The sequence below is a fragment of the Pyrus communis genome, chromosome 9 (genome assembly GCF_963583255.1).
Source record: "Pyrus communis chromosome 9, drPyrComm1.1, whole genome shotgun sequence".
NCBI classification, from domain to species: domain Eukaryota; kingdom Viridiplantae; phylum Streptophyta; class Magnoliopsida; order Rosales; family Rosaceae; genus Pyrus; species Pyrus communis.
In genome coordinates this window covers 7,683,321-7,753,333 of record NC_084811.1, presented here as the reverse complement: position 1 = coordinate 7,753,333, position 70,013 = coordinate 7,683,321, and the positions used below count along the sequence as shown (strand labels likewise).

Here is a 70,013-nt window from a genome sequence, read left to right as displayed (position 1 = left end):
ATTAGTGTTAGGTCAGTCATTAGGCCTGGCAAACAGGTCGTATTTGTCGTGTTCGTGTCGTTTTCGTGTAACACCTGTTATCTTAACGGGTCGTGTCGTGTCACACCTATTATCTTAACGGGTCCTTAACAGGTCGGGTCACTTTACCCAACGACCCATTATGACCCGCTATGACCTGTTAAGAAAAATGTATTTTTTTTCTTAAACTTGCACATACCACACATTGCCACATAAATATTACTTCAAAACATTAAAGCACATTTTTCATTTAAGTACTACATCTACACTTGAAAATAAGAGCCTAATAAACAAACATTCATACACTGCTAATCTATTACAAAATATTAAATGTGCAAGGATATACAAAATATTAAATGTGCAAGGATATGCAAAAGGATATTCAAGGTTGTGAAGCTTTTCTCAAAAGTTTAAACCTTGCCAATGGAACTCAAAGCTTGAATGTAATTCCTTTTACAAAATCCTCAATTTTCATCGATCATCATGACATAAGATTTTGTGGTATCTACTTGTGTAAATATTTTAAATTGAAGATCGAATTCATTCATTGTATTCATATGGGGTCAAGGAGTGTAACTGTAAAAAATCAACAAAATCAGAGTTAAAATAACCATTAAATCGTGATTTTTCGTTGATAACCGTTGAAAAGTTTTGTCCCATTACTTGATCTCTGAATGTTTGTTTTTTGCGATTTTTGGCGTATGCGATCTTGAAGCATATACAAACAACTTTGACGGTTGGATCATTGAAATTATTTTCATAGAATGCGTATACGGTATCCCATCAAAACGATAAATTCACTAACACCTAGAGTTTATTTATAATTTCATCAAGTATAACATACGATTTTGTGGTATCCACTAGGGTAAATATTTTAAAATGAAGATCGAATTCATTCATTGTATTCAAATAAGGTTAAAGAGTGTAGCTGTAAAAAATCATCCAAATCGAAGTTAAAATAACCGTTAAATCGTGATTTTTCGTTGATAACCGTCGAAACGTTTTGTCCCATTACTTGATCTTTAAATGTTTATTTTTTGCAATTTTTGGCATATACGATCTCAAAGTATATACAAACATGTTTGACGGTTGGATCGTTGAAACTAGTTTCGTAGAATGTGTATCCCATCAAAACATAGATTCACTAACACTTAAAAGTTTATTCATACTTTCATTAAGTATAGCATAAGATTTTGTGATATCCACTAGTGTAAATATTTTAAATTGAAGATCAAGTTCATTCATTGTATTCATATAGGGTCAATGAGTGTAGCTATAAAAAATCATCAAAATCGGAGGTAAAGTAACCGTTAAATCGTGATTTTTTGTTGATAACCGTCGAAACGTTTTGTCCTGTTACTTGATATTTGAATGTTTATTTTTTGCAATTTTTGGCGTATACGATCTCGAAGTATATTCAAACAAGTTTGACGGTTGGATCGTTGAAACTAGTTTCGTAGAATGTGTATCCCATCAAAATAATAGATTCACTAACACTTAAGAGTTTATTCATACTTTCATTAAGTATAACATAAGATTTTGTGGTATCCACTAGTGTAAATCTTTTAAATTGAAGATCAAGTTCATTCATTGTATTCATATAGGGTTAAGGAGTGTAGCTATAAAAAAATTATCAAAATCGGAGTTAAAATAACCATTAAATCGTGATTTTTCGTTAATAACCGTTGAAAAGTTTTTCCTGTTACTTGATATCTGAATGTTTATTTTTTTGCAATTTTTGGCGTATACGATCTCGAAGTATATTCAAACAAGTTTGACGGTTGGATCGTTGAAACTAGTTTCGTAGAATGCGTATCCCATCAAAATAATAGATTCACTAACACTTAAGAGTTTATTCATACTTTCATTAAGGTACCGTTTGGTACGTGGGACGGGAAGGAACAGAGTGGGACAAGGCGTTCCATCCCACGTTTGGTGGGCCTTAAACGAGTGGAACGAGCTGTTCCACAGGACGAGATTTGGATGAATTTTCGTTCCACCTCACCCCCTTGGAACGACTCGTTCCACATTCGTGGAACACAAAATTATAACATCTCCGTCTCCTTCTTCTTCCTCCTTGTTTCCATCCTAGGGCATCTTTGCTCCCGCTCCGTTCCGTTTCGTCCTGTCCCGTCCCGTCCCATTTCGTTTCGTTCCGTCCCGTTTCGTCTGCATACCAAACGATACCTAAGTATAACATAAGATTTTATAGTATCCACCAGTATGAATATTTTAAATTGAAGATCAAGTTCATTCATTGTATTCATATAGGGTCAAGGAGTGTAGCTATAAAAAATCATCAAGATTGGAGTTAAAATAACCGTTAAATTGTGATTTTTTGTTGATAACCGTTGAAATGTGTTGTCCAGTTACTTGATCTCTGAATGTTTGTTTTCTGCAATTTTTGGCATATGCAATCTCGAAGCATATACAAACATGTTTGACGGTTGGATCATTGAAACTAGTTTCGTAGAATGCATATCCCATCAAAACAATAGATTCACTAACACTAAAGAGTTTATTCATACTTTCATTAAGTATAGCATAAGATTTTGTGGTTTCCACTAGTGTAAATATTTTAAATTGAAGATCAAGTTCATTCATTGTATTCATATAGGGTCAAGAAGTGTAGCTATAAAAAATCATCAAAATCGGAATTAAAATAACCGTTAAATCGTGATTTTTCGTTGATAACCGTCGAAAAGTTTTGTCCCGTTACTTGATATCTAAATGTTTATTTTTTGTAATTTTTGGCGTATACGATCTCGAAATATATTCAAACAAGTTTGACGGTTGGATCGTTGAAACTAGTTTCATAGAATGCGTATCTCATCAAAATAATAGATTCACTAACACTTAAGAGTTTATTCATACTTTCATTAAGTATAACATAATATTTTGTGGTATCCACTAGTGTAAATATTTTAAATTGAAGATCAAGTTCATTCATTATATTCATATAGGGTTAAGGAGTGTAGCTGTAAAAAATCATCAAGATCGGAGTTAAAAAAACCGTTAAATCGTGATTTTTCGTTGATAGTCGTCGAAATGTTTTGTCCAGTTACTTGATCTTTGAATGTTTTTTTTTTGCGATTTTTTGCTGATGCGATCTCGATGTATATACAAACAAGTTTGACGGTTGGATCGTTCAAATTAGTTTCGTAGAATTTGTATCCCATCAAGTTCAATGGTGTCTATATATATATATATATATATATATATATATTAAGTAGATTTAAATTTATTTATTTTGTATGTATAACACTTAAGAAATTGAGTGGTATGTATATTTAAGCCGATCTAGTGGTCACCAATTTTTAATATTTAATTTAATATATATATATATATATATATATATATATATATATATATATAATTATTGTGATTTTTAGGGGTATAAAATTGTTAAATTAATATATATATATATATATATATATATATATTTAATTATTATAATATTTTTTTAGGGTTATAAAAATATAAAAGTAATATTTTGCTTATCGTGTATCGTGTTACCCACGTGTATACCCGAACCAACTCGTTATCTTAACAGGTGCTTATCGGGTTACCTGATAGCGACCCGATTCGTTATCTTGTCAACCCGAACACCTGTTAATTTCGTATCGTGTCGTGTCGGGTTATCGGGTCATGTCAAGAATTGCCAGACCTATCTGTCATATCTACCGTATTTGCGACAGAATTTCTCTTGGATTATTTGTTATACTGGTCAGTTATGGTAATTTAATAAGAGTTTAAAATCGTTTTTGATTTGACACCTCTTGTAATTGGTTGTAGAGTTGAGTTATCCGAAATGTGAATCCATTGGTATGTGGCATATGCAGCTTTAACTTCAAATACAGGAATTTTTTTTCTGAAATGTCATATGAATTTATACACCTTTTTCAAATTTTCATATGAACTAAAATTTTAAGTGAATTGTCATGCCAACTAATGTCCTTAGTTATGCAAGAAAATGGGGGTAAGTATCAAGCAACAATTATTGTCATTGGTAAATTGATAAACCGACAACAAATTATGAGTAGCTTGGGGTGTGTGAAGAATATTGTTAAATAAGAATTTGGAAGGAGTGTAGAAATAGGAATTACCAGAGTGCTCAATGTCAAGACACTGACTTTGTCTGGTCTTATGTAGTCCGACCGAAACGAGAGATTGGAAAGGTCATTGGTAATGTGATGTGTGGCCTCAGAGTCAGCATACCAGGTAGATGTGGAGGGAGAAGCTTGATTCATGGAGGAGTAGGATGCAGACGAAGAAGACGATTGAGGCTAATAGTAGTTTGGGGAAGGTGTAGTAAGTTTTGATGGTGGAGGGAAATCTTGGAAACCCTGGTTCAGACAATTACAACATCTAGCAGTAGAATGGCCATGGGTATTGCAGAATGTACAGAAATGTCTGGTGTTGTTAGTGGTGTTATGATGGAAGAAGTTGCGGGAATTGTTGGGAAAGTTGGACGATGGAAGCGATTTTGGTTAAAGGTGGAGTTTTTGTTGGGCCTGGAGTTGGAAAAAACAGGATTGAGAGTTATTGTTGAAAGGCTTGGAAGGTGCAAAGGTGTGAAAAGCTTGAAAAAAGGGTTCTTGGAGATGAGCGGTACGACTCTCCGCAGCTAGCTCTTCACTGAGCAAGAGGCCTTGGAGTTCTTCAGGGTTTACAGGATCTGAACGCACTCTAATCGAAGTAGCAAAAGCATTGTAGTCACTAGGAAGGCCATTGAAGGTATAGGCTACAAAATCAAGGCCATCAAGCAGTGCACCAGCTGCAACAAGGGAATCAGCAGTCTGCTTGACAAGCTAAAGATAGTCAAACACAGAGAGGGTTCCTTTCTTCAAATTTTGAAGCTTAGCATTGAGCTGCAGCAAGTGGGATCTAGAAATACCACCAAAACGATTCTCTAGGTTGAGCCATAGAGTACGAGCAGTGGTTAAGCCAACCGTGTAAGGGAGAACAGCTTCAGAGAGGCTAGCATTTATCCAAATCTTACAGGTGCGATCTTTCTTTACCCATTAGGCTTAATCAAGGTTTGGAATTGTGGGTTTAGTACCGGAGGCATCAGAAAGAAATTGTGGGGGGGGGGGGGGGGGGGGGCAAGGCTCAGTTCCATTCAATTAGGCCTAACATATCATAGTTCTCAAAAATGGGGATGAAAAGCTCTTTCCACACAAGGTAGTTGTCACGTGTAAGTTTGGCAGGTAAGAGGAAGGCAATGTGTTGAGCAGCAATAGGAGGCATGTAGGACTGGGTTTGAAGAGACAGATCAGATGAGGAAGCATCAGAAAAAGTGATTAGTCATATCTTGAATCGTTGAAGAGGCCACAGGTTAGAAAAAGAAAGAACAATGTAACAACTGTTGGGTATTAATGGCTCTGGATACCATGATGAAAACCAAAGTTGACAAAGTTGAGGAAAAGAATCATCTCTATATATGGTAAAGAAGAAAGAAACGGCAGACCAAAAGCTCAAAACATAAAGAGTAAAACAATAGTATTTATATACATGACTACATTTGAAACCCTAAAGGAATATTCTTCTTGCTCATCCTAAACTATGCACAACTGTCCTGTTTTGATCAATTGAACAGGTGTCTTGGCAAGGTGTGGCACCATGGGCTTTGTTCACTGAACTATGGTTAATACCAACTTTCCAAAATCTTTCATTTGTCATATCATTCGAATTCTGTTAAGTTTTCCATTTAAAATAAATCATCTGCAAGGCACACGATTTGTGTTCAACACTACTTTGGACATTTCAACATCTCACTTCATTTTTAATAAGCTGCCTTCCACGAAAATAATTATAAGATTGCTTAAAAAATAATCCAAATGGTTCCACCAATACCGTGTATATATGATCTTCAACGCGCGTACGCTATCAAGACCAGGTCCATTAGTGGGCTCTAAACTGGGGTCAACAACTCAATGGTCAATTATACCATATGCAGCGCGTTCACTTCCCTTTTTCTTCTGTTTTTTGATACTGTTCACTTATCTAATTATTTGTTTGTATGAAAGGATATGTTATATACGAGCCGTCTAATCAATAACATAATATGACCCTTTTTGCATGCACCAAGAACACTTATTATACATATTTACGCTATCAAAGTCAAGTATATACTACCGTGTGCGTGTGTGTATATATATATATAAAATTGTTATTAGCACTCTAAAAATCTCATTCTACACTTCAAACTTTCTATATTAGGAAAGAAAAATACACTTGTGAGGAGTGTAAAATGAAATTTTTGGAGTGTCAATAACATTGCCCTATATATAATGGAAATTGTTATTGGTACTCCAAAATTCTCATTTTACACTCCAAATTTTCTATATTTAAAAAAAAAAAAAAATACACTTGTGATAAGTGTAGAATGAAATTTTTGGAGTGCCAATAATACTTTCCTATATAATATGACCCTTTTTGTATGCACTAAGAAGTAAGAACACTTGTTATATGCTCATAAGTAATAAACACTAATTCCTTTTGAATATGAGTACATAAAAACACTATCAAAGTCAAGTATTTACTACCTTACATATAAGATGCTCGTGAAGAATTTAAGATCTTCTTCTCACAATAAGACATGAGCTCATTTATCACAATAATTTTATCACGAACTTTAATGATGTGCATACGATAAAAAGTGAACAATTACCACATTTTAAAAGTGAATATGCTTGGTTAATCCGTTTTGGGAGAATCATACACACTCTAGAGATGGTTCCGTTGAGTTGGTCAGGAATTTTTGATTCTTATAGGAGTTGCTCAAGGTTTACACTTGTATTTGTAATCTATGGCTACAGTGCTTTTGCTTTGAAATCCCTTTAGAGAGATACGGTAGACTTTACGAAAATTGATTTTATTAAATTTATGATTTAATAGTGATCTTATTGATTGATCAATGTTGTTACATGTTAATATACTACCTCTTTGGCTCATTGTCATCTAATCAATCAATACTCGTACTTCACACTGGATCGTGCGGTTAGAAATCTCTCTCAATTTCTTTTTTCTTCGCAAAACCTGATGCATCTCTTTCTCTCCTTTTTTTTGTTCATCACTACTTTGCACAACCTCGTCTCTCTGCCGTTCGTCAACACTGGTTCTCTGCAATTTTTCCTTCCCTGTTCCTTCCTTCGTCTCTAAATCTCAAATGACTAAAAGCTATTTTCATTGTTCTCCATGTTTGGTCGCTAAGAAAATTTAACTTTACTAATTCAATTAAATCTTCACAATTTTGGGATTCCCATTAACCAAAAAAGGTAATTGGGATCTACCAGTTCGATCATTCGATGAGAAACTAAACAGACAATGGCTACAAGGAACAAACACTAACAGCTGAAAATACATAATTTAACAAAGGGGGTTGGAACAGACCCAAAAACACATAAAAGGGTCTGAATTTTTTTTCCAGAATTTGTATAAGCTCCCATGAGTTTGAAATTTTGACAGGGCTAAAATGAATTTGTATGCGCTGAGAGAGAGAAAAGGTTGAAGAAGGTGATGAACTGAAAAAAGGAGGGGAAGAGATGACTCAGTTGTGCGAAAAAGAAAAAAAAATTGAAAGAGATTTATGGCCGCATGAACGGCGAGGGATTTGATTGATCCCGACATATTCCGAGGCAAGGATACCGAGAGATCTCAGTCCAATAACTTTCGGTAATATAGTAACTAACTATTACGTTTTCTCACATTTATCTCTCTAATGCATATCATTTGAAATTTTCTATTTTTTTTTTTTTTTGAACAAGCGATATATTATCTACGGGGAAGAGGTGAGCTTAACCTAACAATAGATTAATAATAATTTGATTTAAATTCGTTTTTGGTAAGAATTGAACCTAAAACTTCTCACTTATTAATAAAAAAAAATATCACTAGATCGTAGCATTAAGTAGAAAAATTCTTTATTACATTTGAATGGGACGAATTTAGAATTTGAAAATCGTAACAATATACGAAAGAAACTAATCCTTTTTTACACTAAATATTATAGGGTCTCGTTTGGGCCTAATAATCATTCACAAAAGAAATGGAGTTTAAGCCTTTGGTTTACTTTAAATGAACAGTACATAGCCGATATTAATTTTAACATGTTAAAGATGTCAAGTCCCAGTTTTTATCCTCGATTGCTAGGAGCATTGAACGATAGGAGAAATTTTTCTCTGTTCCGGGAACTCCACTTCATACATGATAGGGAGAGTACCGAACCAATAGGCATCTGCAACGTGGCTTTTTGTTATTTTTCCACTCAAATTCGCTTTTTTATTGTTTTATTTTTTTTATGTTGAAATGTAGTTCATTCTTTATTATTTTTATCAAAACTCTTTCTAAAAATTTTGCAACTCATCTTCTTCGTCTGCAGCCTTCTTCACAGTTTGATTTGAACATAATAACTCCACAACCTTCTTCACAGTTAATTCCCAATTCCGTCGGTTGTGCACTCTCAAAATCCCCCAACATCGCCATCTTCAGAGTCTACATCGCCAAATCAACGGCGAGATCTTGTAGTCCATAAAATTCCCACCCTCCTCACCAGCCTAAAATCGACAGCACCACATCGTCTCCATTTTGCTCGCCTGCTCTCTGTCAAGTCCTCGGTCGTACTGTCCGCCATGTGCAACACCCACAAGGGCTTGAACCCAGCAAAGAAAAAGGGTTTAGTATGTTTAGGAGTTGGGTGAATCTGCGAATCTACAAAGGAAGAAGATGAAAGGGGTGAATCTACAAATCTACCAAAGAAGAAAATGAACGGACTAAAAAATTAAGGGAGTTTAAAAAAAAAAAACTTACAGTATTGTTCACTTTAACCATATTTTTACACTAAAAGTTAAATATGATACTATTTACTTTACTCTTTATTTTATCCTTATCATTAAAATTCAAAGTTTTCAAATTATTTTCATTAGTTTTCTTAAAAATTGATGGAGTAAAACAGATTTGCCACATGTCAGATGTTTATTGGTGTTACACCAGATGTCTAATATACCGGGTACCCTAAAAATTTTCGCGAATGATAGCAATTGAGTGTTTTTCGAGGGAAGGTGATGGCATAGATTTAAGCAAAATTATCGTCATGGTTATCTAATCAAGATTCACCATCCGGAAACTTTGGATTACTTTCTTATGACTTGAGCTCAAATGTATGACCAATAGTCTAAATCCAACATGCCCACTTCCAATGCTACGAGCGGTTTCACATTTCAATTAATTTTTTTTTTTTTTTTTCAATTATTTTAGCATTTGAATTTGAGCAAGCACTACAAAGTCAATTTAGTACTATCGTACCCTTGCCGTATTTCAACTCGTAGATGTCAAAGTCAAGAATAGTATACAAATTGCTCGTGACAAAAAAAATAACAATACAAAATGCTGGAGACCCAAAAACGGAAAAAAAAAAAAAATTACTAATTGCTCGGAAAAAAGAAAAATACCAATTGCTCGTTTAAAAAAAAAAAATTAATAAATACAAATTGCTGACTAGCATGGTTCTTCCGTGCATCATCATGCATCCATGCACTCATCCATTCAAGGAGTTGACCATTCCTAATTGTCAGGAAGTTTGATTCAGCCCTAAAGCCCAATTCAAGGAGTTGACCATTCCTAATTGTCAGGAAGTTTGATTCAGCCCAATTGGAGGGCCATACATAGCCATATAGGACGTTTTTTTCAGACTTTATTGTGGTCTTAATTTAATATTTTGGTTTCAAGTAGGTTTCCAGCAAGACTACTATATATACAGACTTGTTGCACAGATCATCAACACAACACATTTTATAGTTCGTTCGCCTTCAGCATTCAGTATAATATAAATATAGAGCTTTCTTCTTGCCCGCTAATTACTAAATAACCTCTTGAAGGGAACAAACATTTAGTTTGAGAAGCAAACATACATGGCAGGTTTCGACAGCTATAGGTGGTCACTAAAGGGTATGACTGCCCTCGTCACCGGTGGAACCAAAGGCATAGGGTAATTAAATTTGCTACATATCTCTTATCTTCATTAATTTTATTTGTGTACTTGAAACATTCATGTTAACTTATTTCGTGTGAAACTTTTGTTGCGAATGAAATATTATCAGATATGCCATAGTGGAAGAACTAGCCGGACTTGGAGCAACCGTGCATACCTGTGCTCGTAGCAAAACACAGATTCTTGAGAGGCTTCAACAATGGGAAAACAAGGGATTCAGGGTGACTGGCTCAGTTTGTGATCTCACCTCTAAAGCACAAAGAGAGAACCTCATCAAAACTGTCTCCTCTATTTTTGATGGAAAACTTAACATCCTTGTAGGTTCATTTATGACTAATACTACCTTAATTCGCAGCTTATTGATTAACATGAAGATGGGTTTTGACTTTGCTACAATTGGTGCAATATGTAGGTAAATAGTGCTGCAACATGCACACTTAGAGGAACCACAGATTACACTTTGGAAGATTTCTCAACTATGATGGAAACCAATGTTGAATCTCCCTACCATCTTTCTCAACTTGCACACCCTCTCTTGAAGGCCTCTGGAAATGCGAGTATTGTCTTCGTTGCCTCCATTGCCGGTGTGGTAGCTTTACCGAAACTCTCTGCCTATGCAGCAACAAAAAGTGAGTGATTAAATTAATTTTCCAAAACCGTCCCTATGTCTATTTTCAATTTCTCCGGAAATAAGTGCCTCACACCCATAACATGTGTAAGATTACTACAGTATGAATTATTAACTGCAAGACCTCTAAACATTACTACCATTGCTATCTTATAGGTGCAGTCATCCAAATTTCGAAGAACTTGGCATGTGAATGGGCAAAAGACAGCATTCGTACTAATGCTGTGGCGCCATGGGCTGTCAACACCGGAGTTAAAGTTGAATCTGTAAACACCCATCCGCCCTATACCTAAATATTGTTGAGTCCTTTGTGTCTTACCAATTTAATTTAATATGTTTTAGGTGTATCTAATCTAACAATTGAACTTGATTTAATTTGTTTTGTCAGGACGGTCATTCTGATGATTTCAGACGCCTAATAGGTCGAACTCCCATCCGTCGCCTTGCACAGCCTAATGAAATCTCATCTCTGGTCACTTTCCTTTGCCTTCCTGCTGCTTCTTACATCAATGGACAAGTTATTAGCGTTGACGGAGGATTTACCGTTAGCGGATTCTAGCGAAAACTCATCAATGTATAGGCTGCAAAATCAGCATCCTATCTATCTGGTCACATATATCATCTAACAATCCCAATAATACTTCAATTATTTCCTATGGATAGTATCAGTTCCTCCAATTTGTTGATATGTCGACATCTCTATGTTAGTAATAAGCCCCGGGGAAATAGTCAATCCAATATTAGTTCATTCATTCAAAAAAAATACTTCTATTGTTAAAAAGTCTCTGTAATAATTGTAGACATGTAAATTTCGTTACGTACAAATGATGCTTCACAAAGCTTCAAGTGACATATGACTCATCACAAATGGACAAATCATCAATGACATGTCATGCGGCACAAATCAAGCAAAGGAAGAATAAAACTTCCCCAAAAATTTGGCAAAAGGGGGGAATCTCTCCTTAAAATAGGCAAGGGGTCCAAGTTGCTCCCAAAATGGGAAAGAAATGCTAAAGCATTTTCATAAAATAAGCAAGAATTGAAGACTGCTTACAAAATAGGTAACAAGACCTATAATTCGGCCAAGATAAGGGAAAGTGGCTGAAATTAAGACACAAAACATGCCTAAATTCTCTCATGGACAAATCAAGACACAAATCAAAGCCAAATTCATCCAAATGCAAACTTTGAGAAGTCTATAAATACAAGGTCCTCAGACAAGCATAAAGGTTGACAATTTCTACATTCAAGGACAAAATTCTCACAAAAGGAGAACCTCTGCCAAATCTTTGAAGACTAATACGCTACCCAAACTCTCTTCAAAGAACACACAACCAAAGCCGAAGCACTCCCTTACAGAATCAACAAGCACATGTGTTGATTCCTTCACGATTTTGTTGCAAGCTCAAAACTTGTAACGACGTTTGTTTCAAGATCAGGTCTCCAAGACCCTTGAATCAACGAAATCCTACATCAACTCTACCTTTGCCGTAGCTTTGAGGTGAAGACCATCCAAGCATCATTTCAAGCTCAAAACTTGTAGCAATCGTTCAATCGTTCAATCGTTCGTCCGAAATCAAGTCATCATGACCCTTGGATTGACACCCTATGCATCTACATCAAATTTGAAGACTAAATCAAAGGAAAATTGTAAACAGAGATTGTAACCTACAAAATTCATCAATACAAATCTACTTTGTACACGTGTTCTCGTTTCACTCGTTACATAATTTTCGTGTGTTACAATAATTTGAGCGTTTACTTTGTAAAATGTAATTAAGTTTAAACATAATTTTACTTCTTAACTTATGTGGAGCCAACCAATTTCCCTTCTGAACTTCAATTTTAGTCGATTACCCACTTGAATTTTTGTAATTACCATTTCTCCCCTTAAACTTTAATTTTAGCCGATTACCCCCTGAATTTTTGTAAATAGCCAATTTCCCCCTGATGTTAGATTTTAAAAATTTTCATCCATCTTGATCATGGAAATAACACATAACAACTTTATGAGGGTAAAAAGGATGAAAATTGGCTACTTATAAAAGTTCATGGGGCAATCGGCTAAAATTAAAGTTCAAGGGGAAATTGGCTAATTATAAAAGTTAAAAGGGATAATTGGCTAAAACTAAAGTTCATGAGTGAAAATGGGAGCCGCATACAAGTTCAAGGGACAAATCAACAAATATTTCTATATCCGAATTACTAAGCACCTGGTATTACATTATAAGTACTCGATAAAATTATTCGTAAAGTATTTGTATCACATTTACCAGTTACATCACTCACACTCAACTTCTATAGAAGTGGAACCCAATATTTGAGGGACCCCATATATAACTTTTTTTTTATCAACCATTGCCATTTATAAGATTTTTCTTTTATCGTTATTTTATTGAAAGCCCCAAAGGCAAAAACCCAAACCAAAAGTACTCAAAAGGCTAAACAAGAATAAACATAAATAGGACAAGAGTCGGTACCTACTATGAAACAAAACCATCGTGTGACTAGATCATCACCAGAGAGGGAGGAGTTGGTATGCCCTATGAGGTTGAGATATTGCAAACCCTAGAGTTGACCGAAAGCGAAACTGCATATGTAGCTCGATTACTGTAGGCAAAGTTCAAATTCCTTAGAGTTAGTCTCAATATTAACTTCTGATAAAATAAAAAAATAAAAAAAATCTCAATATTAACCTGCCATGGCGGCAGCGTCAATAGACGTATCTCAGTACTTGGTTTCCATCTCATCATCCCCAAGCGTCGTGCTTTATAATTAATAAGACATGAATTTTTCAACCTACAACAAATCTATATCTATGTGTTTGACTCTTTAATCACTTTACATGTGATTTGTCAAATAATGCGACATGTATATAGAAATTATTGTAGGAAAGAAAACCATAAAATGAATAATTGTATGGAAAATGAATTAATTAATAAATTAGACATTTTGTTTCTAACTCAAAGTATATATATTTTTTTTAACAAACTATATTATCTACACTAAGGGAGTGAGAGAATGCGCTATGTTTCACAATAGGTTAGCAATAATGAAGTTTAAATTCGTATTTAGTGAGAATCAAACCTAAAACGTTTCACTTACAAGTGAAGATGAATACAATTAGATAATAGGGACACTTTTTATGTGGTCCATAGCTATCAATATTCTTTTATTGAAACTTTGTTTATTTTCAGTTTTTTATCAAGGTCTCTAACATTAATGTAATAATGTAAGTTACTATAGTTTTTAAATTAAAAATTAAAAATTGAAATTTGTATTTGTTTATATTAATGAGATTTTAAATAAAACCCATAATTTGTGGGATTAAAAATAATAAAATATAAAGTATACTCTTGTTTGGGCCCAAAATAATATTCTGGGCCGAGCTTAAGGTTGTCTCGGCTCAGTGGTCTCCTAGAAGTGTTGTGGGCCGTCTAGTCACCATGGGTCGTCCAATCAGATTGGCTGAGTCCTATTGAAAGAGGGATTGATTTGGATAAGGGCAAGGTGGTCAAATCCTGGTACAACAAGGGGTCTTATGGCTGAAGGTGCTGAGAATTAGAGAGTGAATCTAGTTCATTATAAAGCTTGGTTCAGAAGCCTATTGAAACTAGGATTGGTCGAATCCTAATCGGATTAGATTTAGGAGTTCTAGTCTGAGTACATCTCTGGTTCGGCCAGGAGTAGGTTCGTTGCTATATATAGAGAAGGGAGTGCATCATTCAAGTCCTCTCCAATTCAACACACAAACTGCCCTGCGCAAATTCTCGCTCTACTCGAAACCTCTCAACAACCTTGAGATTTTTATTTTCTTTTTCCACCAACACATCTTCAGTTTGGATAAACATCACTGTGAAGGCAACCAGCGACATCTTCAGTTTGGATAAACAGCACTAGAGTCGTAGAATCAGCCGATCAAGGAGTCTGGATAAACAGCACCGATTCGAGACCGACTGGTTATTTATCCAAGTCTCGGTCAACAAGGATTTTCGAGTTCTTGTTGGTAGAGGTCATCCTCATTAGCCTTTTCGGCAAAGTGAGGTGTTATAGGTTACTACATTCGGCACATTGAAAACCGAATTTGATATTTAAACTTCGCAGAACTAACAGCCTTATCTTCAGGGTCTAGAACCTGAAAGCCGAGACGTGTTCCTTCCTCGACCGCAGTTCCAAGATCAAGAAGTCAGTAGCGCGCCCAACGCGACATCAACTCATTTTACAGTTTTACTCCCCTGCCAAGCTCAGCCGACAAGTTGGCACGCCCTGTACACAACCGAATGACATAATTAGCTTATTAATTACTTGGCCTGCGCACCACGGAGGCTTGGTAGTTTTTTGGGTTAACAACTCTCTATTATATTGTGTGTATATATACATATGTATGTATATAAATATAGGTACATTCATCAAAAATACACACAAAAAAAATTATTGTACCAAAACAAAACATGGGTACATTCCTCCAAACCATAGAAAAAAAAAAGAAAAAAAGAAAAAGAAAAAAAAGAAGACGTTAGGCTTAATAATATTAATAAATTTCTTCAATTAAACTTAACATGGATACATTCTCAAAATGTACGAAAAGAATGTTCCTATATAAGTTTAAAAATAGATTAAAAAAATTGAATGGATTTTATATTGAAAAATTGGGTTCATTTTATATTAAAAAATGGTACATTTTACATATAACAAATTGGTACATTTAAGAATGGATACATTTAAGATTAAAAAAAAATTGAAAATTATATGAATGGGTACATTTAAGATTAAAAAAATTTAGAATCTTTTTATTAAAAACTCAATGGTACAAACTTATTCTAATTTATTTATTTCTTTTATTTTGGAAATGTTTGAATTGAAAATTAATTAGAAGTTTAATAGAGGTGTGAGTATTAAAACCCTAAATCAAATACTAATTTTTATTTTAAAAAATTATGTAATAAACATGTAAATTCATTATCACATTAATGCTAGGGACTTCAATCAAAATTTAAAAACTAATAAGGTCTCAGTCAATGAATAATAGTAACTAGGGACTATAATATCGTTATCTAAACCCTAAGTCAAAGTTATATTATCATTATTATTAACTTGTTCCTCATGCTAAAAACGAAACAAAATATTTTATTACAATCGATGGCAACGACAGCTCATGCTTTCCAACCCAACTTCTGTTTGAAGCTATATTGACTTTTCGATGACCGAGTTGGTTCATTCTTTGAACGCAAACCCGCAGAATTCTTAAGCGGAGATGTGAATTTTTAAGTTTTTTCCTCTTGATCAAATAAGTAACCTTAACTATCAAACCATTTTTCTGCGATTTTTTCTGATTAGATTCCTCTAAGAGAAAACTAGCTCCCGATTAGTAAACAGATTTTTAGTGCCTACAGGAAAAGAAACTATTCCTACGACGTTTTTTATCACCAGAATTAAAGATTAATTTGTAGTTATGCCGTCTCTTAAGCAGACCACAACATGATCAGCGTGGTGAGCTCTTACTACCAGAAATTATTTTTTGCCCGACGAAGGTTTGCACAACAAACAAAATTTCGTTGAGCAAAAAAACTTTACCCAACAGAAAAAAATTTGGTCGGACAAAAGCAGTCAACGTTTAGATTTTTACAGAGGCTCTAGGCAACGAAACAATTTTGACGGGCAAAGTAACTTTTGTTAGGCAAAGTAACTTTTATCAGGCAAAGTTCTCACACCAAGGAGAAAAAATGGTGCATATTATGCCACCTTTTCTACCCGACAGAAAATCGATTCGTCTGCACAGGTAACTTGGCACGACATACCAGTTCGTAGGGCAAACCCCAATTCATAAAATATATATTTACTTGGTTGCTTCTCCTTTTCCTTGGTGACTTAGGGTTTAGGGTTTGTATTACGTCGATCAAAATGTCAAGCAATGATGAGTGACATTTTCGCATATTAAATTTGTTCGATGATCTTCACAATCTATGAAAGTAAACCTAATAGTCAACGTAATTGGTATTAAGGATACAAATGTAATTACATTAGGAAGAGGAAATACTTAGAGATTAAGTAATCTTTATTTGCTAAGCTGTAATAGTCTTGTATAAATACCTATAGTGTAACAGTTATCAGATGAATTAATGTGAAATATTTACCTAATATGGTATCAATCGCCTCCAGTCTCACGACCTCCTTTTCGATCCTCTTTTCCGCTTCTCTCTGCGTCGCTTCCTCTTCTTCTTCGATCAGTTCTTGATCTTGATTCGATCGGTTCTTGACTTGCTCGTGCTTCTTCCTTGCGATTCTTGTTCCTAATCGCGATCTCTTCTTCAATCTTAGCTATGGCGACTACTGCCTCTCCATCTTCCGAATCGGCTTCTCCTGTTCATCCGATTCCAGATGCACATCTCAACCCTAACTCTGCAATTTCTTCCATCACGATCCAAAACATTGGATCTATGGTTCCAATCAAGCTCACCACTACCAACTACCTCACCTGGAGTGCCTTGTTTGCTCCGATCCTCCGCCGTTATAATCTTACCGGTCTCATTGACGAATCTCTGGTAGCGCCGCCCAAATATCTTCTTGATTCTTCTGGCAATCGCACTGCAACTCTCAATCCGACCTATGTTACCTGGTTCGAGAATGATCAGAACATCCTCATTTGGATTAATTCCACTCTCTCTGAATCTTTAATTCCCTACACAGTTGGCGTGACCTCTGCTCGAGAACTCTGGGCGAAACTGGAATCGCGCCTCGCCACTGCCTCTCAGTCGCACATTCACGAGCTTCGTTCTCGTCTTCGCAGTCTTGTCAAAGGTGATTTGAATGCTGCTCAGTATCTTCAGAAAATTGAGGAAATTGCAGATGCCCTTGCCAGTGCTGGTGCTCCCGTGGAAGATTCCGAACTCATCTCCGTCACACTTCATGGCTTACCTCCCGAATTTGACTCATTTGTGGATGCTATTCAGTTCCGTCTTGGCTCTACTACTATTGATGAGTTGCATGGCCTACTTCTTAGTAAGGAGATTCAGCTCAATAATCGGAAGAAACCTGTTTCCACTGCTCCTTTTCAGGCGTATCATTCATCTGCTGGTCTTCTTCCTTTGCCTGCAAATTCTCCTCCTCAAGGGTTTGTGGCTTCGCATACTTCTCCAGGGTTTCCAACTCAAGGACGTCCAAATCGGGGTAATTTTCAATCTCGTGGCCACTCTAGATACAACACTGGCCGGAATAACTACTCTCGGAATCCTAATCAACGATTCTCTCGTGGTTCTCGTCCACATTACTCTTCTCCTCGCAAGTTCTTCTGTCAGATCTGTCGCCAACCAGACCATGAAGCTTGTGACTGTCCCCATCGCATGGATCCTCACTACACTGGCAAAGCGTCTCATTCTGCCATGATTGCTAATACTTCCCCTCCTAATCCTACCTGGATTGTCGATTCTGGTGCTAGCTCGCACATGATGAATTCGACTGCTCATCTTCAGAATTCAGAACCATATACTGGTCCAGAACAAGTGTATATTGGAGATGGCAAAGGTTTGCCCATTCTCCACTCTGGTGCCTCATCTTTACATACTTCTACTCATTCTTTTTTGTTAAAGAATGTTTTACATGTCCCTGCCTTAAAACATAATCTTCTCTCTGCGAATCAATTTCTACTTGACAACTACTGTTCTATGCATCTTTATCCCTCTCACTTCACTGTGAAGGATCTTTCTTCGGGGAGGATGCTTTTTAAAGGTCCAGTTCAACATGGCTTCTATCCACTCTCCGCAGCATCATTACCTGCTCCTTCTCCTCATGCTTTAGTTGCTTCTGTCAAAGCTTCGAGACATCTCTGGCATCAAAGATTGGGCCACCCTTCTGTGAAGATTGTAAATAAGTTGGCCTCTCAATCCTGTATTGCTGTTGTTGATCGTTCAAATACAACCTTTTGTTCAGATTGTGCACTAGGGAAATGTTCCAGACTTCCTTTTTCACGAACTACTTGTACCTCCAGCAAGCCTCTAGAACTTATTCACACGGATGTTTGGGGTCCCTCACCATCAGTTTCTCATCAGGGTTTTCGCTACTATGTCATTTTTCTAGATGACTATACTCGTTATTGTTGGTTCTATCCTTTGAAGTGTAAATCTGATGTACTTACTGTGTTTACGCAATGGAAATTACTTGTTGAAAATTCTCTGTGTTCCAAGGTTATTGCCTTACGCTCAGATTCTGGTGGAGAGTTTGTCAGTACTGCTTTTTCTCAGTTCTTATCTAGCTCTGGCATTCAACATCAACTCACTTGTCCTCACACACCTGAGCAGAATGGGTGTGCTGAGCGTAAGCACAGGCACATCGTTGAGACAGCTCGAACTCTATTGGCAGCATCTAAAGTGCCCCACACTTACTGGGTTGAGGTCTTTGCTACATCTGTCTATCTAATCAACAGGCTACCTACTATCTCCCGGCCTTCTCCCTGGCAGTCTCTCTTCAAGAAAACCCCAGATTATAAATTTCTCAAGGTCTTTGGCTGTCGCTGCTTCCCTTGGTTGAAGCCCTACACATCCTCCAAACTCGACCCCAAAAGCAAACCTTGTGTCTTCTTGGGGTATAGCCTCAATCATAAAGGTTATCTCTGCCTTCATCCTTCCTCTCACAGAATCTATATTTCTCGCCATGTTATCTTTGATGAATCCTTTTTTCCATTTCATTCCTTGCCTTCCTCTTCATCACCTTATGTTCCTTCTTCTTCCTCCTCCCCATCTTCTATTCCCTCTTCTCTTACTTTTTCCTATCACCCCCCACCTCCTGTTCTTTCCTCACTCTCACCCTCATCTCCCTCTGCTCCTGTGAATCCTGCCCCTCTCTCCCCTTCCATATCTCTATCCTCTCATCCTGCCCCCTTATCTCCCCCTGCAGATCCCTCCCCTTCCCATTCCTCCCAGTCTCCAGCACCTACCAACCTTCACCCTATGCAAACACGATCCAAATCCGGTATCTTTAAACCTAAAGCTCTCACTGCCACTAAGCATCCTATTCCTCCCCATCTTGCTGTTGACTATATCCCTACAACCTACTCCCAAGCCTCCAAATACTCCCATTGGCGAAAGGCAATGCAGGAAGAATTTACTGCCCTTACCACCACAGGTACCTGGTCCCTTGTCCCGTCTTCCTCTTTGCCCAATCTTGTGGGTTGTAAATGGGTTTTTCGAATCAAACGAAAACCCGATGGCTCTATTGATCGGTATAAAGCCCGTTTAGTGGCTAAAGGATTTCACCAGCAAGAGGGCTTGGATTACACTGAAACCTTCAGTCCTGTCGCTAAGCCTGTCACCATTCGTCTTCTTCTCACTATTGCTGCTCAATATGATTGGTTCCTCAATCAGCTCGATGTCAGCAATGCCTTTCTTCATGGCACTCTCACTGAATCTGTGTTCATGCAGCAGCCACCTGGTTTTGAAGATCCATCTAAACCACATCATGTTTATCATCTTCACCGATCTCTTTATGGTTTAAAACAGGCCCCTCGCGCCTGGTATGCTAAACTTCATACTGCTTTATCTTCTCTTGGGTTTCACGGCTCTTAGAGTGATCATTCGTTGTTTATCAAGCAATCTCCCAATTTGGTGTTCATCCTTGTCTATGTGGATGATATTTTAGTGACTGGCCCTTCTTCTGCAGCCTGTCAACAAGTTATATCGCATCTTAGTGCTCTCTTTCCCATCAAAGACCTTGGTGCTCTTCACTACTTCCTTGGCATCGAAGTAAAACGGTCCTCTTCAGGTATCTTTCTCAATCAGACTAAGTATATCTTAGATCTTCTGACCAAGGCGCACATGGAGGGTGCCAAGCCCTGCACCACTCCTCTCAGCACCACTAAACTTGATCACTCTTCTCCTTTCCTTGACAACGCTTCTGAATATCGGTCTCTTGTTGGAGCTCTCCAGTACCTGACCTGGACTCGCCCTGATCTCAGTTTTGCTGTTAATTTGGTTTGTCAGTTCATGCACACTCCACGGATCTCCCATATGCAAGCTGTGAAGCGCATTCTGCGTTATCTCAAGGGTTCTCTCGACCTGGGCTTATGGTTCTCTAAATGTTCTCAGGCTCCATCTCTCCATGCCTTCTCAGATGCAGATTGGGCAGGCTGCTCCTTAGACCGACGCTCCACAGGCGGTTATTGCATCTACTTTGGCAATTCTCTCATCAGTTGGAGTGCAAAGAAGCAACCTACTGTTGCTCGCTCCTCCACTGAAGCCGAGTATCGCTCTCTTGCTAACACTGCTGCAGAACTCACCTGGCTCTGCAAACTCCTTGCTGATCTTTCTTATCCTCTTCCTCACTCTCCTCAGTTATGGTGTGATAATATCTCAGCTCTCTCCTTAGCCAAAAATCCCATTTTTCATGCTCGTACCAAACATGTCGAGCTTGATTATCATTACATTCGGGAACAGGTTCTGGCAAATCGCGTCTCTGTGCATTTTGTGGCTTCCCAGGATCAGATTGCTGATATTTGCACCAAAGCTCTGTCCAAGCCCCGATTCCTATTTCTCCGTTCCAAACTTCAACTGCGGCTTTCCCCGTTTCGTTTGAGGGGGGATATTAAGGATACAAATGTAATTACATTAGGAAGAGGAAATACTTAGAGATTAAGTAATCTTTATTTGCTAAGCTGTAATAGTCTTGTATAAATACCTATAGTGTAACAGTTATCAGATGAATTAATGTGAAATATTTACCTAATAATTGGTACATACTTCGAGATGGCATATGCCAAAAATCATCCAAATTCAAGTTTCCGGAATAGATTACAAGACGAAATCCTTCGACGGGTGAAAACATGCATGTCATCACAATGTAATAGTTTTTTAGCTCCGATTTTAATGATTTTTTATAACTACATTCTTGGACTCTAGATTAATATATAATGAATCAGTTTAAATATTTACACTAGTGTTTACCACAAAATTTTACATTCTACTTAATAGAGGTGTAGAATAAACTCTAAGTATTTGTTGAATCTATTGTTTTGATGTGATACACAGTCTATAAAACTAAATTGAATGATCCAACCGTCAAACTTATTTAAATATACTACGAGATTGCATACTAAAATAATCACGAAAAACAAACTTTCAAAGATTAGGTAACGAGATGAAATTCTTGGATGGTTTGAAACGTATCATCATGATTTAACGGTTATTTTAGCTCCGATTTTGATAAATTTTTACAACTACACTCCTCGACCCTAGAACAATACAATCACCGGACCCTATCATCAATTTTAAAAGGTTGACACTAGTTGTTATCACAAAATTTTACGTTCTACTTAATAGAAAGTACACCATAAAATTTAAGTATTTGTTGAATATATTGTTTTCACTGAAAACGCAGTCTGCGAAACTAACTTCAACAATCCAACTGTCGATCACTTGTTTGAATATAGTATGAGATTGCATATATACGCCACTCCTTAGCAATACGCTATCAATAAATCTTAAAGAAAAAGACGAATGACGAACCCAAGATAAAGTGAAACCAAGTGGTTCCACCAATATTGTGTATGATCTCCAAGGTCCTTACAATATTCAGACCAGGTCCATTAGTGGGCTCTAAACTGGGGTCAGCAACTAAATGGTCAATTATACCATGCAGTGTGTTCACTTACCTAATTATTTGTTTATATGAAATGCTATGAGCCATCTATTCAATAACATAATATCACCCTTTTTGCATGCACTAAGAGCACTTGTTTTATGCTCAAAAGTAGTAAACATTGATTCCTTTTAAATTTGGGTACAAAAAAAAAATATCAAAGTCAAGTATATACGCCACTCCTTAGCACTACGCTGTCGATAAAATTTAAAGAAAAAGACATAAAATAAAACCAACTGGTTCCACCAATACCGTATGTGATATCCAAGGTCCTTACACTATTCAGACCAGATCCATTAGTGGGCTCTAAACTGGGATCAGCAACTAAATGGTCAATTCCACCATGCAGTGCGTTCACTTACCTAATTATTTGTTTATATGAAATGTTATGAGCCATCTAAATCAATAACATAATATCATCCTTTTTGCATGCACTAAGAACACTTTATATACTCGAAACACTGATTCCTTTTAAATTTGGGTACAAAAAAAAAACTATCAAAGTCAAGTATATACTACCATCGATATACATTGAATTGACAAATGAGAATCCCGGCCCCTAACAATTTGGAGGCCAGTACGCAATATTATTGATTGGTTGTATAGTAGATCTCATTCTCTTTTCATTTATTCCTCATGACTTCTCCTAGTTCATAAGTTCCTACAATATTCCAAATAATAAACATGTATAAGGTCTCTTATATACCCCTTCACAATTCATCTAGAACAGACCTGCGTTATGTTTGATCGAATTTGTAAGCTTGGAGTGATGTTTTCTAGACCAGTTATTGTTTGCTTTTTTCTTGTCCACGACCGCCTTATAACCAAAAATAAAAGATAAAAAATGGTACACAATAGCAAGAAAATAAATATAGGACACAAATCTAGTTTAATAATAGAAAAACAACATTATTGTATCACATTGTAACCGCTTCTTTAGGAGGTAAATCTAATTTTCCTGCCATTTTGTCATTATTTTTTTAATACAATATTCTACACTAAGATGAAGATGATATATTATTCTAATAGGAGAAGAGATAAAATTAAGCTCACACAATGAGTCAATCACTTACTAAGTATTGCGGTTGTGTCATTGTCAATTAATATCTACTAAAATTAATATATTTAAAATTGAAGCTGCCTATATATGTTACGTACGTATATGTCAGTTCACATTCGGATGGGCCATGCTTCACAAAGTCAATTTCCGTATTCCATAATCTTTCTATTAATCAAAGGTCAAGAAACAAGAACTACAGTACTGTACCTATTACAGAATCTAATTAAGAAATACGACCTTTGTTAATTTGGTAACAACAGTAATTACGGTTCAATGGCTCATACTTTGTAATCTTAAGACAATCTTATTAGAATGTATCAAGGTCTTCCGTACGCGTTGAATATATCAAAATCAAGAACAAATATTTGACGTTCAATATATATGCATTGAATTGATAAAATCCCAAGAAAAACTTTGACTCAGCCAATGGAGTGCCACAACGCCGCTTGCACCTTTCTTCTTATTAGTTTAATATTTTGGTTTGCAGTGAGAATGCGATATATATCCATACCATCAGCATATCCACATCTAGCAATTTCATTAAATCTTTAGATATATAACCAATTACCACAAACATCTTTACATACGGATAAAGCAAAAATACATGGCAGGTTTCGGCAGTCAAAGATGGTTTCTAAAGGGCATGACTGCCCTCGTTTCCGGCGGAACCAAAGGCATCAGGTAATTAAAATTAGCTATTTCTGCTCTTATTTGTAGTAAATTTTATTATTAAAGAGATATTATCGATAATAAAATAATTCTAAACTCAAAAGATTAGACCTATTTTAATAAAATGAACTATTTATAATACTAGTTCAAAGTATTAAACTCATATCAAAGTTTTTTTTAAGAGTATACTGTAGACTAACTTGTAAATTATTTTATTAGAACATGTGCAGCGGTTGAGCAGAAGGCAATCGAATGAATATTGCCCACAAGACAAAAAATAGTTCCACTGATATGAAAATGGCCAGGAGGATCCTCTCCAGATCCTCAAACTGTGTCCGTTCATTGTACATCGTGCGGTCAATTTTTATCAGGTACTATTTATATTTAATTTAAAATAAACATATTTAAAATGATTTCTAACCGCACAATGTATGATGAACAAACACGATTTGAGGATCTCCAAGATCCTCACAAAGAGGATCGGGAGAGGATCCTCATTCAGTGGTTGACTTTAGCTGCCTAGTCAGTGGTTAACTTTATCAGTACTGGAGCGATTTTGACACCACCATGACATTAGCTTGCTTTATTTTTCATGTCAGTGAACGAGAGTGAAGGCTCTGATACCAACTGTTAGTCTTATATTCTAATTAGATTGATGGAGTCCTTAATTACATATGATTATAATAATTTACTTGGAAGCAAGTGAGAGGGTTTTTAGGCTTCCTTTACGGATGGAAACACTAACCTTTTGGCTTATATAAATAACGGTCCCTATAAACCCTAGATATGACAACAATAGAGCACCATCATCAAGCTAGCTAGGAGTTTATAGAATGCTTGGTGTTTTTCCTCTTGGTTGTTTATCTCTCTCGGATCATCATCACCATGGCTGCTCGAGCATCTTTAGGTAAGGGTTCATATCTTGTTTTATTATTTCATGTTATGTGTTCTAACTATATAAGCAAATAAGACTAACAGTTGGTGTTAGAGCCTTTTAGTTAAAACGTATAAAGTTCAACATATGAATATGGATTTGAATGAAGTACATGCACTACTAAATAGTCATGCTTGTTGTCGTGATTTTATGCATGAAATTGTCTCTGTTTTGACAAAGCTGCAATCATATTTATTACTGTCAAAATCTTTACCACACTGTAATCATGCATCATGGTAAATCATGACAGTATTAAATGTTCTACATGATTGTTGGTACTTTGGTACCTTATAGGTATTGCATGATCAGTATTTGTGTTGTTCAGTTAGGTCATATATTCAGGCTAAAACTATTTATCATGAAATAAATAGACCATACAATCAGGTTGTTTTTCTAAAATGCATTTAAATCATGACATGGACGTTGTTTATCTTGCTCACAAGTGTTGATCATGTTTCCTGATTACATTTTGAATGGTATGACATGGCTGTGAGGGTTTCCATCTTGCCACAAGTGCTGGAAATCACCATGAAAGTAACTGGTATAGTGCATAGATCAGTGTCAAAAGCATACTAATCCATCTTGCTCACAAGCGTTGGATTAATCTTGTTTTATGAAGTTTGTTGGGATTGTTTTACTTAAAATGTGCATGTTATATTATTCATTGATGAATGCTGTGAGCACTGTTCAAATCTTAAGTGGTACTACAAAAAGTGGAAACAAGACCTTGAATTTGTCTGGGTTTGATGGACTTCGACATGGTAATTAGGGTTGACTCTCGTCCAATGGCTACTGCTGAAGCAGCTGCTGAGGTCAAGGCTAAGTTAGAGAAGTGGCAAAAGGCTAATTGTCTAGGATGCATGGACAAAGACACGGATACGGCGATACGACACGATACGATACGGGGACACGTCAAATTTCTAAAAATGAAGACACGATACGGTAATTAAAAATATATATAAATAAATAAATATATCTAAAATATTATAAAATAAACATTCAAATTTATTACTCAAGTTTAAATTTATTTCAATAAACTCCTAACAGTTAGAAAGATAGTCCATCCAACAAGCAATTAGTCTTCAAACTTGAAAAATTAAAATGAAAATCCAAACGAAAATTAACAAAAGCAAAGTCTCATTCAACTTCCACATTCATGATGTCTCCTCCAGTAACTAAAGTAGTCTCCAATGACGGTTCATCAAGTGAAAGGTTAGCTATTTCAAGCATCCCGACACTTTCTTCACCCAAGTTTTCAAAGCCATCTCCTCCAACATCCCACAATTGAGTAATACCTTCCTTGTAGGTTGAGCTATTCCTTGATAAAAGACGAAGATTATTATGCACAAATACCAAATCCTCAGCTCTTTGTGGTGTAATCTTGTTCCTTCTTAAAGAGTGAATAAAACTATAAGTGCTCCAATTTCTTTCACAACAAGAGGAGGAACAAGGTTGTCCTAGTAGCTTCAACGCTATGGATTGGAGACTAGGTGTAGAAGCTCCATGGACAATCCACCACATCACTGGTTCCAAATGAAATATATCATTCATAGAATCAATAGCTCCAAAGTCATTCAAGCACATAGAGAAAGAGGCATACTCCACATTGATATTTCTTCTAATTTCCTCATTGGAAAAGTATCTCTCAAAGCACTTTTTCCTTTCAATTGTAAGTTCAACATCTCGGTGTGGAGTAAGACGACTAGGGTCTTCTTGGAGCCATTCTGAACTATAATACCTAAAATAAAAGAAATAACAATTTAAAAATGTACTCATAAAGCTAAAAATTAATCTAGAAGAATTTATAAGTAAGTTAGCAAAATCATTACCTTGGATTTAATGAATGTGCCAAACAATGAAGTGGTGTGCTACTTTTAGTCCATTGCTCCAATAAAATGCGATACACCGCATCAAAAAAGCTGCTTTTTTCATGTAATGCTTTGCGCTCATTCCTGTATATAGCAGCTTTCACCTTTTCAATCATAGCATCCCACCACTCATACACCAAGTGAAGACAAGGTTTATCTGTGTCAGCCATTCTAATAACCTCATATATTGGAGCTGTAAAGAAAAGAATATAATCAATCTTCTCGCAAAAATCCTCATCCAATATCTTTTGCTTCACCATCATTGCTTTAACCAAATCATCTTCTTTGTACAAAGCCCAATTCGGGCTAATTACCATTTGTTGTAAACCTTCCTTTATTTCCTTCAATCTTCTAAGCATCACAAGTGTGGAAGCAAATCTGAAAATTTTAAAAATTAGGACAACTTATAATTAAATAAGGAAAAAAAAAAAAGTGGAGAAAACAAACCTTGTTTCGGCAATGGAAAGTAACTTTAGTTTGCAATGTTCATTAAACATGGACAATCTCATGCTATGGTTCATAATAAAAAATTTTATGGACCAAGCATCACTAGCAATAGTTGAAATCCAATTGCAGTCATCATAGGAAACTTCTGTTTGTTTCGGAGTACATATACTCTTCAAAGCAAGATTAAGAGTGTGAACAACACAGGGTGTCCAAAAGATATGGGGATAGTGGGCCTCAATAAGTAACCCAGCAGCTTTACAAACAGGGGCATTATCAGTGATCACTTGAACAACATTTTCATGACCAATTTCTTTAATAGCTTCTGTAAGAAAGTTGGCAATACAATGCTTGTCTTTGTATTCACCTTCACAATTAATTGCTCTCAAGAACATTGGCCCACTTTCACAAGCTGCCATAATATTAATAAGTGGTCTCCTTTGAGCATCTGTCCACCTATCACTGCAAACACTTACCCCTTTAGTGCTCCATGTGCGCTTGATTGGTTGGAGGCACCACTCAATGTGACTCTTCTCTTGTTGCAGAAGAGTAGTTCTCAGTGCGTTGTAACCTGGTGGAACATACCCTGGAAGTGTAGAAACACGAACATATGAGTTCCGATAGTGCGAATTTCTTGCAAGGTTAAATGATAAGCCACATGTATAAAACATCCTTGCAACTTCGGCATCACATTGATCTCGAGCCTCCTTGTTAAAAGCTTTACTGAGAGGCCCACTTATTCCCTTTCTCTTCTTTGGATCAAGATTTGCTTCAGGTAGATCATAATAGAATGAATCAGTATTGGGCAACGAAACATGTTTAGGAGCAGAACTCTTCAACTTGTATTCACACTCTCGAACTAACTTATTCATTTCCGCAAGAGTTTCATTAGTAACCCTGTTGCAAGGCGCGATCCCATTTCCAGACATTTTTAACAAATGAAACTTGACCCTAGAGTAGGATCCTTTATAAGTTTTTTGACAATAATTGCACTCAAATTTAGTATTTCCTCCTCCTCTATTTCCCACTTTTTGGAGCTTTTTGACATACTTCCACAGCGGAACATTATAATTTTCAACAATCTCATCCAGATTAGCATTATCATTCACATGATTATCAGGGTGATTCATTTTCCTAAATTAACAAACATATAAACAATAAAAGTCAATTCATCGTATAATCGTATAGACAAAGACTAATACATGAAAAATTCATATTAACTTAAGAAATAAAAAAATGCATCATGAAAGCATATACATAAAATATTATAATCTAAATATCTAGAACACTGTATTCCCAATTTACATAATAGATTAAGCTAAATATCATGAAAGTACAATAATATCTAGAACAATGTATTATAATCTAAATATCATGAAAGGCTATTCCAATAGAAAAATGTTGGTGTAAGGCTGGAATCCAATAATAATATTAATATATTATATACAAAAAGAAAAATGCCCTTTTTCCAATCTACACTCATTGAATCAGTCAAAGCAAAAGCCTTTTAGCTTCGAAATTAAAAACAGGAAAGCAAGTTTTCCTTTCAGCTGCAGAGATGGGTTCTGCTTCTGGGAATCAAATTGAGCTTCAAAATTAACATAGTGAAAACGAAGTTGAAAACTCTTACCAGCAGTTGCAGACGGAGACTATGGAGACGACGGAGCAGTTGGACGGAGACGACGGAGCAGTTGCAGACGACAAGTCTGATTTCTGAGGTTCAAGTGAAGAAAAATAGGTAAATCATTATTTTATACCCAAAATCGTTTTGGGTTTTAGCCAAACAATCGTTTCAGTTTAGCTAATTGGAATCAATCACGATTCTGTGCGGATTTCTTGATTTTTTTTTTTTTTTTCTTCTGATTATCCTCTGATTTAGTTGAAAACGTATCCGAAAAGTGTGATATGCGTATCTCGATAGTATGATACGCGTATCTCATCAATAAATAACGTATCCCTTCATTCCAATACGTATCGGGCTCGTATCCACACGTATCCTATGCGTATCCGTATCCCTGCGTGTCAGATACGGGATACGCTGGCTGTTACCCGTGTCCATGCATCATAGCTAATTGTATTGCTCTTTTAGCGATCAAGAAATCAATGTCTTAAATAGTGAGATGAAGGATTCCAGAATCTGAGAATGCCAAAGACTACTAGGCATCCATGAGAAGTTCAAAGAATCAAACAAGGTAGAAACTGGGATCTCATGAATGAACTCATGTCAAAGAAATACAATGATATGGGATGTATGAGAGAACACATACTAGAATTGCTGGATATCGGTGCTAAGTTGAATGCACTGGATGTTCCTATGAGTGATCCCTTCCAGGTTCATATTGCCCTCAATTCACTGCCAAATGAGTACTCAAGACTCTAGAATACATACAATGCACTTAGAGCAGATCCACCCCACCTTTTTTTGCCCAGCACCCTGTCCAAACCCTCCAGCCCGTGAAACAGCCTGGCACCCAGCCCATGCCAGGCAGCAGGCCAGCCCATTTCGGACAGACCCAGAAGCCGGTCCATTTCCCTGGCGCGTGCACAACACTTGTGACTGGGCACGAGTAGCCGACAGCGATGCAGCGCGCGGGCCCCGCGTGTCAGCGCAAGTGGGTTCGAACCGGTGAGGGCCACGTGGCCCTCCTCAGAGTCGTTGGATTTCCAACGACTAGTTTTTGTAGGCCGTTGGATTTCCAACGGTAAAAAAAATTTAAATTTGACTTTTAAAATGGACCGTCTGATCACAGATCAACGGTCCAAGTTTTTTTCACCAAAAATAAATAAATAAATAAAAAAAGGCCCAACGGTCAGAATTTTGACCGTTGGCCACGTGGCAGCTTATTGGCTGTTGGATTTGATTATTTTTCAAATCCAACGGTCCAAATTAATTACAACATTAAAATTTATTAAAAATTAATTAAAAATTGTGAATTTTTTTTAAAAAATACAAAAAAATTTTAAAAAATCAATTTTTTTTTTCTATAAATACCTAACCCTCATCTTCCACCTTACACCACATTTCAATATTTTCTACACTTTCTATATTTGAATATTTTGTACACTTTGAGAGAAAAAAATGACTTCGTGGAAGCTCAGTGAAGATGTTACGTTGTGTGAATGTTGGGTTCGCACTACTCATGACCCGATTACGGGTAATGAGATGGATAAGCAAGAAATGTGGAGTAAAATTACGAAAGCGTTTTGCAATGTACATGGAAAAGATGCCAGATCTAGTCAAGGTCTTCAAGGTCGTTGGAAAAAACTCAATGCATCCTTTACTTGTTGGAAAAACGCCATCTCTCATGCTTCTGGTAATCTGCATAGTGGGACAAGTTTAGCGGATGAGGTAACAATATTTTTATTTATTTATATGCATTCCACCCACATCAATATTTTAATTTATTTAATTTCTTATGTAATTTCTATGTAATATGCATTCCACGCCCATCAATATTGTAATTTATTTATTTGTGTTACACCCACATCAATATTTTAATTTATTTAATTTCTTATGTAATTTCTACGTAATTTCTTATGTAATTTATATGCATTCCACGTCCATCAATATTTTAATTTATTTATTGGTGTTACACCCGTATTTTTTAATACTATCTTATCCCACATTTTTATAGACACTACAAGCACAAGCATTCTACAATGCAAAGAACCATAACAAATCATTCAACAAATGGGAATGTTGGCAAATTGTCAAAGATTGCCCTAGATACAAAATTGTGGCAACCGGTCCAGAAGTTGTGGGAAATCGAAATCTTGCCTAAATTATTGTAAACAGGAAGTGACACGTGGGTTGTCGGGATTGGTTGAAAATCTTAGCAGAAATCTATTCAAAAAATAGTACGTTCGGATAATGACACGTGGTGTGACGAGATTGGTTAAAAATCCTATCCGAAATTAAAACTATTTTTTTTATTTATTATTTTATAAAAAAATTATTTAATATTTTAAATGGACTGGGTGCCAGCGTATTTTGTAGGGGTGGAGATCGTTTGTGCCAGCGCATTTTTAGACTGGGTGCCAGCACATTTTTTTTGGGGTGGAGATGCTTTGGCCTATTACTGTTCATTGGGTCTATTACTGTTCAATTAAGTGGATAAATGGGCTGGGTGCTGGCGCAAAGTCTTTAGGCGTGGAGTTGCTCTTAAGGAAAAGTGGAGCTTGAATGAATTGATTGCCATTTGTGTGCATAAGGAGCAGCATTAGGAAGGAAATATTTGAGAAAAAGGTGAACATGGTGACTTAGTCCAATGGTACTGCTGCAAAACAAGACAATAACAAAGCGGCATCATATCACTTTAAGCTAGGTGAAAACAAGGGGTTCGAAGCTTTCAAAGGAAAGTGTTTCTTCTGCAAGAAGCCTGGACACATGAAGAGACACTGCCAAAAGTACAAGAAGTGGATTGACAGTGGTAAAGGAAAAGGTAATGTAATGATTTTTAAAGGTGAAGTCTTAGTTTTTGAAACAAATAATGTTGAATATGCTCGAGACTCAGGGTGGATTGATAGCGGTGCTGCAATACATGTAACAAATTCCTTGCAAGGCTTGGTAAGGAAGAGGGCACTAGTAGAAAAAAGCTCATCCATCACGGTCGATGCCCGTGGTAGATTGCAATCCGCCACGGACACTGTGCCCGTTAGTAATCTAGATGTGATAGAAAGTCACAGATCACAAATTCTACTACGGGTTATGCTCGTTGTCAATTGTAATACAACCATGAATTGTGCCCGTTGTAGATTAAAATCTAACACCACATGCACTATAACTGTTGTGGATTACAAATTGGTCACGGCTAATGCCTGTTATAAAAAAAAATTCCAAAAAAAAAAAAAATATATATATATATATATATATATATATTGTTTAATAAATGTATTATATAATATTTATAAACAAAATTACACATTTACTACAATATAAAAATTAAATAAAAAAATCATAGATTCAAACTTTATAGTTGTACACTAAACTAAAGCTAACAACAAAACGATGAGATATACAAAGAAATACCAAACTATCCAGAGACCTCCAACGAATAAGGAGTTTGTCACTTTAAGACTTCACATTTCTTTCAACCCCTCCAAACAAAGGACCTTGAGAGCGCACTACTGCCCCTAATCTCTATGTCGTGATGGAGAGCGACCAACGCCAAATAAATTTGTGCACCAACAGGACTTTCCAAGCTCCCGAGCTTAACCTTCTTTGTTGCATGCCACGCAAGCATATCGGTTAAAGGGTAAAGCTTGAGCGTTTCATTAACAGTCATAGTCACCTGTTTAAAAAGTGAGAAAATAAACAAAATGTGAGGATCTAGCAGCTTAATTGTGTAAATATACAACGTCTACTTTTATCCAATGCACGAAACATCAACTTCTTGCTAGCATTGATAATTTGATTCAAATTGATTGGATTAGATTTTCGTTAAGCTGGCTAAATTAAAGATTTTAATGAACTTACAATCTTGAGTCATTCAATTCTCTGCAACTGGGAGCTAATTGTCTCTGAAAACGTGGAATACTTCTTTTCTTGTACAGCGTCATTAACAAACTAAGGAGATTTCTCGAATCTCCCTTCCTTTTGCCCTTTTTTGCAATCAATGTCTGTATGAATTCACTACTTTCCTTATCTAATCTCCACCTTTCGTTGTTACTCTTGGTAGGCAAAAACCTGCAAGCCAAAAAAAGCATTCATTGAGAACTATCTTGTTGAATTAAGAATATCTCAGTAATTAGCACGCATATAAACTATGTTATCTTTCAAATGACAACAGTGAGAGTATATAAACGAGATTTGAATAAGTCATATTTTGTTACATTCACCTGAATCCAGGAATGTAAATGCTCCTTATTGCCTTAATGAAAAGATGCATTTGTTGTTCTTGCAAGTTGAAAATATGATCAAAATTCATGATATCAGAATTCATCCATACCTCTATGCATTCGTGTAGATCATCACCTTCTGTTCTCACATGAGTTTGCAAAACCATGAGATCGCATCAATGAGTAATTGAGAATTGGATGTGTTCTTCACAATAACAGAACCCTATCACTCTACATTATAGTCTAATGTAGTTTGAAAGAAAAATTTTGGCAATTACCTCTATTACTCGTTGGCGAGACACATCACGATTGCCTTCTAAAGAAGCCAGGATGACAAGAGCAGCTGCAACAGTTGAAGGCCAGTAACGAAGTTGGCCATGCATCATGTGATGAACTTTTGCCTCAGGATTTGTTGATTTTATTTCTCCAGTTGAAGACATTGAGACAAGTTAAACATAATCAGTTTCATAGCTGGGGGGATGATTTGGAAACCTGGTAACTGGAATTAGGAACCTGTTTTACACCATTCTTAGTTCTTTGGAGATCTATACTGCCTCCCTGAGATCTATAAAGCCCAAATCTGACCCACAAGCAATGCATTTTGTAACTGCCTCACCGGGGACCTAAAAACAGCAGTAACGAAATAAGAAAAAGGGCCAAACAAACATTGATAACAAATTTCAATAAGTTCGCAAAATGAATGATAAAGAGTTCATTAGAGATTATGCATTGAAGCAAAGCATCATATACATCCCATCCTACTCAAAATGAACACATATATAACTGAAACACGAAATGATTAATCCAGCCCACCTTCAATAATTTTCACATAGAACCAAAGCATCAAATACATCTCAAAACAAGTATCAATGTTTATACTTACTACATGACAACATGTCAAATAACATGAGCAGAAACAAGAAAAACATCACCTAGGCCCTAATTAATCACATGTTGTCAATAAATAAGGGGGACCATTATTCTTTTAGGACAAGGGGAAAGGCAAAATTCCCAAGTTTCCAACCTATACAGTTGCAGCAGTCACTGTATCCAAAAGGGTGTTGGCAGTGTAACTATTTGACTACATGATAAGAAAAATAAACATACAAATTACTTTTACCTCAATACATAAATTAAAAGTTCCTTATCGAACTTGATGCTAAAGTAAAATGAACTTACATCACATCTTGTAGCGGTGTCGAGGGGAAAAACTGGGGATAATGAATAAATAGAAAATGGAGAATCGAAGAAAGCAGTGAAAGTTGAAAACCAATGCACGGTTACAAATCAGTTTTCTTTGAGAACAAAAAACAAGCACTTGGTGTGCAAGTCTGAAAGTTGAAAACCAAGCTCTTATGCTTCACTTGATGATTAAACCTTGATGGTGGTGAAAGCAGATATTAGAAAGGTGCATTGCAGTACCTGCTTTTCTCAGAAGTAGAATCAAAGAAAGCAAGTCAGAGTAATTCATTAAAAATCATCTTACATGACTCACTAGTCACGACAGAGTGATGATTTGCAGACAAATAAGGAAGGACTTGCCCGCTATTGGACAATTATAACTAAACCGAACCTATTGTAATGAAATTACCTATCCCTCCTAAACACTAAACCTTCTATGCTAACAAACGGATATACTTCAAATGCAGAATGTCTACATTCCATTTTGGGTGCTCAAAATCACGACCCATACGGCTCTACCTTATCACCTTTATGAGCAAAAACACCATCGCCATACCCGCATCGGGACTAGCATCATACTGCTTCCTATATGGATTCGAACCCAAATCGGATCGGCTTCGGTTGTATCCCCTATACCTATCATCTAAATAGAAACCGCAGGAGCCATCGCCATGATCGAATTTCAGAGAATTCTCGTATGGATTTTCATATACATAACACATACATGAGCATATTGGAACAAGCTTTGGGATTTTTACCTTACAAAAGAAGTCGCGGACTTGGGTGCGCAGTCGACGGAAGGGAGGACGAGTTTGCAAGGAACTCGCCGGGTTTGCAATTAGAGATGGTTTTGTTTCTGATTCTGAAAAGGTGGAATTGAGCTCGAGTATGCAAAAGTAGAGGTGTTTGGAAATTTTTGAAGAGTATAGGCAGAGAAGCTGCAAGAGAGAAATGAAAATGAGGAGGGAGAGCTAACATGCTCTCTTTGAAAATAGGGAGTTAGAGATTTTGGGCGCCATGTCAAAACTTTGGTAGCCCTCCAAATTTTTTATCTCCCACCTCCTCCAAATGTTTTCAATTATGAAGATAAAAACATCCACCACGGCCAAAGGCGTGATGAATTCGCAAAAGACGATGTGGTAGTTTGAAGTAACCACTACGAACATATCTCGTGGTAATTATGATATTTCATCACGGATATAAATGTCCATTGCAAATTATTCACTTTTAACAACGGGTCAAAATTTGACCATGGTGGATTAATGTTATCTACCACGAGTTAAACTTGGCCGTGGTAATTGAATAGTTTTTACCACGAGCTATATATGCCTGTGATAGAATTGATTTGGTAGATGAACTGTTTTGTTCTAGTGGGGTGCCAGGAAAGGATGAGATCTCTTTGGTTGAACCCTTTACAAAGAATAATCTTTAACCTAATTCGACGGCCTTGAAATCAATCCGATAAGAGCTTTATCGATTGTTTTAAGTTCATTTGTGTATCTACTTTACTTATTTTTTGTATTCAATGTTATTAAAATCAATTTCAACTTTGTACTTATTGCTCATGTTACTTATTGTCTTTACTCTTCTCTTATGAATAATTGAACTAAAGTGGTGTGTTTGAAAATAACCAGTTTATATCCAACTCCATCTTAACATAATATCGATAAACAGTTGCAGTCCTTAATAGGCAAACCATTAAAAATAACCAAACTTGAGCTATGCTTCCGCACAATCATTTGATATAGGAGTTCTATTTACTTGTGGCGCAAGTATCGCATATACAAATAATCTATTCTAAATACATATCATTTTGTTGGCATAAGCCATCAGTATACGCCTTACAAACAACAAATTAAAGGATTCATTAAATCTCTTCGAAGTCCAACGAGTGAAAACCTATAAGCACTGAGAAGCAAACTACTCAACGAGCAACTGAATTTGTTTTGTTTTTTTTTTTTTTTGGTAAACGCAACTGAATTTGTTTTCACGCAAACGTTCATACGCATATCTGATAATGGTGAACCGTGGACTTTTGATATGAGCTCAAATGTATGACCAATAGTAAACCCCATTATGGTGAACCATGGACTTACATTTGGGAGTTTTAACGAAAAGCCCACGGTACTGTTCACTTTAACGAAAAACCACATTTTTACACTAAAAAGTCAATCCTGGTATTATTCATTTTACCCTTTATTTTGTCCTTATCATTAAAACTCAAAGTTTTCAAACCCTTTTCATTAGTTTTCATTTTTTCTTTCCTACTTGCATTTGAAATTGGGCAAGCTCTACAAAGTCAATTAGTGCGTACCATACGTATCCGTGTTTACAACTCGTAGATGGAAAAGTCAAGAATCGTATACAAATTGCTCATGTAAAAAAATAATTAATAATACAAATTGCTGGGAACCAACTCAAAAAAATAAATAAATAATAATAATAATAATAATAATAATTAATACAAATTGCAGACTAGCATATGGTTCTATACCTGCATCCATGCACTCATCAATGCAAGAAGTTGACAATCCCTAATTGTCAGGAAGTTTGACTCCGCCCAATTGGAGTTCCACATATAAAACGCGGTTGGAGACTTTGTGATCTTAATTTAATATTTTCGTTTCAAGTGGGTTTCCAGCAAGACTACTATACATACAGACTGGTTACACAGATTATCAGCACAACACATTTTAGTTAATTCGTTCGTCTTGAGCTTTCAGTAATATATATACAGAGCCTTCTTCTTGCCCGCTAACTAAAGAACCACTCGAAGTGAACAAACATCTTTAGTTTCAGATCAAGTAAACATACATGGCAGGTTTCGACAGCCAAAGATGGTCACTACAGGGTATGACTGCCCTCGTCACCGGTGGAACCAAAGGCATAGGGTAATTAACTTTGCCACATATCTCTTATCTTCAATATAGTTTCTGTATTTGAAACATCATGTTAATTTATTTCGTGTGAAAATTTTGTTGCGAATGCAAAATTATCAGATATGCCATAGTGGAAGAACTAGCCGGACTTGGAGCAACCGTGCATACCTGTGCTCGTAACAAAACACAGATTCTTGAGAGGCTTAAAGAATGGGAAAATAAGGGATTCAACGTGACCGGCTCAGTTTGTGATCTCACCTCTAAAGCACAAAGAGAGAACCTCATCAAAACTGTTTCCTCTATTTTTGATGGAAAACTTAACATCCTTGTAAGTTCATTTATGAAATAACCTTAATTCGCAGCTTATTGATTAACATAAAGATGGGTTTTGAGTTTGCTACATATGGTGCAATATGTAGGTAAATAGTGCCGCAACATGCACACTTAGAGGAACCACAGATTACACTTTGGAAGATTTCTCAACTATGATGGAAACCAATGTTGAATCTCCCTACCATCTTTCTCAACTTGCACACCCCCTCTTGAAGGCCTCAGGAAATGCAAGTATTGTCTTTGTTGCCTCCATTGCCGGTGTGGTAGCTCTACCGAAACTCTCTGCCTATGCAGCAACAAAAAGTGAGTGATTAATTAATCTTCCAAAACCGTCCCTATGTTAATTCTCAATTTCTCCGGAACTAACTGCCTCACACGCATAACATGTGTAAGATTAATTGCACGACCTCTAAAGATTACTACCATTGCTATCTTACAGGTGCAGTCATCCAAATTTCGAAGAACTTGGCATGTGAATGGGCAAAAGACAGCATTCGTACTAATGCTGTGGCGCCATGGGCTGTCAACACCGGAGTTAAAGTTGAATCTGTAAGCATCCATCCGCTCTATACCTAAATATTGTTGAGTCCCTTGTGTCTTACCAATTTAATTAATATGTTTTAGGCGTATCTCATCTAACAATTGAACTTGATTTAATTTGTTTTGTCAGGACGGTCATTCTGATGATTTCAGACGCCTAATAGGTCGAACTCCCATCCGTCGCCTTGCACAGCCTAATGAAATCTCATCTCTGGTCACTTTCCTCTGCCTTCCTGCTGCGTCTTACATCAATGGACAAGTTATTAGCGTTGACGGAGGATTTACCGTTAGCGGTTTCTAGTGAACTCAACTCATCAATGTATAGGCTGCAAAATCAGCATCCTATCTATCTGATCGCATATATCATCTAACAATCCCAACAATACTTCAATTATTGCCTATGGATAATATCAGTTCCTCCAATTTGTGGATATGTCGACATCTCTATGTTAGTAATAAGCCCCGGGGAAATAGTCAGTCCAATACTTCTATTGTTAAAAGTCTCTGTAATAATTTGGGCGTTTACTTTGTAAAATGTAAGGATAAACATAATTTTACTTCTTTGGATTTGGATGTCAGCTAAAGCCTAAGTATTATATCCAAACTTTTAAGCAGCTGGTATTACATTATAAGTACACAATGAAATTACAATTAAAAAAATATTTGTATCACATTTACGAGTTACATTACTCACACTTTACTATAAAACTGGGACCCAATATGAGTACAGTCCGTTTAAATGACCCCATATGTATGATTGATATAACTTTTTTTTTATCAACGATGTCGTTTATAATAATTTTCTTTTATTGGTATTTTATTGAAATCCCCAAAGGCAAAAAACCAAACCAAAAGGGCTAAACAAGAATAAAGATAAATAGGACAGGAGTTGGTACCTACTATGAAACAAACCATCACGTGACTAGATCATCACCAAGAGATGGAGGAGTTGGGATGCCCATGAGGTTGAGATATTGCAAACCTTAGAGTTGACCGAAGGAGAAACTGCATGTGCAGCTCGATTACTATAGCGCAAAGCTCAATTTCCATAGAGTTCGTCTCAATATTAACCTCCCATGGACGGCAGCGTCAATAGACGTATCTGAATACTTAGTTTCCATCTCATCATCATCAACCGTCGTGCTTTTTCCACAGTGATAACTAATAAGACATGAATTGTTTAACCTACAACAAATGTATATACTTATCTATGTGTTTGACTCTTTAATCACGTTACATGTAACTTGTTATATAATGTACATATATATAGAACTTATTGTAGGAAGGAAAACTAGCAAATTGAATAATTGTATGGAATATGAATGAATTAGACCTTTTTTCTAAGTCAAAGTTAATTAACATAATTATTCCTTTTGTTTTTTGGGTGAAATTATTATTCAGTTTCTTCCTCTTGGTCAAATTGGTAACCTTATTATTCAGTTTCTTCCTCTAGGTCCGGACAAGTGAACAGATTTTTAGTGCCTAAAAGAAAAGAAACTAGTCCTACCACATTTTTGTTACCTGAATTAATTTGTAGTTACAACTTTCGCCCTCTTAAGCAGACCACCAGATGATCAACGTGGTGAGCTCTCACTATCATAAATTACTATTTGCCCACCAAACAAAATTTTGTCAGACTGATCATAAACTTGATCCAACAAAAAATAATAATTTGGTCGAGCAAAAAGGGTTAGCGTTTAGGTTTTTTTTTAGCGACTTTAGGCGACATAACAATTTCAACAGGCAAAGTAACCTCGTCAGACAAAGTTTTGCGCCAAGGAGAAAAAATTAAAATTAAAATTAAAAAAGGCGCTTATTATGCCCCCTTCCACCCAATGGAAAACCAGTTCGTCAACGAAGGTAACTAGGCTCGACGAACCAGATCATCAGACAAACCCCAATTCATAAAATATTTCTTTGGTTATTTCTCATTTTCCTTGGTGACTTAGGGTTTAGGGTTTATATTTCTTCAGGAAAATGTAATATTTCTTTGAGCAAAGGTGAGAGACGTTTTAGCATATTAAATTCTTTCGATGACTTCCACAATCTGTTAAATTTATTTCAAAAATCCAACCGTCAATGTAATTGGTATATAGTACACTTCGAGATTGCATCTACCAAAAATCACCCAAATGCAAGTTTCCAAGAATAGGTAACGAAACGAAATCCTTCAACGGTTGAAATCGTATTATCACAATTTAACATTTTTTTAACTCCGATTTTGATATATGATTTTCTACAACTACACTGCTAGACCCTAGAAGAATAGAATGAACGGACCCGATCAACAATTTAAAATATTTACACGAGTGGTTATTGTGGTAACAAGAATCCGCGGTCTTGATTCTTGACGAATTTGCACCTAAAATAATCAACACATTTGTTCAAGGCTAAAGCCACACACACCCAAGAGGTGGGGGGAGGAGGGTTTGGGCAATGGATCCTATGCCTAAGTGTGTAGCAAAACCTGACCAGAAGTTGGTGGAGATGGGGTAATTACGGGTAGGTGGTCGGCCTAGGTGTAGGGTTTTGCCCTACACATGGTAGCTTCCCATTGGCCAAGCTGTGACATCCATAGGATGGATGAGGAAAAAATTATCTCCATATATTAATTAGGAAATAATATCTTGCGATGATGATAGAAACATCCTTGATTGATTGTGATGAAGATTATTTACTTGTTTGAGTTGATCTTCATTTAGGAATGTATTAAAGATTGGATTTGGTGATTAATCCTATTTTTAATGCCTTTGACTTTTCCAAGCCACGAGCAAGGGAGCTTGGAGCAGTCATAGTCAGCTCCTTGAGTCTCCAGGAATGTTGAGCTGCGCGTGAGAATATTTGTGTAACATTCCCATTTAATGAGGGCAATTTTGTCTTCTTAAGGAAAAATCCACGTGCCGTCTCTAGGATTTTTGGAATAATTTTGGCTTCACGGTTACCACAAAATCTTATGTTTTATTTAATAGAAGTATAGAATAAACTCTAAGTATTTATTGAATATATTGTTTTGGTGGGATAAACACTCTATGAATATAATTTCAACTATCTAACCATTAAACTTGTTTGAATATAGTATGAAGCAAATTGGTGTGGAACTAGATCCTCTTATACAGTAACAATTGTTGTGTAGCCAGGTTCACTTGCCCAATACCAATGACACGAAGAGCTAGCTTTGCTACTCGAAAAGTCTACTTGATCCACTACAAGAGTTACATTATATGCAACAAAAGCACCTAAAATACTAAATGAAATAGGGTTGGGCTCATGAATAAAGGAAAGAGGATATCTCCCGTAACCCGTAAACCCTTTTTTCAATTGTAGGCCATCAGGCAATGGGCACACCCCTTACTATTTTTTCCATGTCCGCCGCAAAGATTGCATACGCAAAAATCATAAAAAGTAAATTTTCAGGAATTAGGTAGCGAGATTAAATGCTTCGATGGTTAAAAACGTATCATTATGATTTAACAGTTATTTTAGTTCCGATTTTGATGATACCTTATTTGGCTCAACGAAATTATTTCGTTTGGAAAAGTTTTTTTTTGTAGTGTCTATGGACTTTAGCCTTAGGGTTTCAGATTAGCTCTTCAAAGTCAATTTTGTATAATACATTTTCCGTATTTGTTTATTTAATCTAAATAATTGTTGAATTTAAAACGAACGGGCGCGGACCTCTTCAAAATAAATAGCTATTGGCTAAGCCAACTACAGTAAAGGAAGACATAATAGAAACTTCCCTTAAATTTTTTTTTTGGTGCTTCATCTTTCCTATCAGTTGTATTAAATATATCAAAGTCACTTTAAAAAACAAAATATTTTCCAAAAGAAAGTCAATGATACGTACCAACTTTTGACGAGCATGGTATCGACTCCATCAACGTATTGAATTGACAAAACCCTAATTAAGAAGTTGGACTCAGCCAAAGGACGGCTACTACGTAACACGTACGATGTTTGATCCTTTCCTCATTTTAATTAATTAGAACTTTGTTTTCCATTTAAGTGAGCAAGAATAAATACTATATATATATGCAAAGCTTCCATAGATTATCCTCACATCAACATTTTAGTTCATTCTTCTTCATCCTTCTGTACTAACTAAACTCAGCCTTCTTATTGCCTGTTAAACAATCAACACTTCAAGCAAAACATACCAATGGCAGGTTTCAACAGCCAAAGATGGTCTCTAAAGGGTACGACCGCCCTCGTCACCGGTGGAACTAAAGGCATCGGGTTAGCTCTCTCTCTCTCTCCGTCGATTTGTTTAGTAAATTCATATTTATTTCCCTTGTTGACATTGTTCTTTTGTATAATTTGTGCATTAGATATGCGACAGTAGAAGAGCTAGCGGGACTTGGAGCAACCGTACATACTTGTGCTCGCAACGAAGCACAGATTGTTGAGAGGCTTCGAGAATGGGAAGATAAGGGATTTAAAGTGACTGGATCAGTTTGTGACCTCACCTCTAAAGCTCAAAGGGAAAACCTCATCAAAACCGTCTCCTCAATTTTCAACGGCAAGCTTAACATCCTTGTAAGTTTACTTATTGCCCTTCCTTTTCTCTTTCCTTTGTGTGTTATGTGTTGAAATTTTAGAGTCGAGCAAGTGGACTTCTATAATCACACTAAAATGTTCCAACTTAACCACATGCACAGCTCCGTAGGTGTTTGATTTTATCACAAAAGATCCTGGTTCAATTAAGAGTGTAAACCATATAATACAAGTTATAAATTTTCTATCAAGTTTCCAATGTTGGATTGCAATATTGTTCAACATTATGTGTGACTCTGCATAATAATAATCATGAGACCTTGGTTGCAGCATTAATTTTGCTCTCTTTCACATTCTTGGTGTAAAATCTAATTTTCTAGGTGATTTTTTTGTCACAGGTAAATAATGCTGCAACATGTACTCTCAGGAGTACCGCAGATTACACTTTGGAAGATTTTTCAAGCATGATGAGCACCAATGTTGAATCTCCCTACCATCTGTGTCAACTTGCATATCCTCTCTTGAAGGCCTCAGAAAACGCAAGTATTGTATTTGTCTCCTCTATTGCTGGTCTGAAAGCTCTACCCAGACTATCTGCCTATGCAGCAACCAAAGGTAATTTATTAATTATTATTGTTTAGTTAAAAAAAAACTGCAAATATTATTAGCTCCAAAGCCCTAAAAACAATTCTGTTTTTTCAAATATACAGGAGCAGTGATACAGATTGCAAAAAATTTGGCATGTGAATGGGCAAAAGACAACATTCGCACAAACACTGTGGCACCATGGGCTGTCAACACCGGGGCTAAAGTCGAAAATGTATGTAGCACTCCCCTCCGGCTTATTATTTTGTCTGAGATTAATTGACTTTGATTTGCAACAATTTAATCAAACTGCGTTAGTGATATTTGATCTGACACATTCTAAACTTGATTTTACATTATCAGGATGGTCATGCTGAAGATTTCAGACGGCTAATAGGTAGAACTCCCATCCCTCGTCTTGCACAACCTAATGAAATTTCGTCTCTGGTGTCCTTCCTTTGCCTCCCTGCTGCTTCTTTCATCAATGGACAAGTCATTAGCGTTGATGGAGGGTTCACAGTTAGTGGTTTCTAGCAAACCCATCAATATTATCAGTCCCAACATTTGTTTTTTTTTTTTTTTTCCTGCGGATCAGTCACACTCTAATGAGTTTGTTGACATATAGTTTCACATTTAATCAGTTTCTTGATAAACCTCGTGCAAAATTATGTAAAATGTCATGCTCTTTGGCACAACATGTGCACATTAGGGTTTATGTACTTTTCAAGATTAATAAAGTTTAATATCAACTCAAGCTCAAGTATATATATGCCTAAATTGTTAAGATATTCCAAATGTGAACGATTTGTAGATGTAGGAAATGAAATGATATATGGTCTTGTCAATTGGTTGTAAAATTAGCCAGTACAATATTTTGTGAATCATACACGCACTCACGCACAGGTACCACTCAAATAGCGCTCCCAAATATTGGTATTCCAAGTTCGAATCTTCCTTTGTTGATAAAGAAAAAAAACTAATGATCATATGCTAGATGTAAGGGTGGTTCGGATAGGGATCCCGATCTGAAAATGGTAACCCGGATCCCAAACCAATCTATTTTGGGATAGGATTCCGAATACCAAAACTGAACCCAAATTTGGGTATTTCCAATTTTAGGATTCTTGAAAAAAAAAAAAATTGAACTTTGGTACGGTCCGGGATTTTAATTCAATTTCTATTTACTTTCTTGTAAATGAATGCCCCTGATTAAATCAATTCAAACCAGCGTCAAAATCCCAAATCAAAGAATCAGATAATATCCCAGATTATATGGATAAAATTAAATAGGAAATGGAATGCAAGTGAACATTTTCCTACAGTTTCGACTTTCAATACAATCTGAACACATTCAGTATCAATATCATTTTGAAATGAGAACAAAGCAACAAACAAGAACAAATAAAAATTGCAAGAGATCTTGCAAAATCAAACACGCATGCCAAGAAAATCAAGTTATTTAATTTGATAAAACCAAAACCAAATCCAAATCCAATAGCAGAATCCAAATCCATAAACAATAAAAATTGCATAAACCCAATTTTCACAAACAGAAACCAAAATTAATTCGGAACCAAACCCTAGATTTTGATTCTTGAATTCCAACCTTAATTCGAAAAATAATTCGAAGCAAAACCCTAGATTTCAAAAGTAATTCAAAACAAATACATCAACTTGGAGCTCGAGAGTCGCTCGACCAAGATAGAGAATCGGATAGAGATAGTAGCAGATGTGTCCTTGTGTGTGGTTTGTATGGTGTGGTCGAGGGGGAGGGTATGGTGTGGTGGTTGGCCGAAGTCGAGACTCAAAGAAGGAGGGCGGAGGAGAGGTGAAGTCGAGCTCGAGAGAGAAACGGCATACAGGCTACTTCATAACATTATCTTTTGGACTATGTTAACACAAAAAGAATTCGTGCTTAGAATAACTCGATAAAAGAATTGGAGTCCCACCTTCATGCTACATTTTTCCAATCATGGTTCCTCATTAGTAGCTCCGCTACATTATAAATTTTTTTTAAAAAAAAGTTGTTCAACTAATAATATTGACTATTTAGACGAATCAATACCATCAAAGTAAAAATAGTAATTAATTGAATTTGTAACACAAAACTATAGTGAAAACTAATAGAATTGAATCGATATGTCAATAAGATTAGTCATAAACCGAATTGAATAGTTCACTAACACAACTAACAAGGGAGATCAATAGTTCACTAACGCACTTTTTCTTCAGTCAAAGCCATGAGATTATCATTGATGAAGGGAAGAGTTACATCTGGAACAAAGTAGGACGCATCTCTACTGCAACAAAACAAAAAGTAGCCTTGCTGCTTACAATACTCAAACTGAATATCAGCTAGACAATCTAGGGGATCTTCGAACCACAAACACGAGCTAGAGGAGAAGAGGCTAAGGCCAGCTAAACGATGAGTTGCTTCGTTAGCTTTGCGTGTGACATGGTTAAAGACAACTCTAGTTATTCCCAAAGCTAAAAACTTAAGGCTCGTTTGAAAGTGTTTTTGAAATGGCTAAAAATGTTTTTGATGAAAATATTTTTTTAAACCAATCTATAGTAAAAATCCAAATAGATCCTAAAAAAACATTTTTAAATGTTCACCTTAGAAAATACATATTTAAATGTTCACCTGACCGTCGATTATAAAAATGTTTGGATCCAACGTCAGTTTACCTTCCACGCAGCCGCTTCACCAGCGTATAAGATCCCGGATTACTGGTCAAACAAAGACAAAATTTCAAACCGGACAACGATTAAATATATGAATTCGAACAGTACAGCCCCACCCTACACGTGGCAGCCAACCAGCCCCGCCTCCATAACTCCCCCTCCAGAAAGTTCCAGCAAACTCGTGGCTACCAAAAAAGTAATCCATACTCACGGCCCAGATCCCTCCACGTGGTATCCGACGTGGCGCGAGTTGCATCCCGGCAAATTATACGCCTCGCTCTTCCGAGTCTCTCTCTGTCCTTTTGCTTTCTTCTCCGGACTCGCTGAAACTTTCGCTAGGGAGAGAAAGTAGAGAGAGAGAGAGAGGGAGAGAGATTTTGTTGTCAGATTTGTTATACGAGACAACGGGGTCGTTTTGGAGCGACGATGGACTGCAATGAAGGAGGAGGAGGAGGGTCGACGAAAACGGAGGAGCGGAGAGAAGCTCTGGTGTATACGTGGGGATATCTTCCCGGAGTATCGCCGGTGAAGTCTCCGATAGTGTCTCTGTCGCCGGTGCGGTTTCCTAATCGGATGGAGGGTGGATATTCGTGGAAGGACGTCTGCGGCGGCGGTTGCGGATTCGCCATGGCCATCTCAGGTTTGATCCTCGAATTCTCAATCTTTAACCAAGTGATCAATGCTTAATTACTTGTTCGATTTGTTAATCCTGTTTTTCAATTTGTTTGGATGATGGTTTTGATTAGAGTGTGGGAAGCTGATGACGTGGGGGTCGACGGACGATGAGGGGCAGAGCTACGTCATTTCTGGGAAGCACGGGGTAATGCAGCGGTCTTGTAATTACTTATAATTATTTAGGAATTCGAATTTTCTGGGATTAATTTTTTCATCTTTGTTAAGGGGACTCCGGAGGCATATCCTCTCCCAACTGAAGCTTCAATACTCAAGGCTGCTGCTGGTTGGGCTCATTGCGTTGCTGTTACGGGTAGGTTTTTTCGCTCTTATTTCTGATGACGGAATGAATATTCATTGTTCACTACTTAAATTTGTGTTTGAAATAAAAGGATTTATGTGTAAATTGGTTAGTTGACTGTTGTGTGGATTATTAGTGTTTCTTGATACTAGTTGCATTTAGTCAAATTGCGTGAAATACCGCGGTAATTCTACTATTTGAGTTTGGTAACATGGTGAAATATGGATAATCTACGGCCCGTTTGATAAACATTTCGTTGTTAGTTTTTAGTTTTCATTTTTATAACTGAGATATGGAAATAGTATATGGGGAAAAGGAGGGATGAAGAAGGGTGGTGAGAGGGAGGGGAAGAAATAAAGAAGAATGAATGAGAACAAAATCTGGAAAGTGAAAACAACTTAAAATAGTGTTTGGGTTTTTGGTTTTCATCTGTTTTCCTTTTTTTGTACATTTCTTCTACGTCTTTTCCACCCTACTTATCCTCTCCTCTATATCCTTCATTTCTCCCATGCATTCCCCCTCTCTCTACAAGAAAAATGAAAACTGATGGAGCTAAAAGCAAAATGGTTATCAAACGGGCCCCTAGTTTCTACAGGACCAGAATGTGAACTAATTGGGATTATTGGTCAATCTACATTCTACAGAGACTGGTGAAGTATACACTTGGGGTTGGAAAGAGTGTGTTCCCTCTGGGAATCTTATCGGTGACCTGGGTATGGTGGAACATCTCCAAAAGGATACTACAGGGAATCAAAGTTCATTACCAGCTGAACAAGGTATTTCTGTAACCTGGGTATATCTGGAAAAACATGCACGGACGCCTTTTCGATTGTACTAGATCAATGTGATTAAGACCTTATTGTCTTATACAGTAAAATCAATGCCTCAAGGCTTCAATTTGACTGGTGGGACAGTATCTCATCTTGACAGCAAAAGGGCCAGAGAGGAAATTGCAAAGCGAAGGAAAATTTCATCAGCTAAAGTCGAATCTGAAAGCTCCACAGGTGGTAAAGAATTCTTCAATCCATCCCCTTGTCTTGTAACTCTGGGTCCTGGAGTGAGAATCACCACTGTTGCAGCTGGTGGGCGCCATACTTTAGCATTATCAGGTAATAATGTTTCGGGGTTGTATTTAAGACTTTCAGGACAGTTGCTTTTCTTTATGGTCACACCATATAGTTTTGTAGGTTGTAGGATGTACGAAGCTATGGAAGATTTTTGATGTAACGCAAGACCCTGATGCATCATAATTTTAACCGAAGTTTCAGATATGGGACAGGTGTGGGGTTGGGGCTATGGAGGCGAAGGACAGCTAGGTTTGGGTACCAGGGTAAAAATGGTTTCTTCTCCTCATGTCATCCCATGTATTGAGCCATCTGCGTCTGGGAAGGATAGGTCTTCTGTGATATCTCAAGGTTCAAAAGTTCCTGGAAGTTTTGTGAAGGAGATTGCTTGTGGAGGCCGGCACAGTGCAGTAATAACAGGTCAGCATTTTAGGGATCGTATAGAGCTTGCAACCAGAGAATGAAGAGCCGGTTAATAGATTGTGTTTATAGGTTGTACGCGTTAATATAATCCTACTTATTTGTTTCCCATCCTTAATTATCTTTGGATCTGTGCAAAATGCGGGATTGTTCTTGGTTGTTGTATGGATCCTCTTATTTTTACGAAGACATCCTCTTTTGTGTGACCATTTCAACTGTATCACTCCTTTATATTTAGAAATAATTTTTCAATTTGCAGATGCTGGAGCACTGCTTACTTTTGGCTGGGGGCTTTACGGACAGGTGAGCTTGCTATGCTAGTCAAGGTCTCATGCTGTTTGAGTTGGCCGGAACTGAGAGAATTGATTGCTCTCCTTGTATACTTTCATATTTAGGAGTACTACTGATTAGATTTTCAATTAGAACCGAATTTTTCTTTTCTCGTTCTTGTTATTTATCTGCTGCATTTCTTTTCTTTTCCCATTTTGATCCAGTGTGGGCAAGGGAATACAATAGATCAGCTAAGACCAAGTTATGTGAAATCATTATCCGAAACTAAAGTGAAAAACATTGCTGCCGGACTATGGCATACACTGTGTGTATCTGTTGACGGGCATGTATATGCATTTGGAGGGAATCAGTTTGGACAGCTGGGAACAGGTGCCGACGAGGGTGAGGTACGCTCAACAAGTTATCCATCTTGGTTCTTTTTTCAGCTTTGTGATCTTAGCTTGGCCCAACTTCTTGTTGCATGAATTAACTAAATCATATTCTTGTAGCTTCAGACTCTACCTAAGATATTGGATTCTCCGGGTTTGGGAAGCAAGCATACAAAAGTAGCCTCCTGCGGCGCTCGACATAGTGTCATTCTAACGGGTAAGCTAATGAAGCTGAAAAGTGTTGATACTTGCACTAATCATTGATATTCACAAAGCTATTAATTTGAACATTCCATTTGTTATTTTGGCTGCAGAAGACGGCCAGTTATTTAGTTGGGGGTGGAACAAGTATGGCCAAGTATGATTTCATAAGTTATACGATCAAAATCTTTTAGTCACAACGTCTACTCTTGCACGATCATTAACGAACTTTTCTATTCCTGTTTGGATGCAGCTTGGCCTGGGCGATTCCGTGGATAGGAACATTCCTTCTCAAGTTTCAATAGAAGGCTGCTTAACGAAAAATATTGCATGTGGCTGGTGGCACACGCTACTTCTAGCCGAAAGACCCATTTGAGTTTGGGTTCGATCGATGATGACAATAGAAAAGGAATGACTAGTTGGAATATGACATCTTCAACTAGTCTGTGTTATTAGATGCATACTTAGGCTTGTATCATGGTGTACATTATTTCTTTGCGCACATTCGCGGAGCCGTTTAGGCATGTATTCCATTCTTTCCCGTTTTTAGAAGCTAATTTTTATTTCAAATTGCAGAGAAATCTTAAGTTTGTACACAAACAATTAAAGTAGTTGTACTGATAATTTAGTCTTGCTCTGATGAGGATGTGATGGTGACGCTTCCTAGGTCTCGCCATCGTCACCTAGTTTTGACGCACAATACCCGGCGGCTTGCCCTTTCTTGGATATAGATGGAGGCGCATCAGATCCTGCTTGATATTGAACCTCTCCTGCGTTGCAGAAGATGCAGTAGTGGCCAAAACACATCCATTCTGTGAAAACCCCTTGGTGCCTGAGCACGTTCAAACAAACATAACATTTAGAAAAGCAAAAATTATGGGCTTCTTTAGACTATATTACGATTTTGGTCTTCGTATTTTCCGAATAATTGTTGGTCTATGTAGTTTCAGTTTTCGCATTTGGTATCTGTAGTTACTAAATGTAACAATTCAAGGACAAATACGAGAGTAAATCGAGTATTGTTCTTAAATTGTAAGAATTGAAACTATATGGACCAAAGTGGAACTTCGCCTGAACTATATGATGCTACAGAAATCATACTTCGGCCGTTTTCCAAAACTAAATTACCACAGAGATGAACTGTACCTCGACAACAAAATGTGCCCACATGTTGCTTGAGCGAGTTTCAATCACACCCTTCAAGATAGTCAGCTCTTGTTGTCGGATTGCTTGGGCTATGTCTAAGAAAAGTCCGTGTTCATCACATAGCATCTGCAGTAGTCATGGAAAATTTAGACGAAACGCTTCTGCAACGAAGCTTTGCGTTGACAAATAGGGGGGCGTGCAACAAACCTCTATAAGCATGTGTCCTGGGTGTTCAAGATCTTCTACCACAATGGGGCAAATCTGGAGTCCACTTCCAACTTCGAAAGCCCTGCTTGTCCCACTTTCGCAGCCACTTGTGGCTTCGCTCGTGTTATTGGAATGAGGTGCCTGCAAAAGCATCAAGGATTCGCTCGTGTTATTGGAATGAGGTGCCTGCAAAAGCATCAAGGATATAGTTAGAAACTAGTGATTAATTCGTTGGTCTTCAACATTACGCAGAAGCTGGATTCGGAACTACAAAATGACTTTGAGGACAAATAAAAATTCTAAGTCCAGGACGTTGTACAGAAGTTTTTTTCATCTTTGGGAGACCATCATGGTGCTTGTCCTGGCCTGCTGCTGTTTATTGATATTTTCATTTTAATTATTTCATGCATAATTTACCAAGAAAAAAAGGCTTTGCATACCTCTTGTGGTGTGTAGCACCTCAGTTTTTCAGCTTGGTCAGTCATGCTTCTTAAAAACTGCATGTGTTTAACGGTTCGGTCTAAAAGGCCGTCCATGCTGCACTGAATACCAGAAACCAAACACGTCTAGTTAGAGAAAAACAAGCAATTATGTTTTTGTCCCTCAAAAAATAGAGAAAGGGTGTTACCTTAGCACCATTTGGGACAAGGTCCCGTAGCTCTTTCATACGATCCTGAATCAGTTGTCTATCTCTTGGTCTTAGCTTCGGGCTATTGCCAAGCCTGGTCTTTCTTGCAGTGCCACCAGACAACTTTTGTTCCTTTTTAGACTTTGTAGACTTGTACCCTTTCTCCTTCTGCTCTTCGTCAACCAAAGTGCTTATCGTGCCTGTGAAAGAAGCTGAAATCTCACCCCTGACATGTAAAGTAGATGTATGGTTCCATGTTGTTGAATCACTTCCAACTGGGGCACTCGCTTCAAATTTGAATTGTTTGAAAGAAGCAGGAAATTGACTTGATGAGGTAATAGATGATTCAATATTCTCTGATCTGCTAGACGACCCTTCGTCCTTGGCTACAAAAGCTTTCGAGAGGTTCTCAGCATCACTTCCTTTGGAAAACCATGATGGTTCAATACAGGTAGCGAGATCTTTCTGCAAACTCGAGCTCCTACATGTATCATCAATGCCGATAGATGGGTCCCATATATGTTCATCTGTCTGCCTCTGCAAAGGTGTTCCAAGTGCTTTGTGTAGTTCACAATTTTCAGGAAAGCTAAAGAAATTATTCACCGTGTTGTAACTAGTATCTTTAGCATTAACGTCTTCGAATGGTTCTGCTACACCTCCAACAGAGTAAGAATTGAAACCGCTCATGGATTCTCCAAACACTTCCAAACCATAGCCACCAAATTGAGAATAGGCTAGAAGTTCTTCCTCTAGACTAGACAGCCCAAACATCTGACTTTCCATCATACCCAGCAAGCTGGTATCTATTGACTGACTGAGTGGACTTGATTCTCCACAGTGAAAAGTTGGCGGAACAGCAATCACACTTTCGCCTGTACTCTTAAGAACTTCTGGCTCATCTGTTCCGGTCTCTAGAAGTGCATCCTCAGCAGTTGGCAATTGCAAAAATTGCCCGAAGGTCGACAATAAGTTATCATTCAGTCTGATGTTATCAACATCTTCTGACCTTTTAACTTTGAGTGGATTCACGGTAATAGCTGATGGCTCAAATGTGTTCTGCATTAAACTAAATGATTGTGACCATGATGATCGAGCTTCAATGTCTTTGTTTAAGGTAAAAGGTACAGTTTTCCCCTCAACATTGTGAATGGCATTGAATCTATCTTTCACAAAAGCAACCACTGCCGGATCTTCAGCAACCTGAAAATTTTGATCAGAGAAGAAAGGGACTAATAAGATGAATACAAATCAGTGCACGTGTTACAGAGAGAGAGAGGGAGAGGGAGAGACTGAGAAACACATGTGAGTCCTTAAGCTCCAGAAGGGGGGAAGAACATTATGTGAGATTCATGCAGTGTAAGTTGTATAAATTCCACTGCCACAACTTCCCAAATAAACTTGTAAGCTACTATCCAGAAGGGGATGTGACGGTAGACCAATTCAGGAAGTTTAGAATAAGTTCAGAATGAGCACGCACCATCTCCAAGGAGCCAAGTTGCAGAACTCCATATGGAAGTACAGGTACAAGCAAAATTGTCTGCATGAGAAATCAAATATGTAATGAGATTTTCATCCATTATGAACAAGTGAAACTTGAGCTATAAAATTAAAACTGTGGCCTAATCTGTGCTGCCAAAAGAATTACCTTGATACCCAATGCAAACTGAAGTAGCCATTCATCTGGACACTGAGAAGATATATTCTTTTTTTAGTTATACTGTTAACTACTAGAAGAAATTTTACCAACTGTATACGAAGATCACTAAGAATTTACATTAGCTTGCTCGAATAAGATTTACCTGAGGAACTAAATCAGACTCTCTGGTGCATAGATTGTCAAGGAAAACCCAGGTAAAGCTCCCTGTACATGTCACCTCACCAACAACCCTGAGAAATTATTTAAATCCACAGTGAACCATTTTTCATTCCTTAAGACATTTGAGAACCTTAACAATAAACACATCGTGTGCCTTCCTGATATCTCTTACGAGACAGAACTTTTCAGGTTGTACCAGTTTAAAAAAGTCACTTTCATACGTGTGTAATGTGTATTCACTGATGGTGGCAAATAACGAAGAAAGCGAAATTGCCTCCACCAAAATTTCTTTTTGTTACTTCTATATTTGAAGATATTTCTTATAAAACATTTAGATAGAAACGTTTTTGGAGATTGAAACGAAGTACGCAACAAGACAAGAGTGAAGAACAAGATTGTACCCTTTTCCAAATGTGTACTGAAGATGTTCCATATCAGCCACAGCCAGTGCAATTGGATATCCTGCAGATCCACCATCATGGATACTTGTTGCAAAATCCTTAAAATGCATCTGATTTGCGTCGCTGAAGTAGATGTCATCCGATGAATGTTCCACAGTTTCTCTTGGATTTGGGTGATGACAGTACCCATCCTCCCAAGACAATATCCTTAAGACAACAAGAAGACCAGTATCATACTGAAGATCGCCACTAGATTTGATATACATGAGACACACAATAAGCTCGGCGTAGAAACACCATTAGGATGTCAATCCTAAGATAAGAATCATACTAGAATTTTTATTTGTGTGAAATAGAAACGTTGAAACCTCTATGCGGTTACGCATATGTATTGTATCGAATCACAAATTTCAAATAGAATTCATCTAAGGAAACGACAAGATCATCGTCAAAACTAAAATTGCAGAAGCATTTTGACTAACTAATTAATCACTTTCTGAATTCTAAGGACGGATAAACAGATTAAAATTTTCAACAAGAGTATAATTCATAGCAGAAAGCGAAGAAAAGGAAAGAAGCTTACAAATCACTCTGGTGCTTAAGCTTCCAAAACACTGAATAATTCCAAGGCGAATCGCTGCAGAGGCTCTTCAGCAACTGCCTCAGAGCAGTAGTCCCCATTATCTTCTCAACTTCCTCAAAAGTCTCTCAAATACAACAACTAGTAACAAAATCAATAATCACTTCCAAAAAAAGCACACAAAACCAACAAACACCTTATCTAGCTGCCCTGGTACGAAGCCCGACCCGCCTGCTTAATCCGCAATCCCGCTCTTCGTTTAATCGGTGGATCGGTCGAAGACAATGCCATCACTGAACACTAAGCCCGCTCTCCCTCTCTCTCTCTCAGCTACTAATCAACTTAATCAAAAAGCACTTAAACAAATCGAGAATTGATAAGAAGCTCTGCCCCTACTCGTTCGACTGATTCGATTAAGCAGTTCATAACTCTGTTTCTATTAGTTCGAAGCAAAAATCGCTGCCAAACAAACACACACAAAACTATGAGGATATTTTCATGAAAATTCAATCAGCTACTGCAAGAAAACTGAGAAAGCACTCACCTCTAGAAACGAAGACGCTGATCGTGTTCGTATTCACTGGCTTCCATTTCTCTCTGTGTTTGTAGTGTTTTCTTGGGAAATTGGCCTTCTTCTTCTTCCTCGCTCTCCCGAAGTCCACAAGCTCCGAATGTCCAAACGCACCTCAAACAAGTGAAACAACGGTTGTATGCTTTTTCTTTTACAAAATGCCTCCACCGGGGAACCGGTCACGTTTTTGGTTTTGGCGGATTTCAAACTGGTCCAAAGTCGGATTATATAGCTCGGTTGGAGCGGAGGGAGTGGGTTTCCGGACCCACAAATTTGTTTTTCTATGGGATGTGGGGGCCATTGTTTAGTAGTCATGTCGGGATTGAGATCCTCTCCTAATATCACGCTCCAATGCCGACATAAAGAGCAATACAGACCTTCAAGAGAGAGATATTTGAGCGTTCGAAAGAGAAATTGTGTGTGAGGTAGGCTACAGGGATAAGGCTAATGGAGACCGTAGAATTTAAAATGAATGGTCCGGATTGATGTATCGGTCGACTCGAGATGTGAGATTTGGAGAGGATCTCAATCCATCCGGTTATTATCGACTTTTTATTTTGAATTTTTATCACAAGTAGTCTTGAATTGACCCAACGCATCAAGATGTTCCATGAAATTAAAAATAAATTAATGTAGTGCCTTAGTATGGATGCTGCAAATTGATGTAATCATTCCGTCACAATTTTCTCAAAATTTCTATCAGTGATAACATGTAGACGTAGCGTAGATATGGATCCACAAATCTATTAAATATTACGATGGATAATTATTGAAACGGCCCGCCTCTTTTTTTTCTTTTTCTTTCTTTTTGTCTTTGTTTTTGTTTTTGTTTTTTATTTTTTATTTTTTATTTTTTATTTTTTGTTGTGTGGAAGTCGATACTTAGAGCTGCACCTTAGTCATTAGGGCCTTCTATCTTGTTGGCCCAATGTTTTTTTATATATCCTGTAGATACATATAAATATAACAAAATTAAGGACATTATAATTGAATTGCGAGCGCAGTAGAAATGGTCCGCCTCTTTTTTTTTTCTGTGTGCAGTTCGGAGCTACACTTTAGTCAATAGTTTTTTCTTCTTTTAAAAATTTACTCCATATAAAATTAATGGCCCCATCCAACAATTGATTACAAACAAGCCATCGTCCTAGTCCAAATGTTTTTTTTCTTTTTTTAATTTTGCTTTTCAAATTCACTTTCAATAACAAGTAACAAAAACAAAAACAAGAAATCATAGAAAGGGTCAGACAAAAAAAAACACATATTAAATTTTGTTCGAAAAATTAGAATCTAATTGCTATATTAAATTTCATAGAAAATCATAAATAATTCATTCAATGATATATCAAAGTAATGCATACACATAAGTAACCAATGTTAAATGAAAATGACATAATGGATTAGAAAAACTTGAAAATACGGTCGAAGCAAGTGTTGGACACTTTGTCCTTAAGACAAGTTAACGTCCCACTACGGTGCTTATGGTTGACTGGCGCTCGTCTCCCAAGACACAATGATCACATCCTTGTAATAGTAGCACTCCAAACTACAAGGCTTCAATAAACCACAATTGTGTTAAATACTCTCTTATATGGACTCAATGAGACTCTCTAATATTTAATGCATTCTATGTATAATTATGTAACTAATAAAAAAATTATCAATTGATTATAGGGGCTTCCCTAATGTAGAATTTGAGATACCTTTTTTGGAAGCATGTGACTATTCAAGAAGAGTAAAAAATTGCAACTCTTCATTTGAATAGACGCATCTTTCTACCAAAATGCTTAACTTCTAATTTCCATTCAATGAATAAATTTAATATTATAATAATAATAATTTTTCGACATATTTTACCTTCTTCTTCAACATATAAAGTTGTAAAACCTAAGTCCATTTGCAATCCTCTTTTTCTTTCAAATTCTCAATCTTTCTATTTCTACTGAATATGTAAATCAACTCTCACGTGATCTTGAAGATTGTAATTTGAGGGAACCGAAACTATGAATTTATATTTTGTTTTCAATAATTTATTAAACAAACACTGGATGATTCTAATATTCCATATTGTGATGTAGATTATAAGAAGAATAGAAGAGAACCAATTGGCGCTATTGATTTTATTATATTCGTCAATCAGGTTTTATTGCTCTTTATTCTCTTGAAATCTTTAGCTTATTGTTGATTATTAATTATCCAGAGAACGATATAATAATACATTAATGAGTATTTACTAAAATCTCACGGCCTGGGTTGGGTTAGATGGGGAGAAAAGAAAGGAGGAAAGAGAGGGAGAGGGACAACGGCAACGATGTTGACACCAATCCTACTATGTCGATAACCATTCTTATTGTAGCAGTGTAGATGAAGTGAAATGCAAGTACATGCGTAAACTTTAAATGTAGGGTTCGGGATACTATTTCGAAGAAGGACATGAGAGTCTAGAAACTTTTCTAGATCTAAGATCTATAATGGTGGTATTCTAAATTAATCATGCATTGTCATTCCTTTAAATTTTTCACAAGGTAGCAACGAATTGACCATTCTTGTTACATAAAAGTTATACTCGAAAGGAGATCAGATTACTAGTTTTCATCCATGTGTTGTAATTGTGACCTTCACATCAACTCATAAGTGGATCACATGTTTGTCACGTCATCAATTTAATGATAGATCATATAGTCAAATAGACAAAAACTATAAATTAATAAAAATTTAAAATCTCATAGCGTGATGTGATGTGAGAAAATTCAAAGTTTGCAACATATTTTAAAAATCACTCCAAACTTATAATGTAAAGTCGTAGTTAGCCTAACAATGAATCTACTACAAAGCGACACGTTTGTGCAATTTGTGATATGTGATGCCTCCCTCAATTACTAGACCGGGAAAATGATTATTAATTTATTAATTAACTACACCAACATGCAAGTGGAAGTTACGTAAGTTAGATTAACATTGAATCATCGATCAAAACGCTTATGAGATATGGCATTTTATGATAAAAGTTGACACAAACATACTTAGTAAACATACATGTACGATAAGTTGTTCAAGTTTTCTAAACACCTATTTGATATGTTGACCTTACTTCATATAAGCACACCAATAGATTAAATATATTCGTTTCACCTATGAAACCAAATTAAGTAGGGCAACCTTCAATTATGCATAATTTTAAATAATATTGAGAGGTAGGAGCCCAGACAGGTTCAACAAGAAGTTGACTTAACCACAATATAAAATATGCTATTAATTACGTGATTTTTTTTTTTTTTTTTATGTTTGGTTACAAGATATTATTTTTTCGCGGTCGAAAAGACTATTAATTATGTGATTTTTTAAAAAATGAGATCAGTTGGTGGCTTTGAAAAACAGTCTATTCTATCAGAAGCCCAAAAAACTCACAGAATATGAAAATCTTAACCTAACAGACCATTGCTCCTTAAAGCAGTTCCACCCCTAAAGACTTTGCGCCAGCACCCAGCGCATTTATCCACACAAGTGAACAGTAATAAAACACAGTGAACAGTAATAGGCCAAAGCATCTCTACCCCTAAAAAAAATAGCCTAGTCCATTTTATTAAAATATTATTATTTTTATTATAAAATAATAATTTAATTTTAAATTTCTGACTTCTTCTTCTTCTCTCTGGACTCCCTTCTTCTTCTTCTTCCCACTTTTCCCACTTTCCTCCCTGATTTTCCAACTGTGCAATCAAGCACAGTTTCACCAATTCTTCTACTTCTTCCCTTCTTTTTCTTCTCTCTGGACTCCCTGCTTTTTCTTCTTCCCTCTGGAACCCAACCCACATTCTGAAACATCGCAACCCACAACTGAAACACCTCTCGATTTCGATTGAAGCTCCAAAGTTGAGTCACGAAGGTAAGTTTGTGGGAGTTACGAAGGTCCACAGCTAGAAGAAGATAACTTCTCGATTGAAGCTCAGTTTCGATTGGAGTTTACTGGGGTGGTTCTGCTTTACAAACAGCATCTCACCAACCTCGCCAAGAAATTCTGCGACTGCTTCCTCCTCTGCAAGGGGCAGTGCAACCTCGTCGTCGTCTCCTCGCAGGAGCTTGCCAAGGAGGTGCTCCACACCCAGGGAGTCAAATTCGGATCGAGGGAGGCGTGATGGTATCGCTTGGCGTCATGTAGGCCAGGCAAAGGCTCAACACATTTTGAGCCGGCCTAGAGACCAGCTTGGGCTGGGTGCCAGCCTATCTGCTCGGCTGGAGTGGATTGGCTGGGTGCCAAGCCAATAATTTGGCTGGGTGCCGGCCTAAAGGTTCCCCAGTGCAACTACTCTTAGCTATCTAACACTGTCAATAAACTCTTAATTTATTGATATTTATTTTCTTTAATGGTAAGTGCCGTTTCAAGTTTGGATTTTTTTTTTCTTGCTCTTTATATTTATTGAAAAATGATTTTCGTGACATTTTCTCTTTTACCTTTGTTTATTTTATTTTTTTGATTTTTTTATTTATTCAATCTAAAACTTATAAATAAACATAGGTACGAATTGAAGAGGAAGGAAAATGATATGCGGAAATTATTTGGTGATTCCTTTTTATTTTTTGTGAAAGACGGCTTGACTTTAAGCTCATGCAAAAAACTTCTGAATTTATGGAATAATATTAGAGGAACAAGGTCAACAAAGATGACCTAAAACATGATTTCTTTATGCTTTTTATTATTTTTGGAGAAACAAATTTGCATTTCTCTGTTAACCCATAAATAAAAATAAAAATAAAAACTCTCTTTAAACCAACATTATATAATTTATATTCCTTTCATAAAGTTTTTTTTTTTTTTTTGGTACAACGATATATTTTTACATTAAGGGGAGGGGAAGTTCGGCTAAACCACACAATGGACAATTTAATTTGGTATCGAATCCACCATCCACGAGATTCGACCCAAGACTTCTCACTTATAAGTAAAGAAAAATATCACCAGACCGTAGTATTGTGTGGCTATTCCCTTCATAAAGTTAATAATTCATACTTTCTTAATGCATGCTGATTGTCAACATTACATTTAATAAACAATGAATTGTCCTGATGAATGGCACTTCTAGTAGATTGAAGAATTATTTTGACAATTCTACAGACGATTTAAAATAAGTATAAAAAAACGTGTGTGTGTGTGTAATGTGTCAAGATTAATCAAGAGCTTATTTTGGTCAACTAAAAGAGCATTCGGCGTGCATGGATGGATAAATTATGGATTGACTATTTAAAGATGAGTACGAGTTCCTATTTAAAACTCTTCGTTTCTAGTTCATAGATCTTTGTGCTTATGATCAAAACCATTCATATTATATGTCACTCTATAAAAGTCATGTATACAAAAAATCAATTAAAACTAAGGTCATTTAGTCATCGAATTGTATAAGAACAGATGAATGGAAATGGTAAAAGTGTTACAAACCGTTTATCTATTTGCTACAGTTAATTGACTTAACAACCTTAGTTTTATTCATGTTTTACAAAGATGATTTTTACAGAGATTTATAATATGAACGGTTCCGAATATAAGCATAAGTTCTGTAAATCATTCACAAAAAATTTACAAATTTCTATTCATCTTTAAGTAGTTAAGTATTGCTCTAAACTATGATGAAAAGGTTAAGGTCGTGCATGTGTCTTGATCTAACCTAATATATTATCAATAAACTACAATTTCACTATCAACATTGGCGTGAGATTTACACTTAGAATCTTTTTATTAATCTTTGTAGATCTTTTCGTTTTTCAATGAACTCGACTTTCAACAAAGTGTTTGAAATTTTCTCATTTTATGATTCATTACAATTTGTTGGATATATCTATGTAATATGTCTTCTGACGACGTTTCTGAATGAAGCCGAAATGTAAGAAAAAAGTCCTATAATTGATAGGGTTTTTTCTGACAACCTATAGCTCGCCTGACGACTTATAAAATATTGCCGCATGCTTGAATTTGCATACCAGCAAGGACTGCTGGTAGAGATCGAATAAGAACAACTCCTAATTATTTTTTGTAATTATGTATTATCGTACATCAAACACAGCCATCTTCTGGGACGTTGTTGACATATTTAGGGTTTTAACTAATTGTCCGAGAAAAAATGTTAAATAAATTCTTTTAAAAGTAAAACTCGTTACTTATTCTACGTCAATTTTTTTTTTGTATAATATCTTTTAATGTTGGCATAGTTAATAATTGAAGTTCCAAACGAATCGTTTGGGAATGCGATGTTGCTAGAGTTTATTGTTTAGAAAAACCAAGGCAGTGCTAGTTTGTGAATTGAATATTAGTTAGGGTTTATTCATGCACAAGGCATCAAGAAATTAAGATTTTTTTTTATTTTTTTATTTTTTTTGCCTTTGTTCTACTAGAAAGAGAGAAGAATGTCTTCTCTTTGTTTTACAAAAGTTAGGAGGCATGCATGGATGCGGTCAACTAGTTATTTAATTCATAATTTGTTGCAACTTGTAACTCAGCAGCATATATGGAAAAACGAAGATAATAATCGTAAACAAAGCAAGAGTTCTAATATAATGTTTACACGAAATCAAACAAGAGTTTTACTAGCTATAATGTTGCAACTTGGAACTCAGGCACCATCAACAATCTCAAGTAATTCCACATACATTGTCTATATATATCCCACCATAAATATTTACACGAAATCAAATATTCTTAAATTGAAAATAGATCAAACCTCATAATAATTCATAGTTTTAATTTTTCCGAAAATAAGAAGTTTATGAGCACGTACATTACACAAACCATTCACTTAAAACACTTTTAAGTTTTTTGTTCTAAATCTCTTCACGAATGGTTTTTGCTTAAACACTTGTAGAATCAAGCTCTATCCATCTATTCTAATTAAATTCACCTTCAAACACCAAAGTAAAATCTAAAATGACTAAAATGCCCTTGAAATTATTTTTCCAAAATAATAAAATAAGTAAATAAAATTCCGGGGTAGAATACCACATATACCATCCTTGTAACTTGTGAGTCGCAATTAAATCAACCCAAAAAATAAGCCTCCATTAAGTTAACTGCCAAATCAAGAGATGTACGAGTAAAAAGGTGAAAAATAAGTAGGCCATGTGGCCCTTTTTTTACACAAAATGGAGGGATGAGGATTTCTCTCTAGATCCTCTTTGTGAGGATTTCAGGGATCACTTCATCGTATTTGTTTATCGTATATCGTGTGATCAGTTTTCGTCAGGTACTATTTATATTCGATTTTAAATTAAAATTTTTAAAATGATTTCTGATTGTAAGATGTCAGATGAACGAACACGATAGAATGATCTTTAGAACCCTTACAAACAGAATCTGTATAGGATCCTATTCCAAAACGGAGTGTACGGATACGAGTGTTACCCAAGGCAGAGACCAAAAGCAGCATTATTGCACAAAGCTAACCAGAGGCATACGGAAGCATTGTAAGTGTGGTGTTTTATTGCATACAAAAGCGCGCCAGAGAGGGGCCATGCAGGGCTCAGAACAGCGGGAACTTTTAACCTTCATACATGTGGGCCTGGGGATTAGGCCCGCCCTTGACGGTAAGCAGCCTATTTCAGGAATGATAGCAGAGTCTGACGATATGAAAACACAGGGCGCTTTGTCGGGAGACGACGGCCGTACCCTTTCGGCTTCTTTACTTTCTCGTTTGTTCAATCAATTCATTTTGTCGCGTCATTCGTGAGAAATTTTCCCACCGGCTCGTTAGTTGACATGGAGTTTCATCAACCAGAACTTGACACTTGTACACATTTCCTACACCAACATACTGTTTTAGAATTGAAAAATAAAACATATTGGGATTTGGTAGACCAAGTAGTTTCTTACACGACACGTTAACACGATACAAAAATAACATGTTTCAGGTCAACACAATAACTAATCAGGTGACCCGTTAATAACAGTTATATACACGGGTAACCCATTTCGATCCGTTAAGAAAAATAAATTATAATTTTAAAGTTTAATTACTAAAAAAATTATTATAAAATACAATAGCCATATTGTATATATTGGTATATTCTATATTAAATATATTTTTTTGTATTATTATTCTATATGAGTTTAAAAAATTAAGTTTTATTCATTTATTTATTTTTATTATGAGAGTTTCTGATTATCATTAATAGGATAAATTTTACTTAACATGTTGTTGTCCAAAATTAAAATCAACTAGTATAGTATTAGTATAGGCAATAAGACATCCTACAAGTATGAAAAATGTGAAAGAATATATAAACACTCGTGATTCATCATTCCTCCACGCGTAGACAATGTTTACACTTACATTATCGTTTAGATTTTTAAAACCCTCCAAATCGTCATGAATAGTGTTTTTTATTTGAGTATAAAAGTAATAAAATTAATAATAATTATTGTAGAAGTGTAAGAAATGTAAAAATAACATATATATATATATATATATGCAATCACTCGTAGTGACAAGCTTTCCAACTTTCATGAAGGGGTCAACTTCAAAATCCGACACTATAATCCATAAACCTTAAATTTGTATTTTACCGTCAATTGTCGTTTAGGCTTTATTCTTTATATTGAATTTCATTTTTAAAATTTTCTTTTTTGAAAACATGATCTTCTAGGGGATGTAGGAATATGAACGGTTCAGATCTTTGACATCACGTTCCGATATTTACGGTTAATTGAAATATGAGTCGATATTATATAGTTTGTAGAGACTTTATAAACGCCAAGCAATATTTTCACTAACGGTAAAACTCTGAACATAATATCAACGATTCAAACCGTTCATCTTCCTATATCCTCTAATAGATCATGTTTTTAAAAAAAAAAATCTAAAAAAAAAAAATTTGGTGAGAAAAATGAAGCATAAATGTAAACAACAATCGACAATTAAAATTTGATATATGATTTATATGATTATAGTGGCACATTTCAAAGTTAAACCCTTCATGAAAGTTGTAAAGCTTGTCATTACGAGAGTTTATATATTTTTCACACTTCTAAATTAATTAAAAAAACTATTAAAGACTTTACTTAAACAATAGAAATAGGATAAATGAGAAGAGTGCCAATGTAGAAAGTCTCACTGAAAATATCATCAATATAACTTTTGAAGACAATATATCAAGCCAAAATTCCAATACCGTTTCCCATAGTGATTGATGAAAATTGAAGAGTTTGATTGTAAGAAAATGTGCAAGGTTACAAACCTTGAAACATAACTCCCTTAATTTTGCAAATCTTTTGAATATTTGCTATTTTGTAATGTTCTAATGTTTATTTATTTATTATTATGCTCTTATTTTGGGTATGTAAATATGTAATACTTGAAAGACAAATGTGTTTTTATGTTTTGAATGTGATAATATGGTATGTATATACTTATTTAGTATTATGTTTTTCATTTGATTATTTATTGGTTTAAAATATATTTTCCTTAATGGGTAACGGGTCGGGTCATATTCCTGTTAATATTATCAGGTCGATTTTGGGTCGGATCATTTTACCCTTTTATTTTAACGGGTGTTACACGACACGACCCTTTAAGATATCGAGTATGACACGAAAACGATACGAACACAGGAACACACGACACGAATGCCAGGTCTAGGATTTGGGCCTCACTAGTCTCTTCTTCCTCTCTCCTCCTTTGGAAAAGGCATTTTCATCAATACAACACCAGCCTTCTCTCTTCCCTCTCCTTCACTGTCTCTATGCACACCGGCAACCAAGCAATCTCCGACCAAAGCGTCACCACCACCTGCATCTGAATGTCCAGTACGACCACTGCCAAGATCACCCACTTGATGTTGATGCCCTCCACCCAACAACCACATCACTCCCACCACTATGAACACCCACTTGAAACTCCAGTCTTTATCGTGCAACTGAAATATGAATTTGATACCATCTTCTTCTTCGATAGTCTTTCCTAATTGAAATATGATTTTAAAATAGGGCATAATTTTGAAATTAATTGTTGAGTTATAATTTGAATAATGTAAATGAAAAAATCATGGATGTTTTGGTCGGAGATTGCTTGGTTGCTGGTGTGCATAAGACGGCAAGGGAGAGGAAGAAAGAAGGCTGGCCGGTGTAATGCCTTTCAGTTTCGCGAAGAAGGGAGATAGGAAGAAGAGACTAGTGGGGTCCAAACCCCAATATGTGTTATTTATTTATTATTATTTATGTTTAAAATGTGGGTTGGAGTTGAAATGTGTAGAGGTGTCAGGTCAATGTTGGTGGAACTCCATGTTAGCTAATGAGCTTGGAACCTGAAAAAATTTCTCGTCATTCATTTGATCTTTAGAATTGATTGCCAAAAAGATATTCAAAGTTCTACATTTCTGCTGGCCAAGATTTTACGATTTTGATAGACTACCAACCAAGTAGTTAATTGTTTTTTTAACCACAAGGTTTTTGTGATCATTTGAAAAATAAATTACGAGGTTTTTAAGTTTCTGATATTACAACACTTGATTCCTAAATTGCATCAATTTAACGTTTCGTCAATTTTATTGTCTAATTAGACGTTAAGTGTTGACGTGACATTGTCCGAGCTCACATTTGAAGCACACATTAACCGTCAATTTCACCGTTTAGTATTTTACTCTTCTAATCCTTTTATGAAATTGAAGGTCAACTTCTGCCTCAAATACGGGTCTAGTTTATGCTACGTCATCACTTAACGTCTAATTAGATGTGGAAATTGACAGAGAGCTTAAATTAGTGCAATTCAGAAATCACATGGTGTAATATGCAAAAATTAGAACCTCATGGCTCATTTTGCAAAGGACCTCCAAACCTTGTGGTGTGAAATGATGTTAAACCAACAACGTAAGTAGTGAATTGTTTTTGTAGTTAGGATGTATCCATCTGCGTTTCGGGTTTCAACTTTAATCGTCTCCTTAATGTAAACTACAATAGTAATATTGCTTGTATTAAATAAAAGTAAATTTTTTTTTTTGACAAATAGTTTATGCAATTTTAGGTTATCTTTTCATAAAACAGTGGCACTCAGCACACATGCTCTACCTGTGCAACTAAATTTGTCTTTTATTTTACTACGACTTATCCTTAATGAGCATGGATGACAACCGTAAAAAGTAAAAGAAACATGAAAAAAGGGAAGAGAAAAGGAGAGGACGGGAGAACATGGGGGAATGCAGAGAGGATGAGAAGGAGAGAAGTTGAGTTTTCTTATTTGTTTTTTTATTTTTAAATAGGGTATGTTATGTTCACATGGCTATGAGGTTAGTGTAAGAAACAGTAAAATTTATTTTAGATATAATGATTAAATTGTCCACGTTTTTGTAATTTTCAATTTTGGTGAGAGGATTAGAAAGGTATCTTGTTGGAGTTTTGGTTGATAAACAAAGTTCTATAAGTAGATAGTTTAGATATTTGATAAAAAAAAAATTGAAACTTTTATAAAAAGGACTTGGACTAAGTTTATTTTAATAAAAAAATCATGCTATAACTTTATTTAATTAAAAAAAACTTAAATTTTAATGAAAAACCCTTAAATTTTAATAAAAAAAGACAAAAGAACTTAAATTTTAATGAAAAAGACATAATTTAAATATTAAAAAAATTTTGACATGTGGACCCACGCGTCCCTGCACAAACTGTTTATGAAACTTATGACACTGTTTATGAAACTTACTACATTGTTTATGAAAACTTACGACACTGTTTATGAAACTTACTGCATTGTTTATGAAACTTAACGGTACTACACTGTTTATGAAATTTAACGGTGATACATTGTTTAAGACAAGGTTCTAAAAAACGCTATGCGCTAGTCGGATGGCGGCCTAGGCGGATTTAGGTAAATTTCTTATATATTTTATGAATTAATTAAATTTACTATATCAAATGTAAATAATTATTAACTAATATGTTATTTCTTATAGAAGAACATACATATGTGAATGTTTTATGTACATATATATGCTTGCCTAGGAAAATAAAATAAAATATTATCTAAATAATTTATAATTTATTTATATATATATATATATATATATATATATATATATATATATAATCCCAAACTTTTAAAAATATAAAAAGGCCACATAGTGGGTGGTCTTCATTATTAAAAGCATTAGCACCTCACCTCTTTCACATCACCCGTCCACCACCTTGGGTGGTTTTGATAATTAAAACCATCAGCGTCCATGGTTTTGACAATTAAAACCATCAGTTTTTCCTTGGATTTGAGATACTAGTCCTCAAGTTGTGCCATCATGTATTGAAATGTTTCAGTCTCTCTCTCTCTCTCTCTCTCTCTCTCTCTTCGCACTCTCACTTCCCTCATCTTCATAGATGAGCTGGAGAACATACCATAGATTGAAATGTTTAATTGTCTCTTTCTCTCTCAGTCTATTTTCGCATTCTCTCTTCCCTCATCGTCACAGAGACGAGTTGCAGAAATTCACCGGTAATCTTTCTTTCTTCGCACTCTCCCTTCCCCCATCTTCACAGAGACGAGCTGCAGAAATTCGACAAGGCTCTGCTGCTACATAAGAGATCGAAAGTTTGGGATTTGCAGCGAGATTCAAACCGCCTAGACTACCACGTAGCGCTGCCTAGCCCGCCGAGCGCCTAGGCGATCGCCTAAGTCTTCCCCGCCTAATTGAACTATTTGGTCTAAATCGGGTTGGAACACTGGTTTAAGAAGCTTAATGGTACTACACTGTTTATGAAACTTAATTGTACTACAGTCTTCTCTGTCCTCTTCTTGAATTTTCTTGGCACATTCTCACCTTCCAAACACATTTTCTTCTTCTAATTTTCTTCAATACTCATCAAATTTTCTATATATCTCTTCAATTTCTTAACTTTCTACACCAATTACTTAATTTTCTTGTATTGTCCGCTCATTTGCAGCTTCCTCTTCTCCTCCACCAAATGCAAATGTTGTGCCCTACAAACACAACATTTTTAATAATAAAAAAGTTGGGCACAATGGGGTGAGGTACAAGGAGTGCCTTAAGAACCATGTAGCAGTCGTATGAGGGACTGCTACGGATGATTGTGGTGAATTCATGCCTAATGGAGAAGAAGGCACCATCGAAGCCCTTAAGGGCCTTAACTGCTCTGCTTGCAATTACCACAGAAAAGAAGTCGAAGGTGAGCAACATCAACAGCTTTCCTCTTGGGATCATAATTTCCATCATACCATCAACATGGCGGTTAGAGTTGGGAGCATGAAATTCTTATTAAATCATGGAGGAGGAACATGACATCACAAAAGTTTACTAGCATTACCCCAATATCCCTACCAACACTAGATGATAATGTCTTACAACATGGGGATGCAAATAGTGGAGATAATATCTAACTACAACATGGGGATGCGAATGATGGGGTCCATCCCCTTAGATCAATCTGATTAGCAGGAAGATCATCACTGTCGTCATCACGATGGCAAATCATGTATTGACATAGGTGTATGGAAATTGCATGCTTTGTTGATCATCAAGTTCATTTGCTTGAATCAATAGGACTTTGAGATCCGTTTGAATGTTCGGAAATTGGAGATTGAAACATAGTTGAATTCTAAGAGATTTGAAGAGAGATGGACCTTTGATTGGAAAATGACTACTGACTGACGGTTTGAAAAAATCATTCCTCATATTGTTCTTCTCTGTAAGTGGTGGATCATGTATTGATAGAGATGCAAGCTTTACACGCACTTTTGTTAGATATTTTTTAATTTTTTCTTTCTTTCTCTTGTCCTTGTCATTAAATAAAGTTAATGGGTGGTTATTTGTTAACATTCAAAGTTTTTAAGTCATTTTCATTAGTTTTCCTTAAAAAAAAAAAAAAGGTAGTTTAGATAGTAGAACATGTTAATATTAATGCTTACCATTTTAATTTCTTGATAAGAATATATAAAATTACTCATGTATACTACGTATGTGTTGCAACTTGCAAGTTAGAGCAAGTTAATATAAGAGGAGAAGACTTGAGTGGTTATGGGAAAGAGAATATTTGTGGGTCACGGTTGTTTGGTTATCATTTTACTATTACATATTAGATCTACAATCCAATCGGTATAGTGTTAAAATTAGGGCTGGTTCGGTATGGGATCCTAAATTTCAAACCAATTTTTTTGGGACAAGATTTCAGAAACCAAAACCGATCCGAAATTTCGGTATTCCCAAAATTTTTTCGGGATTTCGGTATGGTTCTGGATTTATAGACCTCCGCCCACACGGCCACACCTCGTCCCAGATTCGTCGACCTTTCCACCCCATCTCGATCTTTCTCATTCCTAGGCTTGTCTTTGTTGCCTTCAGGAGTCGGAGGGCTTTGCGAAGTGCATCAAACAGAATCAAGTACCGATCATCGTCGATGTGTGAGTTTTTCATGTCTTACCAAACGAAATCGCCATCGAAGGGTTACTCTACTTTGCAGCGATGGATCTGATGTCTTGGAAGAACGATTGGGTTGGGTATGGGTTGCGGGTGTGGCTGCTTTTGAAGATTGAGAAAGGATTTTGAAGCCTTGGGCTTGCTTCTGCATTTAAGGGAGTCGGTGGAGGGAGAGAGAAATGATGGCTCTCTGTGACTCTGTGGGAGTGAGAAGATATGATGTTATCAAAAAATAAAATAAGAAATGAATGGTTAGTGAAGATGACAGACAAAGAAAGAATTAAAAAAGGAAAAGGTGGGTGGATATAGGTTGGCTATCTTCCAAAAGAAGTTATTGGCCAAATGAACTGCTTGGTTGATTAAACAGTGTGTGTGTGTATCGGTTTGGGATTGGTACTAAAATTTTCGGTTCGGTATGGTTCAGGATTTTTGGGAATTTTTTCCAGCCCTAGTTAAAACAACAACATTGACTTTTGGCTGAAGTACCGATTTGTTTGTGAATTATCACCTCAGTAAAAATTAGATCCCTGAATTATTTTTTTGGTAAAATAAGTCCGTAATTTCATGAAAAATTGCTAATTTCATCCCTACTATTATATTCAAAGTTATTTTATTCAATTTTTCATCAACTTAAGTCACTTGACACACTTTAGAGTGTAATACCGTCATTTTCCTGCTTATAAGCATTTAACATTTCATATAGGTTGCAAATCTAATACCTAATTTATTCTCTAAAGTTAACTCCATACACTATTTCTTTATGAAAAATTTATCAATCTACTCTCCAATATGTATCACATGCAAATAATGTGACTTAAATTGACAAAAAATTGATTATACTAGTTTCAGATCTAATATTAGGGATGTAATTGGTAGATTTTATAATTTAAAGACTGATTTTTTTTGAAAAAAAAAAAAAGAAATAGTTTAGAGACCTAATTTTCACTTAGGTGATAATTCAAAGACTAAATTGACAGTTTACCCTAGGCTTTTTACAACACATGGTGACTAAACCTAGCATTTTAGACCCAACTCATTAACTTGACTCAATTGACCAGTTAAAATTAACAATTGGATAGATGCTTAACGGGTCCAGTCGTTAAGGGATAAATCCATTAATCGCCCGTTTAATATCGGGTCAGCTTGAGTCTACCTGCGAAACATGTTAGCACCCATTAACAAC

The 70,013-nt window shown here is 36.2% G+C and overlaps 6 protein-coding genes across 13 annotated transcripts; 4 read left to right on the top strand and 2 right to left on the bottom strand.

Annotated features, from left to right (window-relative positions):
- Positions 1-9,883: 9,883 nt before the first annotated feature.
- Positions 9,884-11,196, top strand: LOC137746100 (tropinone reductase homolog). The gene is made up of 5 exons (XM_068486164.1): positions 9,884-10,006; positions 10,119-10,326; positions 10,422-10,638; positions 10,794-10,903; positions 11,026-11,196. The coding sequence occupies exons 1-5, from the start codon at positions 9,930-9,932 to the stop codon at positions 11,194-11,196; spliced, it is 783 nt and encodes a 260-aa protein (XP_068342265.1). The 5' UTR covers positions 9,884-9,929.
- Positions 11,197-26,062: 14,866 nt separating this feature from the next.
- On the bottom strand, positions 26,063-29,766 carry LOC137744309 (uncharacterized). The gene is made up of 6 exons (XM_068484148.1): positions 29,627-29,766; positions 29,189-29,252; positions 28,868-28,950; positions 27,241-28,371; positions 26,755-27,171; positions 26,063-26,663 (listed from the first exon to the last, which is right to left on the bottom strand). Exons 1-6 carry the CDS (start codon positions 29,764-29,766, stop codon positions 26,063-26,065), a joined length of 2,436 nt encoding a protein of 811 aa, XP_068340249.1.
- A 7,193-nt stretch (positions 29,767-36,959) lies between these two features.
- Positions 36,960-38,641, top strand: LOC137745952 (tropinone reductase homolog). Its single transcript, XM_068485983.1, has 5 exons — positions 36,960-37,148; positions 37,257-37,464; positions 37,556-37,772; positions 37,909-38,018; positions 38,140-38,641. Exons 1-5 carry the CDS (start codon positions 37,072-37,074, stop codon positions 38,308-38,310), a joined length of 783 nt encoding a protein of 260 aa, XP_068342084.1. The 5' UTR covers positions 36,960-37,071; the 3' UTR covers positions 38,311-38,641.
- A 3,446-nt stretch (positions 38,642-42,087) lies between these two features.
- Positions 42,088-43,627, top strand: LOC137746122 (tropinone reductase homolog At2g29290-like). 5 transcript variants are annotated; one of them, XM_068486192.1, is made up of 5 exons: positions 42,088-42,245; positions 42,338-42,545; positions 42,902-43,118; positions 43,214-43,314; positions 43,452-43,627. In XM_068486192.1, exons 1-5 carry the CDS (start codon positions 42,169-42,171, stop codon positions 43,620-43,622), a joined length of 774 nt encoding a protein of 257 aa, XP_068342293.1. In that variant the 5' UTR covers positions 42,088-42,168; the 3' UTR covers positions 43,623-43,627. The 5 variants fall into 5 exon arrangements, with proteins under 5 accessions (XP_068342293.1, XP_068342292.1, XP_068342294.1 ...); XM_068486191.1 differs by having other exon boundaries at positions 43,214-43,323; XM_068486193.1 differs by having other exon boundaries at positions 43,214-43,327; positions 43,468-43,627.
- Positions 43,628-45,968: 2,341 nt separating this feature from the next.
- LOC137744820 (ultraviolet-B receptor UVR8-like) lies at positions 45,969-49,484 on the top strand. Of its 3 annotated transcripts, XM_068484625.1 has the most exons (11): positions 45,969-46,413; positions 46,520-46,593; positions 46,674-46,758; positions 47,391-47,522; positions 47,619-47,855; positions 48,009-48,230; positions 48,490-48,533; positions 48,725-48,907; positions 49,016-49,106; positions 49,204-49,247; positions 49,344-49,484. In XM_068484625.1, the coding sequence occupies exons 1-11, from the start codon at positions 46,200-46,202 to the stop codon at positions 49,464-49,466; spliced, it is 1,449 nt and encodes a 482-aa protein (XP_068340726.1). In that variant the 5' UTR covers positions 45,969-46,199; the 3' UTR covers positions 49,467-49,484. The 3 variants fall into 3 exon arrangements, with proteins under 3 accessions (XP_068340726.1, XP_068340725.1, XP_068340724.1); XM_068484624.1 differs by lacking the exon at positions 48,009-48,230; XM_068484623.1 differs by lacking the exon at positions 48,009-48,230 and having other exon boundaries at positions 49,010-49,106.
- A 31-nt stretch (positions 49,485-49,515) lies between these two features.
- Positions 49,516-54,623, bottom strand: LOC137744818 (transcription factor EMB1444-like). 2 transcript variants are annotated; one of them, XM_068484621.1, is made up of 11 exons: positions 54,413-54,623; positions 53,872-54,327; positions 53,289-53,495; positions 52,871-52,958; positions 52,717-52,758; positions 52,549-52,608; positions 51,072-52,271; positions 50,884-50,985; positions 50,444-50,629; positions 50,237-50,362; positions 49,516-49,922 (listed from the first exon to the last, which is right to left on the bottom strand). In XM_068484621.1, the coding sequence occupies exons 2-11, from the start codon at positions 53,967-53,969 to the stop codon at positions 49,833-49,835; spliced, it is 2,199 nt and encodes a 732-aa protein (XP_068340722.1). In that variant the 5' UTR covers positions 53,970-54,327; positions 54,413-54,623; the 3' UTR covers positions 49,516-49,832. The 2 variants fall into 2 exon arrangements, with proteins under 2 accessions (XP_068340722.1, XP_068340723.1); XM_068484622.1 differs by having other exon boundaries at positions 50,444-50,584.
- Between the last annotated feature and the right edge of the window lie 15,390 nt (positions 54,624-70,013).

What these genes read in the sequence shown, in the direction of transcription:
- LOC137746100 (XM_068486164.1), top strand. Translation starts at nt 9,930, where the DNA reads ATGGCAGGTTTCGACAGCTATAGGTGGTCACTAAAGGGTATGACTGCC. An exon ending in TGCCTATGCAGCAACAAAAA is followed by an intron (nt 10,639 to 10,793) that starts GTGAGTGATTAA and finishes GCTATCTTATAG; the next exon opens with GTGCAGTCATCCAAATTTCG. An exon ending in CCGGAGTTAAAGTTGAATCT is followed by an intron (nt 10,904 to 11,025) that starts GTAAACACCCAT and finishes TTGTTTTGTCAG; the next exon opens with GACGGTCATTCTGATGATTT.
- LOC137744309 (XM_068484148.1), bottom strand. Translation starts at nt 29,766, where the DNA reads ATGGACCGGCTTCTGGGTCTGTCCGAAATGGGCTGGCCTGCTGCCTGG. An exon ending in GTATTGGAATGAAGGGATAC is followed by an intron (nt 28,951 to 29,188) that starts GTTATTTATTGA and finishes CTTGAACCTCAG; the next exon opens with AAATCAGACTTGTCGTCTGC. An exon ending in CTTTCCATTGCCGAAACAAG is followed by an intron (nt 27,172 to 27,240) that starts GTTTGTTTTCTC and finishes TAAAATTTTCAG; the next exon opens with ATTTGCTTCCACACTTGTGA.
- LOC137745952 (XM_068485983.1), top strand. Translation starts at nt 37,072, where the DNA reads ATGGCAGGTTTCGACAGCCAAAGATGGTCACTACAGGGTATGACTGCC. An exon ending in TGCCTATGCAGCAACAAAAA is followed by an intron (nt 37,773 to 37,908) that starts GTGAGTGATTAA and finishes GCTATCTTACAG; the next exon opens with GTGCAGTCATCCAAATTTCG. An exon ending in CCGGAGTTAAAGTTGAATCT is followed by an intron (nt 38,019 to 38,139) that starts GTAAGCATCCAT and finishes TTGTTTTGTCAG; the next exon opens with GACGGTCATTCTGATGATTT.
- LOC137746122 (XM_068486190.1), top strand. Translation starts at nt 42,169, where the DNA reads ATGGCAGGTTTCAACAGCCAAAGATGGTCTCTAAAGGGTACGACCGCC. An exon ending in GGTGGAACTAAAGGCATCGG is followed by an intron (nt 42,246 to 42,337) that starts GTTAGCTCTCTC and finishes TTTGTGCATTAG; the next exon opens with ATATGCGACAGTAGAAGAGC. An exon ending in ACGGCAAGCTTAACATCCTT is followed by an intron (nt 42,546 to 42,901) that starts GTAAGTTTACTT and finishes TTTTTGTCACAG; the next exon opens with GTAAATAATGCTGCAACATG.
- LOC137744820 (XM_068484625.1), top strand. Translation starts at nt 46,200, where the DNA reads ATGGACTGCAATGAAGGAGGAGGAGGAGGGTCGACGAAAACGGAGGAG. An exon ending in CCATACTTTAGCATTATCAG is followed by an intron (nt 47,856 to 48,008) that starts GTAATAATGTTT and finishes TTTTAACCGAAG; the next exon opens with TTTCAGATATGGGACAGGTG. An exon ending in CAGGTGCCGACGAGGGTGAG is followed by an intron (nt 48,908 to 49,015) that starts GTACGCTCAACA and finishes TTGTAGCTTCAG; the next exon opens with ACTCTACCTAAGATATTGGA.
- LOC137744818 (XM_068484621.1), bottom strand. Translation starts at nt 53,969, where the DNA reads ATGGGGACTACTGCTCTGAGGCAGTTGCTGAAGAGCCTCTGCAGCGAT. An exon ending in CTTAAGCACCAGAGTGATTT is followed by an intron (nt 53,496 to 53,871) that starts GTAAGCTTCTTT and finishes TGTTGTCTTAAG; the next exon opens with GATATTGTCTTGGGAGGATG. An exon ending in TTGTCCCAAATGGTGCTAAG is followed by an intron (nt 50,986 to 51,071) that starts GTAACACCCTTT and finishes TCTGGTATTCAG; the next exon opens with TGCAGCATGGACGGCCTTTT.